We start from the raw sequence: 72,089 nt of genomic DNA, 5'->3' as shown, positions 1-72,089 counted from the left end.
CTAGTATATAGTGGCAGCCTTGTCGGCTTGCGTATTATGTTATGTTGTGCTTAGCCGTGAAACCTCAGGAGACAGGTTTATGATATGTGGCGTTATGAATCTTTCGTTTGTTTTTACAAGTTTCCATATTGTCCTTAGTTTCAGTCTGACTATATCTAGCAGGTTCGTATACGAGTGTCCAGCTCGGGCACTAGTCATGGCCCATAGGGTTAGGTTGTGACAAAAGTGGTGTTAGAGCAGTTCATCCTCGGAGTGTCTACAGACCGTTTCTAGTAGAGTCTTTTTTATCGGTGTGTTGTGCACCACATCTATATACAGGAAGCTACAGGACATTTAGGATGTTACCTTTCCTTCTTACTCTAGATCGTGCGAAAGAGCTATATTATCAAGATAATCCCTCCCTACCAAATTATTGTGTTTACAGCTATGCCTCCAAAGAAAGCGACAACTGCCCAGAAGGGCTAATCGGTAGCAAGAGATACTAGTCAGACCCGGAGAGTTACTAGGGCCCGTGCCCAGTCTATGCCCGAGATTGTACTCCAGTCGGCGAGTTCTGCTACACCGCCACCTCCAAAGGAACTTAGAGCAGCAGCAACTCCAGTTCAGAGGGCATCCCCACCGCCAGCTCCCGAGGCCCCAGTACCTGAGCCTCCAGCTCCTCAGCCAGGGGCGGAGGATAGGGCCATGAGAGATGAAGTTGAGCTGCTGACTAGATTAGTGGCAGGGCAGGCTCACAGGCATGGACTAGGAGTTTACCATGCGGATAGATCTGATTGTTTGAGGGCTCATGACTTCTTAAGTTGTAATCCTCCAGAGTTTTACGGGTCAAAGCCCGAAGATGATCCGCAGGAGTTTATTCGGCAGATGCAGCGAACATTGAGGAAAATCAAGGCTTCTCAGACTGAGTCTATTGAGTTAGCTTCGTATCGGTTGCGGGATGTAGTGGGTAATTGGTATGAGTCTTGGGAGTTATCCAGGGGTGAGGGTGCTCCCCCAGCAGTATGGGATGAGTTTGTGGAGGCCTTCCTTGGCCACTTCCTACCTCCAGAGATGAGGCGAGCTAGAGTTGATAGATTCTTACATTTGAGGCAGAGTGGCAGGAGCGTTCGAGAGTATAGTCTTGAGTTTGATTCGTTGGCTAGATATGCACCTACTATTGTAGCTGATATGGCTGATAGAGTGTATCGTTATGTGATCGGACTGGATCGTTATTTGATTTATGGCAGTGGATCTTCAGCCAGGTATGGATAATGCTCGGGTACAGGCATATGCTTAGGGGGTAGAGGATCGACACAGAGGACGTCAGCCAGATAGAGATTACAACAGAGGCCAGTATAAGAGGGCTAGATCGGCTGGTTATCCTGGTGAGTTTTGAGGCAGGCAGCCTCAGCAACATATTAGATATCATTCTCAGCCAGCACGGAGTGCACCCCCACAGTTCACAGGTAGGAGATTTGATAGCACAGGGTATTCAGGAGCCGGTCAGAGCTCCAAGGCGTCAGGTTCACAGATGAACAGGGGTTCGAGTCAGTCGAGGCCACCTTTTCCTCGGTGTTCTTGGTGTGGTAGGATCCATTCTGGGGAATGTCGTTGGATTACAGGTGCTTGTTTTTCTTGCGGCCGTCCAGGCCATATGATGAAGGAGTGTCCCTATAGAGATGGTGTAGGTGGTATGGCTCATCCTACTGGGTCGGTTGCTAGGTCATCTTTTTCTGTAGCTATGCGCTCTATAGGGCAGGGTATTCAGACATCAGCAGGCTGTGGTAGGGGTCTTGGCGGAGCTTCCAGTTCTAGCGGTCCTTCGAACTGCATTTATGCCTTGGTTAGTAGGCAGGATCAAGAGGCGTCACCGAATGTGGTTACAGGTATATCATTGATTTTCTCTCAGGACGTATATGCATTGATTGATCCAGATCCACCTTATCATATATATCTCCCTTTGTTGATAGTAGAATCGGAATAGATCCTGAGTTGATAGAACCATTTGAGGTAGCTACACCGGTAGGAGATTTTGTCATAGCAAAGCAAGTATATAGAAATTGTTTGGTGGTTATATATAGTCGTCATACCATGGCAGATCTAATTGAGTTAGATATGACTGAGTTTGATGTTATTATGGGTATGGATTGGTTAGCTTCTTCCTATGCTAATGTTGACTGTAGAGAAAAGATAGTTCGATTTCAGTTCCCAGGAGAGCCGATTATAGAATGTATAGGGAATATGGTATCGCCGAGGGGTAAGTTTATTTCTTACCTCAAGGCAAGGAAGATGGTTAGAAAAGGTTATATTTATCATCTGGTTCATGTGCACGATATGAAAGCAGAGGTACCGACTCTTCAGTCAGTCCCGATGGTTAATGAATTTCCAGATGTATTCCCAGATGAACTTTCAGGTCTTCCTCCTGAACGGGAGATAGAGTTTACTATAGACGTATTGCCAGATACTCAGCCCATATCTATTCATCCTTATAGAATGGCACCTACAGAGCTGAAGGAGTTAAAAGAGCAACTGAGAGACTTGTTAGAAAAGGGCTTCATTAGGCCTAGCACATCACGTTGGGGAGCACTGGTACTATTTGTGAGAAAGAAAGATGGGTCGCTGTGGATGTGTATTGATTATAGGCAGCTGAATAAAATAACAATAAAGAATAGATATCCCCTCCCCAGGATTGGTGATCTATTTGACCAGTTGCAGGGTGTTAAGTATTTTTCGAAGATAGACTTACGGTCAGGCTATCATCAGGTGCGGGTAAAGGAGGCAGATGTTCCGAAGACTGTATTCAGGACCTGATACGGGCATTATGAGTATAGAGTGATGTCTTTTGGGCTGACCAATGTTTTAGAAGTATTTATGGATTTGATGAACCGAGTGTTCAAACCATTCCTAGATATGTTCGTGATTGTATTTATCAATGATATTCTAGTCTATTCACGTTCAGAAGAGGAGCACGCAGACCATTTGAGGATGGTACTTAGGGTGCTCCAGCACCAGAAGTTGTATGCTAAATTTTCTAAATGCGAATTCTAGTTGAATTCAGTAGCATTCTTGGGGCATATTATTGGAGCTGATGGTATTCGGGTAGATACACAGAAGATTGAGGCTGTAAAGACTTGGCATAGACCTACGACACCTACTGAGGTACGCAATTTTATGGGGCTAGCAGGATATTATAGGAGATTCGTAGAAATGTTTGCCTCAATTTCAGCGCCTTTAACGAGGTTAACTCAGAAGGTAGCTAAGTTCCAGTGGACTGATGCTTGTGAGCAAAGCTTCCAGTTGCTGAAAGACAAGTTGACTACGGCTCCAGTTTTAACTCTTCCAGAGGGACCAGATGGCTATGTCATTTATTGTGATGCTTTGGGTGTTGGACTAGGTTGTGTATTGATTCAGCATGGCAGGGTTATAGCCTATGCCTCCCGACAGCTTAGAAAGCACGAAAGGAATTATCCTACTCATGATCTGGAGTTAGCAGCGGTAATTCATGCCTTGAAGATATGAAGGCATTATTTATATTGTGTTCATGTTGATATTTATACGGATCATAAGAGTCTCCAATATATCTTCAAAAAAAAGGAGTTGAATTTACGGCAGAGACGGTGGTTAGAGTTACTAAAGGATTATGATGTTGATATTCTATACCATCCAGGGAAAGCAAATGTTGTAGCAGATGCTCTTAGCCGTAAATCTATGGGTAGCTTGATAGACGTGCAACCGGAAAGGAAGGAGATAGTTCGTGAGATCTACCGGCTAGTTAACCTTGGAGTCCGTTTGGCTGATTCTGGAGATGGTGGAGTTTCTGTTCGAGAAGTTGCTAAGTCCTCTATCATAGAAGAGGTAAAGAGAAACTAGTACGAGGAAACTATTCTGGCACAGTATAGAGATACAGCTCTTCAAAAGGAGAAGACCCCATTTGAGGTTACACCTGACGGAGTGCTACGGTATGGAGGTAGATTGTGTGTACCTAAGGTTGCAGGGCTACGGCAATAGGTTAGGGAAGAGGCACACTATGCCCGTTATTCTGTTCATCCAGGGTCAACGAAGATGTATCATGACCTCAAATGTTTATATTGGTGGGATGGCATGAAAAAGGACATAACGGAATTTATTGCTCAGTGCCCGAATTATCAACAGGTTAAGGTCGAGCATCAGAAGCCTGGTGGCTTATTACAGGAGATAGAGATGCCAACTTAGAAATGGGAAGTAATTAATATGGACTTCATTACGGGTTTACCTCGCACTCTACGGAAGTATGACTCTATATGGGTTATTGTGGATAGGCTGACAAAATCAGCCTATTTTCTTCCAGTCAGGATTACTTATTTAGCTAAGGACTATGCGAGATTATACATTAAGGAAATAGTGAGACTTCATGGGGTTCCCACATCTATTATCTCAGACAGAGGAGCTCAGTTTACAGCTAACTTCTGGAGATCATTTAAGAAGGGATTGGGGACATAGGTGAGTCTTAGCACAACATTTCACCCTCAGACTGACGGACAGGCCGAACGTACCATCAGACGCTAGAAGATATGTTGTAAGCCTGTATTATTGACTTCAGAGGTAGCTGGGATGATCATTTGCCACTTATTGAGTTTGTCTATAATAATAGCTACCATTCTAGTATTCAGATGGCACCGTATGAGGCCTTATATGGGAGGAAATGCAGGTCACCTATCGGTTGGTTTGATGTTGGTGAGACTAAATTGATAGGCCAAGACATGATTCAGCAAGTTGTTGATAAGGTGAAGCTTATTCAGGAAAGATTATTGGCAGCCCAGAGTCGAAAGAAGTCATATGCAGATAACCGACGTCAACACTTAGAGTTTCAGATTGGTGATTTGGTGTTGTTGAAGGTGTCACCCATGAAGGGTGTGATGAGATTCGATAAGAAAGGGAAACTTAGCCCGGGGTACATTGGGCCTTATCAGATTATTCGTAGGATAGGCAAGGTGGCCTATGAGTTAGACCTACCATCTGATTTGGAAGCAGTACATCCGGTCTTTCATGTGTCAATGCTTCGTAAATGTATTGGTGACCCTTCTAGAGTATTCCCAGTAGATGATGTCCAGGTAACAAAGGGGTTATCTTACGAGGAGAGCCCTATAGTTATACTTGATCGCCAAGTTAGAAGGTTACATACTAAGGATGTGGCTTCCGTCAAGGTATTGTGGCAAAATAATCATTGGGAAGAGATGACCTGGGAAGCCGAAAAAGAAATGAAGAGTAAGTATCCTTACTTGTTCGGTACGCCTACAGGTAATATTAATCCCTCACTTGACTATATTGATTGATAGATGAGACTATTGATATTGTGGCCCTGTGAGGCATCTACGGATTGTTGGATACAGATTGGTAGGTATAGCGATAAAGGGGACTTTCCCAAAATTTTGATAAGACCCTATAGAACTAGTTTAACATTCGAGGATGAATGTTCCAAAGGGGGGAAGGATGTTATATCCCGTATTTTTGCGAGTTGGATTATTCGTAAGTTAATCGACATAAGTTCAAGGACAAGATTAATTTTGAGATATGAGACAAGGATTTTTAATCCCGATTTTATTATTGCACGGTTTACTAATTAATTGCAATTAGTAGTGAAGTGGAAATTAATTAACCATGACCAGATTATTTAATGTGGAGATATTAGTGGAGATTAGGGATTAATCAACCATGATTAGATTATTAAGTGGGGATTAATGATTGATTAACTTAATTAGACCGCTAAGTGGGCCCCACCACAACATGGATGTTTAGGATTGGTGCTTGGTTGAGTGGGACACATGTCAATGTGGTAGGATTCATATATAAACTTAGTTGATGACTCATTAATCATAATTCATCTTCACAAAAATCACTTGGAGAGAAAATCATGAATAGCCATGGCTGCTCTTATAGCTCACGGCCAGAACTCAAGATTTTAGAAGGGAGAAAATTTAAATTCCTAAAGGTGTTCTAAACATTTAAAGGAGGCAGCAACGTTGGAATTGGATTGAGGAAGAAAAATGGTGTAATTGGTACAAGTAATTGTAGGATCTGTCTTAACTAATTTGAGGTAATATTTCTTTTCTTGTAATGTAATTGGAGTTAATGATGTGGTAATGAAGAGATTAATTTGTATTAGGCAAAATTGAAAGTAAGAAAATTGTATGATTTCGTTAGTATTGTAGATTGGGCTGAATTGGAGTTGTCTAAATTTAATAATGGTGAGTTAGGTTTGATTGTTGTTATTGTTATTGTTGTTATGGATGATGTGTTAAAAATGAAGGAATCTTGATATTTAAAGTTGTAGTTGTTTTTATAAAATTGTTGGGACATGAACTGGATTAGATGTTCATAAGGTTGTGGGCTGTTTTGATGAGATTATTGGAGGAAATTCTTACGTGATGATGTTGTTATTTGAGGTAGTTGTTGTTATTGTTGTATTGTATTTAGGGGCTGTTCTTGTTGAGTTGAAAGATTAAAGGTGTAGTTATTATTATATATTGCGTTGTTGTAGTGATGGGCTGTTTGGAGCATGTCATTGTAAGGTCATTTTGATGATGTGTTGTGGTTGTAGATCATTAGGAATAACTTGAGTATGTCGTGGTCGTTATGTTGATTATTTTCGAACGTGCAACGTGTGGACTGATTTGGAGTGTTGTGTGTGTGGTGCGGGCTGTTTTGAGGTGTTCTTGGATCTTGTTTTGACTAGTTCTTTATGTGGTAACTTGGACGTGTCCTTGTTGATGTTATTCTGGTTGTTGTATTGTTGGCATGGATGTGAGGGGAGTGAGCGATATAGGGGAAGTGCTGCCCAATTGTCTAGAAATAAGCTACTAACGTTGAAGTACGTTTTAAGCTTTTCCATAGCTTAACCATAGTTCTTAACGTCTTAATATAGGTTGACGTACCTTGGGAAGCGTATACATATCAAGACACGAATTAAGCGCCAAAGGTATGTTAAGGCTATCCCTTCTTTCTTTTTTGGCATGAATTACATAAACGAGCGAACGATGAGCATTCATGACTCCAATAAATTCTAGTTCTCAGCGGTACTTGACATGGTACTGACCCCCTTACTTCAGGGGGCTGCGTTTCATGCCCGCAGGTACAGATACTCGGTTTGGTGATCCTCCAGCTTAGGACTTCTGCTCAGCTGTTTTGGAGAGCTCCATTGTTCCGGAGCCTAGATTATCTTGGTACAGATCTTTTGATGTAGACTTATGCATATCCGGGGGTACGGCGGGGCCCTGTCCCGTCATATTTCACTTGGACACTCTTAGAGGTCTGTAGACATATGTGGGTTGCGTCTGACTGTGTCGATATGGTTTGTTTTGGATATTCCAGTATATAGTGGCAGCCTTGTCGGCTTGCGTATTTTGTTATGCTGTGGTTAGCTGTGACTATCACGACCCAACCCCATGGGCCATGACTAGTGCTCGAACTGGACACTCGTATACGAACTTGCTAGATATAGTCAGACTGAAACTAAGGACCGTATGGAAACTGGTAAAAACAAACGAAAGATTCACAACGCCACATATCATAAACCTATCTCCTGAGGAGTCACAGCTGACCAAAGCATAACACAATATGCAAGCCGACAAGGCTGCCACTATATATGGAAAGATCCAAAACAAACCATATCGACACAGTCAGATACAACCCACATATGTCTACAGACCTCTAAGAGTGTACAAGTAAAATATGATGGGACAGGGCCCCGTCGTACCCCTGGACATGCATAATTCGACATCAAAAGATCTGTACCAAAATAATCTAGGCTCCGGAACAATGGAGCTCTCCAAAACAGCTGAGCAGAAGTCCTAAGCTGGAGGATCATCAAATCGAGTGTCTGTACCTGCGGGCATGAAACGCAGCCCCCCGAAGAAAGGGGGTCAGTACGAGATATGTACTGAGTATATAAAGCATGAAATACAATAAAGAAGATCAAGACAGAATAAAAGGTAACAGAAGGCAAGTATGATAATCAAGGATACCAATGCACTTGTACCTTACGAGATGAAAATCATGCATGTCTATATCATATACTATATCCGGCCCATTATGGGACTCGGTGAATAAAGTCATCATATACCATACCGACCCATCATGGGACTCAGTGCCATCATCACATCATTATATCATATATATATATATATATATACGTACCTGGCCCTCTAGTGAGGGGCTCGGTGAACAATGCAGTGAAACTGTGCACGAAAACATACCCGGCCCGGGACTCAGTGAAAGATATATTAACGGCATGCACGAGCAGAGTAGTGAGCAACTATATGCAAACTAAATCATCATCTGAGACTCAATAGAATAAGTAGAATGAACCAACACTTGAGTATTAAAGAAAACAGTCATGTCAAGTACCCCTCAAATGTCACTATGGATTATATTAAATAGAATTTCAGGAATTATAGACACGTATCAAGACATAATGAAATAGCTTCTGGAAATCAAGAACATTAGCCATCCTGGTGTCTCTAAGAATAGGAGCTTCTTTGGAGTTTATACATTCGTCGTTTGTTTGTCTCACATAGATCATGACAAAAAGAAAGAAGGGATAGTGTCACGACCCAACCCCGTGGGCCGTGACTAGTACCCGATCTGGGCACCCAAACACATATATCCAATGCTATCTCAACTGTTATCAAACGCATTCAAGTATAAAGCAGAAGCCGTCAAGGCTATATTTCAAATTTAGATAATTTCCAGAAAAAATTTGGCAGAGTTTCCTTTGTTTTACAGACTATCCAAGATAACCCTGCGCACAGAAAATACCAACAAAGGCCACACCGGCCAACAAAGCAACATATAAACATATGCGGACCGGCCGCCGCGGCGAATGGGGTCGCCCCAAACACAACATATACACACATCCGTACAGAAAGACCCTAACCCACAAACATATCTACAGGCCTCTAACAGACTTACAGAGTCATATGACGGGACAAGGCCCCGCCGTACCCGGAGTTGCCATACATACAGAATATACAGAAGACAGAAGTTATATACCAAAAGTACACGCTCCGGACCAAAGGAGCTCTTCAAAATAGCAGTATCTGAGCCCTAGACTGGCGGCGTATCTTCAGGTGCGTCTGTACCTGCGGGCATGTAGCGCAGCCCCCGAAGAACCGGGTGTCAGTACGAAAAATGTACCGAGTATGTAAAGCAGAAACATAACAAACATAATCATAGCATGAACCGGAAGCACAGAAGTATAATGGACAGAACCATAAATCAAACGGACGGACAGAATTATGGTCCAGACGGACGGGCAGAATCACAATCCATACGGACAGGCGGAATCAGAATCCATATCAGACAGACAAAATCAGAATCCAATCAGACAGACAGAATCATAATAGGGCACAGGAACGTGGTCGCCACTCCTGCCTCTGGCGCCACAACATATCATATTTCAGAAGATTTCATATCTTCGAACATCTCCGTCACATAACACATCATATCATAACCACGGTAACCCCGGGGACAGATCACACGCCGGGAAACCGGACAAATCATACTTCGTAACATATACACGGTAACCGGGAACGACATATACCACAGTACCCCGGAACCGGACACATCATACTTCGGAATTCATACATGGGACCCGGCTCCCGACAAGGGACTCGGCGGCCCATCCGCACGATATAAACCGGCCCGGGATCCGGTGAAAGGAAGCATTGAGACATCCACGAACAGATTAATGAGAATCCACATACATACATATCGTTATACCGACTCAATCAAACTGAAGTAGGCCAAATGGCAAGTCAAATCAGGGTATTCGGATAGCGTTTATAATATCCGCCTATATCCTGCTTGGGAAGGCACGACGGATTATTACCAGAATCAGATTTTCAGATGTCAGCCATTTTGTTAAATTTATATAAAAAGTAGTCATATCATGATCAGAATAATAGTCCAGATGTTGTCTGAGAAAGTCGGACAGAAACAAAGTAGTTAAAGTTATACAGAAAGTATCGGGCCTTGAGGGCCCACCTCGGGCCAACCCGAGGAGACGTACGTAAATTACAGATAGTAGACCTTATGAGGTCGTCCATAATCATTTGGAAGTATTCCGACTCCGTTTAGGAAGGTTGCATACTTAAAGCTCACTTTGAAGACAAGTTATAAGGAAAATGCTTCAATCTCACTGATGGAATTGGGGCGGATTTCCATCTCGAATTCCGAGGAACGGAGTCGTATCTAAGGCTCGCGGCCGAGCCTATTATGTTCAAAACATGCCTAAGAATGAAGGGGTAAGCTTTTCATACCTCGATTGCGCCTTATGCTCGCTTAGCTTCACTTCCAATTTCGTCCAAAATCTACAAATGGTCATGTTACCAATTGTCAAATTCAAGCCTTTAAGAATCCAAATTTTATTACTTGCCTACCAAAATTTCGGCAGCATTTCCCCTATACATATAGCCTCCCCGAGATTCAACTCGGCTCAACACAACCAACATCAACCCAACAACAACATCAACAACATCAACAATTTTCATAATTCACAATATACGCAATTAGTCTACTTTACGACATAATGCAATAATCCTCATTTCGACTTCACACTTCCAAATCAATACCAACATATGCCGTAAAACAGCCCGCACATTATTTTCCAAATTTTCCCAACCAACCAATTCGCGATATAACTATTTAATAATTTCGCAAAGAGGTCAAAATTAACACTAACAACATCAATAACAACATCCTCCACATTCTACAAGTTAAATACATTTCTTTTCATCCAAAATTTTCTTCAAACCCCATTCTACAATTCAGCCATACCAACAAACGAATTTATCACGTTATTTCTTCGTTCTAATCCGTTAAAACTCTAAATAAACTTGTTAACAATAAAGAAAAAGCCTTATTCATACCTTAAGTGCACAGCCACCACGTCCACCCTCTTATTTTTAGTTGTTTTTTATCTCAAATCGAAGGCAACGCGACGTAGAACACTTTTCTCTTCATGGGCTTCGGGATTCGGGGCTCTGATTTTGGTCAAAAACTGATTTTTTTTCTCTAGGCTCTCCTCTCTCTTTTTCTCTAGAGTTTTTCAGGTTTCTTGATCTGAAAATGAGGGAGAGAAACTGATTTTTTTCTATTAAAAGCGTGGGTAATGGGCCTGACCCGAATTGGAATCGGGTTGGGCCAATTTCACTGCCCAGCTTGAACTTTCGACCTTAAAACGTCCATATCTCTTTGTACCGACGTCGCCTGGGAGCCCACGACCTACCGTTGGAAATCTATTTCAATTATCTACAACTTTTATTTCTAGGCGTTTTCCCAAATTCCAAACTTATAATGCCGTTTGTGCCCCTCCAAGTCAGGTCATCCGAAAACGTTTTCTTAAAAATATTCGTTTGGAGGGCTTCCACTTTGATTTGGCCCCAGGGCCCTTCACGGGTTGTGTTTAACTTTACATATACGATTCATATAACTTTTCACATGTCCCAAAAAAATCTTGATGTGTGGGCCCCACCTCAGCTTACAAATAATTCGACGTTCGAAAATGCAGGATATAACATTCTCCCCCCCTTTAGAACATTCGTCCTCGAATGTTCGATTGACCTTAGGAGGGTCTCGTGACACTTCGGGGAGGTTCCTTTCTTTCCTTCAAAATTCCTTTCAACGTTACGATTGCCATCAACATCTTTCACCTCTTGTCAGACTTCTCGGTTCCTTACAAAATTATCATAATTTCACGTTACATCAAACAGGTTCATAACTAGAGCCAGACGCACAAAAGCATATCGGACAGATCCATAATCAGAGACAGATGTACTGCACTATGTCCGACAGATTCGTAGTCGGAGTCAGACGTATAGAATTATATCAGACAGATCCACGATCGGAGTTAGACGTACAGAGATGTACCAGACAGATTCGTAATCAGAATCAAACGTACAGAGGTGCATCAGACAGATTCGTATCTAGAGTCAATCATACGGAGGCATATCAGACAGAAGCGTTATCGGATCTAGAAGTACAGAGGCGTAATAGGCAGAACCTCATCAAAGTCAGAGGTGCAAAAGTATAACAGATAGAGTTTTGATTAAAATCAGATCACTCTTATTAAGGCTCCAGTGATTTACGAAAATTTCCCTTTTGTCGACATTTCATTGTTCACCCTGACAATTATACCACGGATTATCTCGTCGAAATTTGTTCACTCATTCACAAACTTGTTCGTCAGATTGTCGTACAAGTCGGCTTACGTGTCGCTTATCGATTCTTTCGAAAGTTTTGCTTAATCACATCTCTTATCCTTCATCTTTCCTACTAGCCATGCTCATTTTCTTGTTCAGATATCGTCGCACTAGACTAAGTTGTAAGGTAATTGGGGTTTTTCTATTCTTTGACAACATTCGTGTCCTCACCTCCGCTTCGTTTCGCGTATTCGGTTTAGTAAAACCTTTCGTCTATCACAACATCAGTCGCCGGGACTCGGCTCTTGATCCATATGATCACCAAATGAAAATCATACACATACCTATACATTTACTAATATCTTATTTGCGAACGTTTCCGACCGTTATTCAAATTCGCTCAATTTCCCGAGCGGTATTACGCTTCTTCCTTTCGCCCATTCAGTCTGCCTCGGTCTGCGCGACTCCTGTAAGGGCACTAGCCATTCCACACCTTCTCTTTTCCTTTAGGTTACCCCAAATTTCCATTTATATACCATACTTATACTTGTGATTTTTTTATTTTTTTTGTATCCTTCCCAGGGGGTCACCCATCCCAGAATTGTTATGGCCTTAGCACGCTCAACCTCAAAACTTTCATGCGTTCTGATGCGTTAGGGCTAGTATAATTGCGTCGACAGCCCCCGCACGACCTTTGTCACATAATTTAGGGCAGATCGGGGTCTTAATAAATTTTCGGAAAATTCTCAGAGTGGGTCCCACCCCGGGCTAAACCATACAATTACCATATCGCCCTTCCGAATTTTCAATGTCTATCAGGTTAACAATTACCTTGCTCTTATTAATACCCAGAAGAGGAAAATCACGTAATATGATAAAGTATAAACCCATTCATACACATATCCCTCAAGAAAAGATCACTAACATACCTGGGTGTGCGCTTGAAGACGCTCCTGGGTCCTGCCGGCCGGTCAAAGCAAATACGCGGTTCGAAGGACCGCTGTAACCAGAAGCTGCGCCTCGACCTCGGCCACGACTCACTGGTGCTGGCGCTGGTGCTTGTGCTCCCCGCCCTGTGGGGCGTATGGCTGCCGAAGGAGAAGACGAGCCAGCAACTGACCCGGTAAGCTGGGCTGAACCACCTGGACCACCCTTATACGGACACTCTCTCATCGTATGACCTTGTTGGCCACAAGAAAAGCAGGCACCAGTGGCACGATAACACTCACCAGGGTGACGCCTCCTGCAATAAGGGCACCGAGGTATGGATGGCCCCATCTGACTGAAACTCCTATTTACTTGCGAACTCGAAGCCATGGAGTTCTGTCCCGAGAACTGTGGGGGCGTACTGTATGCTGGCTGGGACGAATACCTGTTACCCTGCCGCTGAGAAAATTCACTCTGAAATCCCCCTGAGTACCCGACCGATCTGGCTCTCTTAGGCCGGCTCCCGTCATGGCCCCTATCAGGCCGACGTTCCCTACGCCGGTCCTCCATGCCCTGGGCATGCGCCTGCACCCGGGCAATATGCATCCCTGGCTGAGAAGCCACCGCCAGGCAACCATCGATCAAATAAGGGTCTAGCCCCATCACATACCGGTGCACCCTATCGGCCATCTCGGCTACTATAGCGGGTGCATACCTAGCCAACGAGTCGAACTCTAGGCTATACTCTCGAACACTCCTACCGTTCTGTTTCAGATGCAAGAATCGATCAACCCTGGCTCTCCGTAGCTCTGGAGGTAGAAAATGATCAAGAAAGGCCTTAGTAAACTCGGCCCATACTGCTGGGGCAGCATCGTCACCCCTGGATAGCTGCCAGGACTCATACCAGTTCGCCGCTACCTCATATAACCGATACGAGGCCAATTCAACGGACTCAGTCGGGGACGCCTTAATCAACCGTATCGTGCTCTCCATCTTTCTAATAAACTCCTGGGGGTCCTCTTCGGGTTTTGTCCCGGAGAATTCTGGAGGATTACATGTCAAGAACTCACGAGCCCTGGAGCTTTCGTATCTGTCCGCACGACCACCCCGAAACCCATGCCTGCGAACCTGCTCTGTCATCAGTGTGGTCAATAACTGAACCGCATCTCGCATGGCCCTGTCCTCCGCCCCTGACTGGGGGCTGGAGGTACAGGTATTGGTGCTGCTGGAGCTGGCGGTGGAGCCACCCCCTGTGCTGCAGCTGTGGCTGCTCCAAATCCCTCCGGTACTGGTGGCGTAACAGAACTAGCCGTCGAAGGCACAACATTTGGCTCAATCTGGGCACGAGCCCTAGTAGTCACCTGAGCTCGGCTGGCCTCACCTGCCGCTGTAGACTTGCCCTTCTGGGCGGCTGTTGCCTTCTTCGGAGGCATCGCTGAAAACATAACAAATCGTCAGGAGGGGATCATCCTACTAATACAGTTCTATCGCACGATCTAAGATCCAAAGAAGGGTAACATCCTAGATGTCCTGTAGCCTCCTGTTTATAGATGTGGTGCACAACACACCGATAAACAAGACTCTACTAGACACGACCTGTTGACATTCCGAGGACTAACCGCTCTGATACCACTTCTGTCACGACCCAACCCCGTGGGCCGTGACTAGTACCCGATCTGGGCACCCAAACACATATATCCAATGCTATCTCAACTGTTATCAAACACATTCAAGTATAAAGCAGAAGCCGTCAAGGCTATATTTCAAATTTAGATAATTTCCAGAAAAATTTTGGCAGAGTTTCCTTTGTTTTACAGACTATCCAAAATAACCCTGTGCACAGAAAATACCAACAAAGGCCACACCGGCCAACAAAGCAACATATAAACATATGCGGACCGGCCGCCGCGGCGAATGGGGTCGCCCCAAACACAACGTATACACACATCCGTACAGAAAGACCCTAACCCACAAACATATCTACAGGCCTCTAACAGACTTACAGAGTCATATGACGGGACAGGGCCCCGCCGTACCCGGAGTTGCCATACATACAGAATATACAGAAGACAGAAGGTATATACCAAAAGTACACGCTCCGGACCAAAGGAGCTCTTCAAAATAGCAGTATCTGAGCCCTAGACTGGCGGCGTATCTTCAGGTGCGTCTGTACCTGCGGGCATGTAGCGCAGCCCCCGAAGAACCGGGGGTCAGTACGAAAAATGTACCGAGTATGTAAAGTAGAAACATAACAAACATAATCATAGCATGAACCGGAAGCACAGAAGTATAATGGACAGAACCATAAATCAAACGGACGGACAGAATTATGGTCCAGACGGACGGGCAGAATCACAATCCATACGGACAGGCGGAATCAGAATCCATATCAGACAGACAAAATCAGAATCCAATCAGACAGACAGAATCATAATAGGGCACAGGAACGTGGTCGCCACTCCTGCCTCTGGCGCCACAACATATCATATTTCAGAAGATTTCATATCTTCGAACATCTCCGTCACATAACACATCATATCATAACCACGGTAACCCCGGAGACAGATCACACGCCGGGAAACCGGACACATCATACTTCGTAACATATACACTGTAACCGGGAACGACATATACCACAGTACCCCGGAACCGGACACATCATACTTCGGAATTCATACATGGGACCCGGCCCCCGACAAGGGACTCGGCGGCCCATCCGCACGATATAAACCGGCCCGGGATCCGGTGAAAGGAAGCATTGAGACATCCACGAACAGATTAATGAGAATCCACATACATACAGATCGTTATACCGACTCAATCAAACTGAAGTAGGCCAAATGGCGAGTCCAATCAGGGTATTCGGATAGCGTTCATAATATCCGCCTATATCCTGCTTGGGAAGGCACGACGGATTATTACCAGAATCAGATTTTCAGATGTCAAAGCCATTTTGTAAAATTTATATAAAAAGTAGTCATATCATGATCAGAATAATTGTCCACATGTTGTCTGAGAAAGTCGGACAGAAACAAAGTAGTTAAAGTTATACAGAAAGTATCGGGCCTTGAGGGCCCACCTCGGGCCAACCCGAGGAGACGTACGTAAATTACAGATAGTAGACCTTATGAGGTCGTCCATAATCATTTGGAAGTATTCCGACTCCGTTTAGGAAGGTTGCATACTTAAAGCTCACTTTGAAGACAAGTTATAAGGAAAATGATTCAATCTCGCTGAAGGAATTGGGGCGGATTTCCATCTCGAATTCCGAGCAACGGAGTCGTATCTAAGGCTCGCGGCCGAGCCTATTATGTTCAAAACATGCCTAAGAATGAAGGGGTAAGCTTTACATACCTCGATTGCGCCTTATGCTCGCTTAGCTTCACTTCCAATTTCGTCCAAAATCTACAAATGGTCATGTTTACCAATTGTCAAATTCAAGCCTTTAAGAATCCAAATTTTATTACTTGCCTACCGAAATTTTGGCAGCATTTCCCCTATACATATAGCCTCCCCGAGATTCAACTCGGCTCAACACAACGAACAACAACCCAACAACAACATCAATAACATCAACAATTTTCATAATTCACAATATACGCAATTAGTCTACTTTACGACATAATGCAATAATCCTCATTTCGACTTCACACTTCCAAATCAATACCAACATATGCCGTAAAACAGCCCGCACATTATTTTCCAAATTGTTCCAACCAACCAATTCGCGATATAACTATTTAATAATTTCGCAAAGAGGTCAAAATTAACACTAACAACATCAATAACAACATCCTCCACATTCTACAAGTTAAATACATTTGTTTTCATCCAAAATTTTCTTCAAACCCCATTCTACAATTCAGCCATACCAACAAACGAATTTATCACGTTATTTCTTCGTTCTAATCCGTTAAAACTCTAAATAAGCTTGTTAACAATAAAAAAAAGTCTTATTCATACCTTAAGTGCACAACCACCACGTCCACCCTCTTATTTTTAGTTGATTTTTAGCTCAAATCGAAGGCAACGCGACGTAGAACACTTTTCTCTTCATGGGCTTCGGGATTCGGGGCTCCGATTTTGGTCAAAAACTGATTTTTTTTCTCTAGGCTCTTCTCTCTCTTTTTATCTAGAGTTTTCCAGGTTTCTTGATCTGAAAATGAGGGAGAGAAATTGATTTTTTTCTATTAAAAGCGTGGGTAATGGGCCTGACCCGAATTGGAATCGGGTTGGGCCCATTTCACTGCCCAGCTTGACCTTTCGACCTTTAAACGTCCATATCTCCTTGTACCGACGTCGCCTGGGAGCCCACGACCTACCGTTGGAAAGCTATTTCAATTATCTACAACTTTTATTTCTAGGCGTTTTCCCAAATACCAAACTGATAATGCCGTGTTTGCCCCTCCAAGTCAGGTCATCCGAAAACGTTTTCTTAAAAATATTCGTTTGGAGGGCTTCCACTTTGATTTGGCTCCAGGGCCCTTCACGGGTTGTGTTTAACTTTACATATACGATTCATATAACTTTTCACATGTCCCAAAAAAATCTTGATGTGTGGGCCCCACCTCAGCTTACAAATAATTCGACGTTCGAAAATGCAGGATATAACAGATAGCTTTACATACCTTACGTCGTCCAAGGAACTCAACTTAATCACGAACTTTTCACAATTAGTATGCCAAACCTATAATCGTAAGAATATGCACGTGACTTAAGAAGGCTTTCATATATCATATATATTAATTGATAACTTAATTCTAAAACGAAACGGCCAGCATCTCCCTTATATCATTAGTATCTCCCAATTCGGTATATCACCACAACAGCCCAACCATAAATAAATCTCAAAAACACAACAATATACTTAATTTACTGCAACAATCCATCCAATATATATCCTTAAAATCAATCCCTTAAACTTATCTCTATTTCTAACAGAATTTCGACAGCATTTCCTTTATAAACTGGATAAACACGAAAATCCAATTCTGCTAAATTATCAGCAACAACGTCAAACAACAATATCAACAATCAATATACATCATAACTCAGATATTTCCATCCATTTAACTTGATTGAAACAGCCCCACCTTCATAAACCTCCCAAAAATGCCAAACGAGCTTTTAACATTATTTCCTCCATTCTAATCTGTTAAAACTCTAAATAAACACTTTAATAACATAAGAGGAACCTTATACATACCTTAGCAGCAGATAAATCACGAAATATCATCCCCCAAGCTCTATAATTAGCTTAAAATGATGACAACAACTCGTACTACCCTTTATCCTTCACGAGCCTGGGGATTCGGGGCCTCGAACTTGCTCGATTCTCCACTTTCTCTTTCTAACTCCCCTCTATCTATCTCTCTAAAAGTTTGTGGACTATTTGATTTGTAAATGAACTAATTTGTATGCATTTATCCCTTATATATGGGTCTTGGGTCGGTTCCCACCGACCTTGAGTCGGGTTGAGTCGAGCCCACTTCCCAGCTTGACCTTGCTGCATTAAAACGTCCATAGGTTTTTATCCCTATGTCGTGTGAAGGCCCACGCCCTATGGTTGGAAAGCTAATTCAATTATATACAACTTTCATATATGTGGTTTTCCCAAATTCCCAAATAATGATGGTGTTATGGTCTCCCGAAGTCAGATCACCCGAAACGTAACTTAAAAACATCTTTTTGGAGGGCTTACACTTGGATTTGGCTCAAGGGTCCTTCTTGAGTTATGTTTAAATTCACATATATTGTCCATATAACTTATCATATGTCCTTTATAAAAATCCCATCATGTGGGCCCCTGTCACGACCCAGCCCCGTGGGCCGCGACTGGCACCCTACCTGGGTACCCAGACCAAATCGCATATTCATTTCCGAACCCAAACTTATTTCGGGATTTTCCAAAAGTTATATCACACATAATTTATATCGAAAATATGTCTTAAGCGGTCATATCAAATCAAACTCAAACAAAGTGGCGAAATAGACATCGCCGGTCAAAATACAAATATATACAAAAGGCCATTTGGGGCCATCATATCAAACAGACCGCTTTGAGACCCGAAAGCAAAATCAGACAACATACACATAGGACCCTCGCCCCACAAAGATGACTACAGACCTCTACGAATTCAAAACATGACATATGGCGAGACAGGGCCCCGCCGTACCCAAACTGTCAAATATACAAAGTATATATACAAAGTGGAGGAGTCTGTACCAAGAGTGGACTCCGGATCAAGTAAAGGTACTCCGGAAAGCAAGAAGTGAAGCCTACTGCGGAGGATCACCGATGTCTGCACCTGCGGGCATAAAACGCAGCCCCCGGAGAGAGGGGGTCAGTACGAAATATGTACTGAGCATGTAAAGCACGGAGTACAGAATTATGGATCAAAACCGAAAGCAAATCAAATGTCAAAGTGGGGTACAAACTGGTATGTCAAAAATCTGTATCGGAATCATATACATATATTTTATGCAAATAAAAATCATGCAAACGCTTAAGAACGTGGTCGCCACTCCGACGCTGGCGCCACACACAGCATAACACCAGAAGGTTTCAAATCTCCGTACATCCCCGAACATAATCATAATCATCGGTGAGCGTATCGCATCCCGAGCCATATCACAGCATAACTCCAAACGGAACCCGGCCCTATGGCGAAGCCTTGGGAACCGTAACACAGCATACGGCCGAATTATCATAAAACGCACGAATCAAAACCGGCCCGGGAACCGGTGAACGAAGTCATAATAAGGCACGAGCGGAGTCGTGAGCAAACAAATGCAAATCGTATTTCGAAATAGTCTTTCAAAGCAAAATGAACTCATAAGTCATTTTAGAATACAAAGTAGTCGAATACTTAGCCGACATAAAGTTTCATTTTGCAAAACGTTTCCAAAATGGTCCATATAGTTCGGAACATAGATTAGCGCATCGAATAGTCCAAACATACCCCGTAGGAGGATGTTCCAAAGGTCGGAAGTGGTACTTTCAACTTTATTCTCAAAGGTGGCCCGAAGGGCAAATCGGGCATTTTGGGGTAGCGGACCCACCTCGAGTCGAAGTGAGGTGGCGAACATATTTTTACGAGCAGTTATATGCCAAGGGTCATACATAATTATTTCTAGGTTACCCGACCACATTTCGATAGGTTTCGGACGAATAGTGGCATTCTAGCCAAAAGGGAGCCTTTAGGCTTCAATCGAATTGAATGAATAGTAACTTTCCTGTGGATCGGGTTTCGAGGAGCAGAAATGCTCCGGAAGGTCTCATATTCAACTAACACCCTAAGATATGCCAAATAAAGAATTGGGAAGCTTTACATACCTCACAGATGTCGTAAGCTCCTCCAAAAGTCCCGCCCCGTCTCGTCAAAAATCTGCAAATGGTCAAAGTTACCAATTGAGATTCTTAGGCTAAAAATTGCCTTTAATTTCATTTTTGCCTACCGAAATTTCGGCAGCATTTCCCCTATAAATCTAACATCCCCGAGGCGTAGCTCGGCTCAAATTAACCAACCACAACAGCCCACACATCAACAACCAAACCAAACAACAATCAAACCATTCTAGCTTTAAAGTTCTACATGATTTCTAAAGTTGGCAACTTCCATTCAAACTTTCAAAATCCCAATTCTATATTCACATAATTGTATTCATTTACCCATCCAACACTAGCCAAACACATTTCAAATTCAATCTAAGTCATACACGAAATTGCAACAAAATCAATAAATTTCCGTAGTTCTTCAAAATATCAAAATTTCACGACGAACATTCTAACTAACTCCGTTTCATTCCGAATTCATCCATATCATTAAAAGTCATATCTAAAGTCTCTAGTACCCAAAATATACATTGATATACATAAAGATACCAAGGATATACACTTTCCGATAATATCCGAATTCGTTTTCCACCGCCAATTTAATTCAACAATCACTCATTTACGATATAAGGATCACAACAACACATTATGCCAACTTAAACAAGATCAATTCAAGTCACTTCTTTCTTCCATAACTCACGGCCAAACACACTACACACACACACCCACGACTTTCTATTTACGTTAAAACTATGGGATTCCCATCTACTCCCACTCCTTAACATATTCATATCAATTATATATCAATCAAGGGCAAAATTCTTACCTTTCTTTGAAAACCCGACTTGTCGAAAACGTCGTTCTTGTGCCAAACTAATTATACCCCGTTGAAGAGGGTCTTGAGTACTTCACAATTATGTAGAAACCAAGATTTTTGGATCACAACACAAGCTAGGAAAATTTTCTTTTCTTTTTTTTCTATGGTTCGGCCGAATGGGGGTTTTTGACTCAAAGGAATGAATTGTGATTTTCTTGATAATTTCTAAGTGTTACATTGATATATATCCATACTAGAGGTCATGTGCATAGCACATGACTTTTAAAAGTGGGCTTGGACCATGCCTTAGTGGCCGGCCACCCCACCTCTTTGGGCCCAAATGTTTATTCCAATTTCCTTGGCCCAATTCATTAAAAGTCCCGTTTTGTAATTCCCGAAACTAATTTTCGAAATTCCAAATTTACCCTCGGCCTTCCCCAACGTCCTAACATCAATGATTTCATAACCAACATAGCCATATCAACTAAAATCAAAATATTTCTTTATAACAAACAAGTCTTGATTATTTTCTTGATTTCCAATTATACGAAAACACGGGACATAACATTCTCCCCCCCTTAAGAACATTCGTCCCCGAATGTTAAGTAAATCTTATGAAGGCTCACAAACATAACGGGAAAACCATTCTTATATATAGCACACATGGTCCATCCGTTCATTAATACAACAAATACGAGAATCTAGATTACAGGAGGCGTAGGGAATAAATGGGGGAATCTCTTCTTCATCTCATCCTCCGCCTCCCAAGTCATCTCTTCCCGGTTGTTATTGCGCCACAGAACCTTGACAGAAGGCACTTCCTTTGTGCGCAATCTCCTTACCTGACGATCCAGAATAGATATCGGCTGCTCGTCATAAGACAACTGCTCCGTCACCTGGAGATCATCTACTGGGAATATCCTGGAAGGGTCACCAATACACTTCCGCAGCATAGATACATGAAACACCGGGTGCACGGACTCCAAATCGGATGGCAAGTCTAGCTCGTAGGCGACTGCGCCTATCCTCCGAACAATCTGGTATGGCCCGATGTACCGCGGACTCAGCTTACCCTTCCTGCCAAATCTCATGACACCCTTCATGTGCGACACCTTCAGGAATACCCAGTCGCCAATCCGGAACTCTAACGGTCGACGTCGTCTATCTGCATAAGCTTTCTGTCGACTCTGAGCAGCCAATAATCGTTCTCGAATAAGCTTTACCTTATCTACAGCTTCCTGGATCACATCTGGCCCAATCAACTTAGTCTCGCCCACGTCAAACCAGCCAATAGGAGACCTGCATCTCCTGCCATAAAGGGCCTCGTACGGAGCCATCTGAATGCTGGAGTGATAACTGTTATTATAGGCAAACTCAATAAGCGGCAAATGATCATCCCAGCTGCCCCTGAAATCAATAACGCAAGCCCGTAACATATCCTCGAGCGTCTGGATAGTGCGCTCGGCCTGCCCGTCGGACTGAGGGTGAAAAGTTGTACTGAGACTCACCTGAGTCCCTAATCCCTCCTGAAATGACCTCCAGAAATTTGCTGTAAACTGAGCACCTCAGTCAGTAATAATAGATACAGGGACCCCGTGAAGTCTGACTATCTCTCTGATATACAATCTGGCATAGTCCTCAGCCGAATAAGTAGTCCGAACCGGAAGGAAATGGGCTGATTTCGTCAGCCTGTCAACAACAACCCAGATAGAGTCGTACCTGCGTGGAGTGCGCGGTAATCCAACAACAAAATCCATATTAATCATCTCCCATTTCCAGGCTGGAATTTCCATCTCCTGTAATAATCCACCGGGCTTCTGATGCTCGATCTTAACTTGCTGGCAGTTCGGGCACTGACTAACAAACTCAGCAATATCTTTCTTCATGTCGTCCCACCAATACAAACACCTGAGGTCCCGATACATTTTAGTGGAACCAGGATGAACAGAATACCGTGCATTATGGGCCTCGCCCATAATCTGCCGCCGTAAGCCCGCAACGTCCGGTACACAGAATCTGCCGTCATATAATAATACTCCGTCAGGCGAGATCTCAAACTGAGTCTTTGATTTACTAAGGGCCACATCTCTGTACCGAATCAAAAGAGGATCCTCAAACTGGCGCTGCTTTACCTCCTGAATAATAGATGACTCAGCAACTGGACGAACAGAAATCCCAGAATCCACCAAACGAACTCCGAGGCTGGCCAGCTGATAAATATCACGAACCAGATCTCTCTTATCAGATGGAACATCAGCCAGACTGCCCACGGACTTGCGGCTAAGCGCATCAGCTACCACATTGGCTTTCCCCGGATGGTACAGAATATCAACGTCGTAATCCTTTAGTAACTCAAGCCATCTCCGCTGCCGCAAATTTAGTTCCTTCTGTCTGAAAATATACTGAAGGCTCTTATGATCCGTATAGATATCCACATGGACCCCATATAAATAATGCCGCCAAATCTTCAAAGCATGAATCACCGCGGCCAACTCAAGATCATGAGTGGGATAGTTCTTCTCGTGCGGTCTGAGCTGCCGGGAAGCATAGGCTATAACTCGACCGTGCTGCATCAATACACATCCTATCCCAATACCAGAGGCGTCACAATATACGACGTACCCATCAGACACCTCTGGAAGAGCCAGAACTGGCGCTGTAATCAATCTCTCCTTCAGCATCTGAAAGCTGCGCTCGCAGGCATCTGACCACTGGAACTTTGCTGCTTTCTGGGTAAGCCTCGTCAGTGGTGCTGCAATAGAAGAGAAATCCTCCACAAACCTGCGATAATACCCAGCCAATCCCAGAAAACTGCGCACCTCAGTCGGTGTAGTAGGCCTGGGCCAATTCTGCACAGCCTCAATCTTCTGCGTGTCAACCCGAATACCATCTGCGCCGACAATATGGCCCAAGAATGCCACAGAAGTCAACCAGAACTCACACTTAGAGAATTTAGCATATAACTGCTGCTGACGGAGGATGCCAAGTACCGTCCTCAAATGATCTGAATGCTCCTCGACTGATCGCGAGTAAATCAGGATATCATCAATAAACACAATAACAAACATATCCAGGAAAGGCCGAAATACCCGGTTCATCAAATCCATAAATACTGCTGGAGCATTAGTCAGCCCGAAAGACATAACTCTGAACTCATAATGCCCGTACCGAGTCCTGAAAGCAGTCTTCGGGATATCTGACTCCCGTACTCGCACCTGATGATAACCAGAACGCAGATCTATCTTTGAAAAGTGTCTAGCACCCTGCAGCTGGTCAAACAAGTCATCAATCCGGGGGAGGGGATATTTATTCTTAACAGTCACCTTATTCAGCTGCCGGTAGTCGATACACATCCGCAACGACCCGTCTTTCTTTCTGACAAACAGCACCGGCGCTCCCCAGGGTGATGTGCTGGGTCTAATAAAGCCCTTATCCAGCAAATCTTTCAGCTGCTCCTTCAACTCCTTCAACTCAGCTGGTGCCATTCTGTACGGAGGAATAGATATAGGCTGCGTATCCGACATCAACTCAATAGTAAAATCAATCTCCCGCTCAGGCGGAAGGCTAGGAAGCTCGTCAGGAAAAACATCTGGAAACTCGCTGACGACCGGAACAGACTGAAGGGTAGGTACCTCCGCGGCAGTATCGTGCACACGAACCAAATGATAGATATAACCCTTCTGGATCATCTTCTTAGCCTTGAGGTATGAAATAAACTTACCCCTCGGTGATGCAGTAGATCCGAACCACTCTATGACTGGTTCCCCGGGAAACTGAAAACGGACTACCTTTTTCTGGCAGTCGACATTAGCATAACAGGAAGACAACCAGTCCATACCCATAATGACATCAAACTCGAGCATGTCTAACTCTACCAAATCAGCCTTAGTGCTACGATCATAAATGGTCACAGAACAATCCCTATAGATCTGTCTCGCTACAATAAAATCCCCAACTGGCGTAGCTACCTCAAATGGCTCTATAGGCTCAGACACTATCCCAATCTTACTAGCAACGAGCGGGGAAATATATGATAAAGTAGAGCCAGGGTCAATCAATGCATATACAGATCTGGAGAAAACCAGTAATGTACCTGTGACGACGTTTGGCGAAGCCTCCTGATCCTGGCGGCTGGCCAAAGCATATATGCGGTTCGAGGGACCGCTAGAACCTGAAGCGCCACCGCGGCCTCGACCGCGTCCTGCCGGTGCTGGAATACCCCGCCCTCCAGGGCGTGCAACAGATGGAACAGAGGAAGAACCGGCGGCTGACCCTGTCTGCTGAGCCGCATTACCCGAACCACTGGCCAATGGGCAGTCTCTCATAAAGTGGCCCTGACCGCCACAAGAAAAACAAGCTCCCGTCGCTCGGTAACACTCCCCGGGATGTGACTTCCCGCAATGTGGACAACGGGGTCTAGGTGGTCTGGCCTGACTGGGACCCCTGGATACCTGCGATCCTGCCGCTCTGGAGCTCTGACCGGCCCCAGACGGTCCCGTACTGTCGAATCTCCGGCTACCTGACTGAGTACCCCGGCCGGAAGGAGGAAAATATCTATCAGACTGCTGCTGCTGCTGAGGCTGTCCGCCTCGAGAATCCCCTGAATAACCCACGGATCTAGCCCTCTTGGGCGGTCTCCTGTCTCGATCTCTGCCAGCAGGATCAGATCTGCGACGGTCCTCCATACCCATCGCATAGGCCTGAAGCCGGGAAATATCCATGTCTGTCTGCAGTGACACGGCCATACAACTGTCTACCAAATACCGGTCCAATCCCATAACATAGCGGTGCATCCGATCGGACATATCTGCTACCACGGCCGGTGCATATCGGGCCAGAGAATCAAACTCAAGGTTATACTCGCGAACACTCCGACCCTTCTGCTGCAGACGTAAGAATCGATCAGCCCGTGCCCGCCGTAACTCTGGGGGCAAAAAGTGGCGGGTGAATGCTGTCACAAACTGATCCCAAGTGGCTGGAGGGGCACCCTCTCCTCTAGACAGCTCCCAAGTCTCGTACCAGTGGGTAGCCACATCTCGAAGCCGGTGCGAAGCCAGCTCAACTGACTCAGTCTCTGAAGCCCTGACCAAGTCCAGTGAGCGTCGCATCCCCCGAATAAAGTCGTGGGGGTCCTCGTCGGGCTTAGACCCGAAGAACTCTGGAGGGCCACATAGCAAAAACTCCCGAACTCTCAGGCTGTCCCGCCTGTCATCATCATCATCGTCCCTCCGCCCGGGCCTGCGAGCCTGTCTTGCTACCAGTGTAGTCAACAGCTGTACAGCCTCCCTCAGGGTCCTATCCTCCGCCCCTGGCTGAGGAGCTGGAGTCTCAGGTGCGGGTACACGGACCTCTGGAGCTGCTGAAGGTCCTGCTCCAGGCTGTACTAGTGGGGGTGTAGCAGCCCCTCAGAATGAGGCACATCCTCAGGCAAATCATAGACACGAGCCCGGGTAGCTCGCTGTGCCTGGCAAGTCTCTTCAATCCTCGCCTTGCCCTTCTGGGCCGCCGTTGCCTTCTTCGGAGGCATCACTGCAAACACGAAGGCGAGTCAGATCAAAATCATCCTAATAGCACAGCTCTATCGCACGATCTAAGATTACAAAGAAAGTAACATCCTAAATGCCCTGTAGCTTCCCGTTTATAGATGTGGTGCACAACACATCGATAAACAAGACTCTACGAGACACGGCCTGTAGACATTCCGAGGACAAACCGCTCTGATACCACTTTTGTCACGACCCAGCCCCGTGGGCCGCGACTGGCACCCTACCTGGGTACCCAGACCAAATCGCATATTCATTTCCGAACCCAAACTTATTTCAGGATTTTCCAAAAGTTATATCACACATAATTTATATCGAAAATATGTCTTAAGCGGTCATATCAAATCAAACTCAAACAAAGCGGCGGAATAGACATCGCCGGTCAAAATACAAATATATACAAAAGGCCATTTGGGGCCATCATATCAAACAGACCGCTTTGAGACCCGAAAGCAAAATCAGACAACATACACATAGGACCCTCGCCCCACAAAGATGACTACAGACCTCTACGAATTCAAAACATGACATATGGCTTGACAGGGCCCCGCCGTACCCAAACTGTCAAATATACAAAGTATATATACAAAGTGGAGGAGTCTGTACCAAGAGTGGACTCCGGATCAAGTAAAAGTACTCCGGAAAGCAAGAAGTGAAGCCTACTGCGGAGGATCACCGATGTCTGCACCTGCGGGCATAAAACGCAGCCCCCGGAGAGAGGGGGTCAGTACGAAATATGTACTGAGCATGTAAAGCACGGAGTACAGAATTATGGATCAAAACCGAAAGCAAATCAAATGTCAAAGTGGGGTACAAACTGGTATGTCAAAAATCTGTATCGGAATCATATACATATATTTTATGCAAATAAAAATCATGCAAACGCTTAAGAACGTGGTCGCCACTCCGACGCTGGCGCCACACACAGCATAACACCAGAAGGTTTCAAATCTCCGTACATCCCCGAACATAATCATAATCATCGGTGAGCGTATCGCATCCCGAGCCATATCACAGCATAACTCCAAACGGAACCCGGCCCTATGGCGAAGCCTTGGGAACCGTAACACAGCATACGGCCGAATTATCATAAAACGCACGAATCAAAACCGGCCCGGGAACCGGTGAACGAAGTCATAATAAGGCACGAGCGGAGTCGTGAGCAAACAAATGCAAATCGTATTTCGAAATAGTCTTTCAAAGCAAAATGAACTCATAAGTCATTTTAGAATACAAAGTAGTCGAATACTTAGCCGACATAAAGTTTCATTTTGCAAAACGTTTCCAAAATGGTCCATATAGTTCGGAACATAGATTAGCGCATCGAATAGTCCAAACATACCCCGTAGGAGGATGTTCCAAAGGTCGGAAGTGGTACTTTCAACTTTATTCTCAAAGGTGGCCCGAAGGGCAAATCGGGCATTTTGGGGTAGCGGACCCACCTCGAGTCGAAGTGAGGTGGCGAACATATTTTTACGAGCAGTTATATGCCAAGGGTCATACATAATTATTTCTAGGTTACCCGACCACATTTCGATAGGTTTCGGACGAATAGTGGCATTCTAGCCAAAAGGGAGCCTTTAGGCTTCAATCGAATTGAATGAATAGTAACTTTCCTGTGGATCGGGTTTCGAGGAGCAGAAATGCTCCGGAAGGTCTCATATTCAACTAACACCCTAAGATATGCCAAATAAAGAATTGGGAAGCTTTACATACCTCACAGATGTCGTAAGCTCCTCCAAAAGTCCCGCCCCGTCTCGTCAAAAATCTGCAAATGGTCAAAGTTACCAATTGAGATTCTTAGGCTAAAAATTGCCTTTAATTTCATTTTTGCCTACCGAAATTTCGGCAGCATTTCCCCTATAAATCTAACATCCCCGAGGCGTAGCTCGGCTCAAATTAACCAACCACAACAGCCCACACATCAACAACCAAACCAAACAACAATCAAACCATTCTAGCTTTAAAGTTCTACATGATTTCTAAAGTTGGCAACTTCCATTCAAACTTTCAAAATCCCAATTCTATATTCACATAATTGTATTCATTTACCCATCCAACACTAGCCAAACACATTTCAAATTCAATCTAAGTCATACACGAAATTGCACCAAAATCAATAAATTTCCGTAGTTCTTCAAAATATCAAAATTTCACGACGAACATTCTAACTAACTCCGTTTCATTCCGAATTCATCCATATCATTAAAAGTCATATCTAAAGTCTCTAGTACCCAAAATATACATTGATATACATAAAGATACCAAGGATATACACTTTCCGATAATATCCGAATTCGTTTTCCACCGCCAATTTAATTCAACAATCACTCATTTACGATATAAGGATCACAACAACACATTATGCCAACTTAAACAAGATCAATTCAAGTCACTTCTTTCTTCCATAACTCACGGCCAAACACACTACACACACACACCCACGACTTTCTATTTACGTTAAAACTATGGGATTCCCATCTACTCCCACTCCTTAACATATTCATATCAATTATATATCAATCAAGGGCAAAATTCTTACCTTTCTTTGAAAACCCGACTTGTCGAAAACGTCGTTCTTGTGCCAAACTAATTATACCCCGTTGAAGAGGGTCTTGAGTACTTCACAATTATGTAGAAACCAAGATTTTTGGATCACAACACAAGCTAGGAAAATTTTCTTTTCTTTTTTTTCTATGGTTCGGCCGAATGGGGGTTTTTGACTCAAAGGAATGAATTGTGATTTTCTTGATAATTTCTAAGTGTTACATTGATATATATCCATACTAGAGGTCATGTGCATAGCACATGACTTTTAAAAGTGGGCTTGGACCATGCCTTAGTGGCCGGCCACCCCACCTCTTTGGGCCCAAATGTTTATTTCAATTTCCTTGGCCCAATTCATTAAAAGTCCCGTTTTGTAATTTTCGAAATTCCAAATTTACCCTCGGCCTTCCCCAACGTCCTAACATCAATGATTTCATAACCAACATAGCCATATCAACTAAAATCAAAATATTTCTTTATAACAAACAAGTCTTGATTATTTTCTTGATTTCCAATTATACGAAAACACGGGACATAACAGCCCCACCTCAGCTAACGGTTATGAGGGCTATATATCTTTTAACGTATCATTCCAATCATATTGTATGAATTCCAAATATCATACTCACGCTATCCTCATGCTACTATAGTAGAATTTGATTCTTTATACTTGTAATATTTGCTCCTCCTTGAGCTCACATTAAGCTGTCTGTATCCTTAGTAACACGTAATTTTCTGGGGTGTAACAGTGACTCCTCTGGAGATAGGTTTATGATATGTGGCGTTATGAATATTTCGTTTGTTTTTACAAGTTTCCATATTGTCCTTAGTTTCAGTCTGACTATATCTAGCAGGTTCATATACGACTGTCCAGCTCGGGCACTAGTCATGGCCCATGGGGTTGGGTCGTAACATATATATACCATACCCGGCCCTCTAGTGAGGGTCTCGGTGAACAATGCAATGAAACTGTGCACGAATACATACCCGGCCCGAGACTCGGTGAATGATATATTAACGGCATGCACGAGCAGAATATCATGAGCAATCATATGCAAACTAAATTATCATTTGAGACTCAATAGAATAATTAGAATGAACAAACACTTGAGAATCAAGACAACAGTCACGCCAAGTACCACAGAGAACTAGAATTCATTGGAGTCATAATGCAAGTGAGACTTATAAAATTATTTCCGATGTTCTTGAATAACCTTGAAGCATAATACCTTCGAATGTCACTATGGATTATAATATCAAAATAAGGCTTCAGGAATCATAGACACGTATCAAGACATAATGAAATAGCTTCTGGAAATCAAGAACATTAGCCATTCTAGTATTTAAGAATAGAAGCTTCTTTGGATTTTATACGTTCATCGTCTATTTGTTCCATATAGACTATGCCAAAAGAACAAATGCGAATAGCCTTAACATACCTAGTCGTTTCTCAAGTTAACCATAACCTATGTCGCGACCCAACCCCGTGGGCCATGACCAGGGCCCGAGTTGGACACTCGTATACAAACCTGTTAGATATAGTCAGACTAAATCTGAGGACAGTATGAGGACTTGTAAAAGAAACTAAAGATTCATAACGTCACATATCATAACCCTGTCTCCTGAGGAGTCACAACCAACCAAAGCATAACACAATACGCAAGCCAACAAGGCTGCCACTACATACGCAAATATCCAAAACAAACCATATCGACACAACTGACCATAACCCATATACAACCCACACATGTCTACAGACCTCTAAGAGTGTAAGAGTGAAATATGACGGGACAGGCCCCGCCGTACCCCTGGATATATATATAAGTCTATATCAGAAGATCTATACCAAAATATCAAGGCTCCAGAACAATGGAGCTCTCCAAACAGCTGGGCAGAAGTCCTAAGCTGGAGGATCACCAAACCGAGTGTCTGTACCTGCGGGCATGAAACGCAGCCCCCCGAAGAAAGGGGGTCAGTACGAGATATGTACTGAGTATATAAAGCATAAAATACAATAAAGAGAATCATATCTGAATAGAAGATTACAGAAGGCAAGTATGATAATCAAAGATACCAATGCACCTGTGCTTTACGAGATAAGAATCATGCATGTCTATACAATATACCATGTCCGGCTCATTATGGGACTCGGTGAATAAAGTCATCATATACCATACTCAGTGCCATAATCACTTCAATATATATATATATATATATATATATATATATATATATATATATATATATATATATTGTACCCGGCCCTCTAGTGAGGGACTCGGTGAACAATGCAGTGAAACTGTGCACGAAAACATACCCGGCCCGGGACTCAGTGAAAGATATATTAACAGCATGCATGAGCAGAGTAGTGAGCAACCATATACAAACTAAATCATCATCTGAGACTCAATAGAATAGGTAGAATGAACTAATACTTGAGCGTCAAAGATAACAATCATATCAAGTACCCCTCAAATGTCATTATGGATTATATCAAATAGAACTTCAAGAATCATAGACACGTATCAAGATAATATGAAATAGGTTCTGGATATCAAGAACATTGGCCATCCTAGTGTCTCTAAGAATAGGAGTTTCTTTGGAGTTATATGCTCGTCGTCTATTTGTTTCATAAAGATCATGCCAAAAAGAAAGAAAGGTTAGCTTTACATACCTTTAACGCTTATCCGTGACACAATACGGATACGCTGCCCGAAGCATCTCAACCTATATTAAGTGTTACGTCCCGTATTTTTATACATTGGGACAACCTGGATTAATTATGATAATTTAGAGCCAAGACTATTCCGGGATTCGAAGTCGGGACTTTTGACCTTTGATTTTATTTCGAGGCATAAGTTATATATGGAATTGTTGGCATTGAACACTTAGGAAAAATTTGGGACCACAATTCATAAATTGGAATTAAAAAAAAAAATCTTGCAAATGAGGCCTTGTGGCCCTCAAATGGTCCCACACATTGTGTGGCCAATTTTAATTTGTCCAACACATGTGTGGGCCATGGGACACATGGATAAATATTGTGGAAGCTTAAAAGATGACCTTAAGTCATCTTTACCACTTCAACACTTAGCAAATAAAACCAAAAGTTGAAGAGCTTCAACAAGAAGCTCACGGCCAAGACTAAGAAAAATCAACTCCATTTCAAGCCATCCCAAAATTATTTCTTTGTTGTAAACCCACTATTTTGAGGTCCCTAAGTAGCGTGGAAGCATCGTTGGAGCGATCAAACCATCATTTTTCATCTTTTGGAAACCCTAGGCTATTGGAAAGTTGAAGAAGAAAGGTAAGAACTCATTATGTTTTGTATGTTATAAAGGCTGTATGCATGTTGTAGTATGTTATAATGGAGGAAAATCATGAAATATGAAATGTTGGAGGTGAGTTGTGTATGTGGAGCTTGAGCCGTGTAAATGGGTGTTGTTGTGTTGTGATTGAAATTATGAATTAATGCCTAGTTAGTTGATTATGATCATTGTAAGGTGAAGAACAATTGAGAATCATCCATATATGTATATGTGTAGTGTTAGCCGAAAATGGGTCACCTTATGTGCCAAGAATTGAATTAGTATCGCTTATTGTTTAGCCGTCGTCGCCATGAATTCTATGTTGGAAATGAAAGTTTATTGACTCAAATTGATGTTGTAAATATTGCGGACTGATTTGGAAGTTGTTGTACATTTAATGTAAATTGTGTATTGATGAAAATAGCATTGTTAGAATGTAAATTGTAGATACGAACCATGATTTGGAAATAAAGAAAAAGTTAGGGGGGCTGTCTCGGTTAGGGGCTGTTTCGGGTAGCTTGGGAAAATTTATGGATTGTTGGAAAAATTGTATAAATTGCTTAGAATGTCCTGAAATGTTTTTGGTATGGGTTCGGGTTAGTATGTGAGCGTATAAGCGTCGATTTTGGCTTGAAGGTAAGTCGTCGAATTGAATTTATGAAAGTTGATGAATGATGGAAAAGAGAGCTATTATTGTTGTATTACCTTTCGGATTGATTATTAATGTTGTTAGGTTGGTTGTTGTTGTTGTTGTTGATTGATACGGCCGAGTTAAATTCTCGGGGTAGCCTATTTACAGGGGAAATGCTGCCCAAATTTCTGTAGAATTAAGGGCGAAATTGGAATTTAATGCCCAAAAAGTCTTTAGCTAATGTTTGGCATTTTATGGCTTGTTTATAGATCGTGGGCAACCCGAATCATAGGTTGGATTTAGCTTGAGTTTGGATCGTATTGGAGAGCGTTTGAGGTATGTAAAGTAACCTTTCTTTTGGCATGCCTTAGTTAAAGTAGGCCATGATGCGAGCCTCTAGGAAACTCTATTCTCGCAAATCCGAGCTTGTCTATGATTCGTATTTGTTTCCTTGGTATTCTTGGGCGCATATGCCATAACATTGATCCTTTTATCCTCGGAGTTTATGATTTGTAAAGATTTCATGAAAGTTGATTTTAGGTTTCAAAGCTTGTTCTTTAGCGATTCCAAAAGTTCAAACGCCCATAACTTCCTCAGAAAAGCTCGGATTGCTTTGAAATTTTCGTAGGAGTTTGTATGATATAAAATGTGTATGTTTTTCATAAGCGGGCTCAGTTCGGGTCTATACTCGTCCGTGGGTCCCGCGACGCCCTTTATGTAATTTCGGTAACTTCGGGAAGAAAATGTTGTAATTATTGTTCCGATTTCAAATATGACTATTTTACTTATCTTTGGATTTATGATAATGATTTTATGCATATGATTCCTCACTACTCCGCTCGTGCCCTATGATATCGTTCGCCGGTTCCCGGGCCGGTTCGGTTGTCGTGCGTATTATGATACATTCCGGTGTTATGCTGTGTTTATGGTTCACCGAGCTCCTCGCTCGAGGGCCGGGTTCCACATATGTTTGGCGTTATGCTGTGTTGTGATGTGTGCCGGGGATTCGGAGATTTGAAACTTTCTGGTGTTATGCTGTGTTATGGCGCCATCGACAGGCGGGCGACCATATTTTCCTGTGCCCTATGCATAATTTATACTTTGGAAATAAACATTTTGATATTTTTGGGATATGTATTATTTTCCATACTTCTGATTCAATTACTGTTCAAGACTTATTTCTGTACCTTCTGCTTTGCATACTCAGTACATATTTCGTACTGACCCCCTCCTCCGGGGGCTGCGTTTCATGCCCGCAGGTACAGACGCACAGCTTGGTGATCCACCTATTTAGGACACCCCCTTCTGCTATTCGGAGTGCTCCTTTCATCCCGGAGCTTATATTTTTGGTATATATACTTGTTAGTACATTTATACATATTCGTTCATGGGTACGGCGGGGCCCTGTCCTGTCATATGATTCTGTCGGTCTGTTTAGAGGTCTGTGGACATGTTTGTGGGTTAGGGTCTTTCTGTATGAATGTATGTACATGTCGTTTGGGCGATCCCATACGCCGAGGCGGCCGGTCCGCATATGTTGTTTGGGCGACCCTATACGCCGAGGCGGCCGGTCCGCATATGTTTATATATTGCTTGGTTAGCCATGTGTGGCTTTCGTTGGTATTTCCTGCGTGCAGGGTATATTGGATAGTCCGTAAAACAAAGGAAACTCTTCCGAAATTTTTCTGGAAATTACCTAAATTTGAAATAAAGGCTTGTCGGCTTCCGCCATATACTAGAATGAGTTGATAGAATTTGAGATAATATTTAATAGATGGGTTCGGGTGCCCAGATCGGGCACTAGTCACGGCGTACGGGGTTGGGTCGTGACAGAAGTGGTATCAGAGCGGTTTGTCCTCGGAGTGTCCACAGATCGTGTCTAGTAGAGTCTTGTTTATCGGTGTGTTGTGCACCACATCTATAAACAGGAGGCTACAGGACATTTAGGATGTTGTCTTTTCTTCTGATCTTAGATCGTGCGATAGAACTGTGCTATTAGGATGATTCTGTTTTGATCTGTTGTTGTTTTTCTTTCAGTGATGCCTCCGAAAAAGGCGACGGCCGCCCAGAAGAAAAAGGGCGTAGTAGGAGAGACCAGCCGGGCTCAGAAGGGTACTCGGACCCTTGCTCAGATGATGCGTGATATTACGTCCCGGCCAGCCGACTCTGCTACGTCTTCATCGTCAGAGGAGTCTGGAGCAGCTTCACCATTAGCTCCAGGGGCTTCAGCTCCCGCGCCTCCAGCTCCTCAGCAAGGGGCGGAGGACAGGACATTGAGAGAGGCTGTGCAGTTATTGACCACTCTGGTAGCGGGACAGGCTCGCAGACGCGGGCGGAGAGATGATGATGATGACGATAGGCGTGACAGCCTGAGGGTTCGAGAGTTTCTATTATGTGGCCCTCCAGAGTTTTACGGGTCCAAGCCCGACGAGGACCCCCATGACTTTATTCGGGGGATGCGGCGCTCACTAGATTTGGTCAAGGCTTCAGAGACTGAGTCTGTTGAGTTGGCTTCGCATAGACTACGGGATGTTGCTGCTCACTGGTATGAGTCCTGGGAGCTATCCAGGGGTGAGGGTGCTACCCCAGCTACTTGGGACGAGTTCGTGACTGCTTTCACTCACCACTTTTTGCCCCCAGAGTTACGGCGGGCGCGGGTTGACCGATTTTTGCATCTGCAGCAGAGGGGTCGGAGAGTCCGTGAGTATAATATGGAGTTTGATTCTTTGGCCCGGTATGCACCTGCCATAGTAGCAGATATGGCCGATCGGATGCACAGATACGTGATGAGGTTAGACCGCTATTTGATTGATGGCTGTATGGCGGTGGCATTGCAGGCAGACATGGATATTGCCCGACTACAGGCTTATGCCCTGGGTATGGAGGACCGACATAGAGCTGATTATTCTAGCAGAGATCGGGACAGGAGGCCGCCCAAGAGGGTCAGATTCACAGTTTATTCTGGAGATTCTCGAGGCGGACAGCCTCAGCAGCAGCAGTCAGGCAGACATCCTCCTCCGTCAGGCCGGGGTACACCCCCACAGTTTACCGGCAGGAGATCTGAGGGTGTCGGATATTCAGGGGCAGGCCCGAGCTCCAGGGCTTCAGGTTCACAGTTGAACAGAGGTTCCAGCAGTCAGATGAGGCCACCCAGACCTTTGTGTTCCTACTGTGGGAGACAACACCCGGGAGAGTGTTTCTGAGCTACGGGTGCATGCTTTGTGTGCGGCCGTCAGGGCCATCAGATGAGAGACTGTCCGGCTAGAGGTGGTACAGGCAGTTCAGCTCAGTCTACCGGGTCAGCCGGTGGTTCATCTTCAGCCTCGGTGGCGATGCGCCCTGCGGGGCAAGGTACTCCAGCACCAGCAGGCCGCGGCAGGGGTTGTGGCGGAGCTTCGGGTTCTAGCGGTCCTTCGAACCGCATTTATGCCTTAGCCAGCAGACAGGACCAGGAGGCTTCGCCTAATGTCGTCACAGGTATATTACTGGTTTTCTCTCGTGATGTGTATGCATTGATTGATCCTGGTTCTACATTGTCATTTATATCTCCACTCGTTGCTGATAAAATTGGGATAGAATCCGAACCGATAGAGCCTTTTGAGGTAGCTACACCAGTAGGGGATTCTGTTATAGCCAGTCAGATTTATAGAGATTGTTCCGTGATTATCTGTGGCCGCTGCACTAAGGCGGATTTGGTAGAGTTAGATATGATCGAGTTTGACGTGATTATGGGTATGGATTGGCTAGCTTCTTGCTATGCTAATGTTGATTGTCAAAAGAAGATAGTCCGATTCCAATTCCCAGGGGAGCCAGTTATAGAGTGGGCAGGTAATACAGTATCGCCGAGGGGTAAGTTTATTTCATACCTCAAGGCTGAGAAAATGATCAGAAAGGGGTATATGTATCATCTGGTCCGTGTTCATGATTTAGAGGCAGAGGCACCGACTCTTCAGTCAGTCCCAGTGGTTAATGAATTTGTAGATGTATTCCCAGATGAGCTTCCGGGTCTACCTCCCGAACGGGAGATAGAGTTTGCTATTGATCTGTTGCCAGACACTCAGCCTATCTCTATTCCTCCGTACAGAATGGCACCTGCAGAATTAAAAGAATTGAAAGAGCAGCTGAGAGATTTATTGGAGAAGGGTTTCATTCGGCCTAGTGCGTCACCCTGGGGAGCTCCAGTATTATTTGTGAGGAAGAAAGACGGCTCGCTGCGGATGTGCATTGATTATCGGCAGTTGAATAAGGTAACCATCAAGAATAAATATCCCCTCCCCAGGATTGATGATTTGTTTGATTAGCTGCAGGGTGCCAGGTACTTCTCGAAGATAGACCTGCGATCGGGTTACCATCAGGTACGGGTACGAGAGGCTGATATTCCCAAGACAGCATTCAGGACCCGATATGGGCACTATGAGTTCAGAGTTATGTCTTTTGGGCTGACAAATGCCCCAGCAGTATTTATGGACCTGATGAATCGGGTATTCAGACCGTTCTTGGATATGTTTGTGATCGTATTTATCGATGATATTCTGGTTTATTCTCGGTCAGAAGCAGAGCATGCAGACCATTTGAGGACGGTACTTGGCACACTTCGGCACCAGGAATTATATGCTAAATTCTCTAAGTGTGAATTCTGGTTATCTTCAGTGGCATTTCTGGGACATATTATTGGGGCTGATGGCGTCCGGGTGGATACCCAGAAGATCGAGGCCGTAAAGAATTGGCCTAGTCCTACGACGCCGACAGAGGTGCGTAGCTTTCTGGGATTGGCTGGTTATTATCGGAGATTCGTGGAGAAGTTTGCTTCCATTTCAGCGCCTTTGACAAGGCTGACTCAGAAGGGAGCTAAGTTTCAGTGGTCAGATGCTTGCGAGCGTAGCTTCCAGTTGCTGAAAGAGAAGTTGACTACGGCTCCAGTCCTGACTCTTCCGGAGGGTCCAGATGGGTATGTGATTTATTGTGATGCCTCTAGTATTGGTTTGGGATGTGTGTTGATGCAGCACGGCAGGGTGATAGCTTATGCTTCCCGGCAGCTCAGAAAACATGAAAAGAATTATCCTACTCACGATTTGGAGCTGGCCGCGGTCATTCATGCTTTGAAGATGTGGAGACATTATTTATATGGGGTTCACGTTGACATTTATACAGATCATAAGAGCCTTCAGTACATCTTTAGGCAAAAGGAGCTGAACTTGCGGCAGCGGAGGTGGTTAGAGTTGTTGAAAGATTATGATGTTGACATTCTCTACCATCCTGGGAAAGCTAATGTTTTGGCGGATGCACTCAGCCGCAAGTCTATGGGCAGCCTAGCAGACGTGCCATCAGAGAGTAAAGAAATGGTTCGCGATATTCATCAGTTGGCTAGTCTTGGAGTTCGCTTGGCTGATTCTGGAGATGTTGGGGTTTCTGTTCGAGGTATTGCTAGGTCCTCTATTACAGAAGATATTAAGCGGCATCAGTATGAGGATCCTATTCTGGCAAAGTATAGAGACGCAGCACTGGCACAGGAGAAGACTCCGTTTGAGATTTCACCTAATGGAGTGTTATTTCACAGAGGCAGATTGTGTGTACCTGACGTTGCAGGGTTGCGGCGACAGGTTATGGGCGAGGCACATTACGCCCGATATTCTGTTCACCCAGGGTCGACGAAGATGTACCATGATATCAGATGCCTATATTGGTGGGACGGTATGAAAAGAGATATAGCAGAGTTCGTTGCTCAGTGTCCAAATTGCCAGCAGGTTAAGATTGAGCACCAGAAGCCCGGTGGGCTATTGCAGGAGATAGAGATACCGACGTGGAAGTGGGAGATCATTAATATGGACTTTATTACAGGTCTACCTCGCACTCCACGGAGGTATGATTCTATTTGGGTTATTGTTGATCGACTGACGAAATCAACCCATTTTCTTCCGGTTCGGACCACCTATTCAGCTGAGGATTATGCCAGACTTTATGTCAGGGAGATTGTACGACTTCATGGAGTTCCTGTGTCTGTTATTTCCGATAGAGGTGCCCAGTTTGCAGCTAAGTTCTGGAGATCGTTTCAGGAGGGATTGGGGACCCAGGTGAGCCTGAGTACAGCCTTCCATCCCCAGTCCGACGGACAGGCCGAGCGCACTATTCAGACATTGGAAGATATGTTGCGTGCCTGTGCTATTGATTTCAGGGGTAGCTGGGACGATCATTTACCGCTTGTTGAGTTTGCGTATAATAACAGCTACCACTCCAGTATTCAGATGGCACCATATGAGGCTTTGTATGGCAGGAAGTGTAGATCACCGATCGGTTGGTTTGATGTTGGGGAGACTGAGTTGATTGGCCCAGATGTGGTCCAGCAGGCCGTGGATAAGGTGAAACTTATTCGAGAAAGATTGTTGGCAGCCCAGAGCCGACAGAAATCTTATGCCGATAAGCGACGTCGACCGTTAGAGTTTCAAATTGGCGATTGGGTGTTCCTGAAAGTGTCACCGATGAAAGGTGTTATGCGATTTGGCAAGAAAGGAAAGCTCAGTCCGAGATATATTGGGCCTTATCTGATTATTCGCAAAATAGGCAAGGTGGCCTACGAATTGGATTTGCCAGCTGACTTGGGAGCGGTTCACCCGGTATTCCATGTTTCCATGCTTCGTAAGTGTATTGGTGACCCTTCCAGAATTTTTCCTTCAGATGAGATACAGGTCACAGAGGAGCTATCTTACGAGGAGCAGCCTATAGTCATATTGGATCGTCAGGTGAGAAAGTTGCGGAATAAAGATGTGGCTTCGGTTAAAGTGCTGTGGCGGAATAATAACCGCGAAGAAATGACCTGGGAGGCTGAGGAGCAGATGAAGGAAAAGTATCCTCACTTATTCCCAGTACCTTCAGGTAATTCAAATTCTTTGTCTGACTATGTTGATTTATGAATGATTTGTATGTGATGGCTATAAAAGCAACTCCCCCGGATTTGAGTAAGATTCGTAGAACTAATTCAACATTCGAGGACGAATGTTCTTAAGGGGGGGAGAATGTTACGTCCCGTATTTTTATACATTGGGACAACCCGGATTAATTATGATAATTTAGAGCCAAGACTATTCCGGGATTCGAAGTCGGGACTTTTGACCTTTGATTTTATTTCGAGGCATAAGTTATATATGGAATTGTTGGCATTGAACACTTAGGAAAAATTTGGGACCACAATTCATAAATTGGAATTAAAAAAAAAAATCTTGCAAATGAGGCCTTGTGGCCCTCAAATGGTCCCACACATTGTGTGGCCAATTTTAATTGGTCCAACACATGTGTGGGCCATGGGACACATGGATAAATATTGTGGAAGCTTAAAAGATGACCTTAAGTCATCTTTACCACTTCAACACTTAGCAAATAAAACCAAAAGTTGAAGAGCTTCAACAAGAAGCTCACGGCCAAGACTAAGAAAAATCAACTCCATTTCAAGCCATCCCAAAATTATTTCTTTGTTGTAAACCCACTATTTTGAGGTCCCTAAGTAGCGTGGAAGCATCGTTGGAGCGATCAAACCATCATTTTTCATCTTTTGGAAACCCTAGGCTATTGGAAAGTTGAAGAAGAAAGGTAAGAACTCATTATGTTTTGTATGTTATAAAGGCTGTATGCATGTTGTAGTATGTTATAATGGAGGAAAATCATGAAATATGAAATGTTGGAGGTGAGTTGTGTATGTGGAGCTTGAGCCGTGTAAATGGGTGTTGTTGTGTTGTGATTGAAATTATGAATTAATGCCTAGTTAGTTGATTATGATCATTGTAAGGTGAAGAACAATTGAGAATCATCCATATATGTATATGTGTAGTGTTAGCCGAAAATGGGTCACCTTATGTGCCAAGAATTGAATTAGTATCGCTTATTGTTTAGCCGTCGTCGCCATGAATTCTATGTTGGAAATGAAAGTTTATTGACTCAAATTGATGTTGTAAATATTGCGGACTGATTTGGAAGTTGTTGTACATTTAATGTAAATTGTGTATTGATGAAAATAGCATTGTTAGAATGTAAATTGTAGATACGAACCATGATTTGGAAATGAAGAAAAAGTTAGGGGGGCTGTCTCGGTTAGGGGCTGTTTCGGGTAGCTTGGGAAAATTTATGGATTGTTGGAAAAATTGTATAAATTGCTTAGAATGTCCTGAAATGTTTTTGGTATGGGTTCGGGTTAGTATGTGAGCGTATAAGCGTCGATTTTGGCTTGAAGGTAAGTCGTCGAATTGAATTTATGAAAGTTGATGAATGATGGAAAAGAGAGCTATTATTGTTGTATTACCTTTCGGATTGATTATTAATGTTGTTAGGTTGGTTGTTGTTGTTGTTGTTGATTGATACGGCCGAGTTAAATTCTTGGGGTAGCCTATTTACAGGGGAAATGCTGCCCAAATTTCTGTAGAATTAAGGGCGAAATTGGAATTTAATGCCCAAAAAGTCTTTAGCTAATGTTTGGCATTTTATGGCTTGTTTATAGATCGTGGGCAGCCCGAATCATAGGTTGGATTTAGCTTGAGTTTGGATCGTATTGGAGAGCGTTTGAGGTATGTAAAGTAACCTTTCTTTTGGCATGCCTTAGTTAAAGTAGGCCATGATGCGAGCCTCTAGGAAACTCTATTCTCGCAAATCCGAGCTTGTCTATGATTCGTATTTGTTTCCTTGGTATTCTTGGGCGCATATGCCATAACATTGATCCTTTTATCCTCGGAGTTTATGATTTGTAAAGATTTCATGAAAGTTGATTTTAGGTTTCAAAGCTTGTTCTTTAGCGATTCCAAAAGTTCAAACGCCCATAACTTCCTCAGAAAAGCTCGGATTGCTTTGAAATTTTCGTAGGAGTTTGTATGATATAAAATGAGTATGTTTTTCATAAGCGGGCTCAGTTCGGGTCTATACTCGTCCGTGGGTCCCGCGACGCCCTTTATGTAATTTCGGTAACTTCGGGAAGAAAATGTTGTAATTATTGTTCCGATTTCAAATATGACTATTTTACTTATCTTTGGATTTATGATAATGATTTTATGCATATGATTCCTCACTACTCCGCTCGTGCCCTATGATATCGTTCGCCGGTTCCCGGGCCGGTTCGGTTGTCGTGCGTATTATGATACATTCCGGTGTTATGCTGTGTTTATGGTTCACCGAGCTCCTCGCTCGAGGGCCGGGTTCCACATATGTTTGGCGTTATGCTGTGATTGGCGTTATGCTGTGTTGTGATGTGTGCCGGGGATTCGGAGATTTGAAACTTTTTGGTGTTATGCTGTGTTATGGCGCCATCGACAGGCGGGCGACCATATTTTCCTGTGCCCTATGCATAATTTATACTTTGGAAATAAACATTTTGATATTTTTGGGATATGTATTATTTTCCATACTTCTGATTCAATTACTGTTCAAGACTTATTTCTGTACCTTCTGCTTTGCATACTCAGTACATATTTCGTACTGACCCCCTCCTCCGGGGGCTGCGTTTCATGCCCGCAGGTACAGACGCACAGCTTGGTGATCCACCTATTTAGGACACCCCCTTCTGCTATTCGGAGTGCTCCTTTCATCCCGGAGCTTATATTTTTGGTATATATACTTGTTAGTACATTTATACATATTCGTTCATGGGTACGGCGGGGCCCTGTCCTGTCATATGATTCTGTCGGTCTGTTTAGAGGTCTGTGGACATGTTTGTGGGTTAGGGTCTTTCTGTATGAATGTATGTACATGTCATTTGGGCGATCCCATACGCCGAGGCGGCCGGTCCGCATATGTTGTTTGGGCGACCCTATACGCCGAGGCGGCCGGTCCGCATATGTTTATATATTGCTTGGTTAGCCCTGTGTGGCTTTCGTTGGTATTTCCTGCGTGCAGGGTATATTGGATAGTCCGTAAAACAAAGGAAACTCTGCCGAAATTTTTCTGGAAATTACCTAAATTTGAAATAAAGCCTTGTCGGCTTCCGCCATATACTAGAATGAGTTGATAGAATTTGAGATAATATTTAATAGATGGGTTCGGGTGCCCAGATCGGGCACTAGTCACGGCCTACGGGGTTGGGTCGTGACATTAAGACGTTAAGAACTATGGTCAAGCTATTGAAAGGTTTAAAACGTATTTCAACGTTAGTAGCCTATTCCTAGAAAATTGGGCGGCATTTCTCCTATATTGTACATTTCCCTCACATTCAAACTAATTATGAAACGACCAGATCAATATCAACAACCACACGTCCAAGTTACTATATCAAGAACTAGCCAAAACAAGATTCAAGAATACCTCGAAACAACCCACACAACATTCCAAATTAGCCCACACATTACAACATTCAATAATAGTCGTCATAACGACTACGATATATTCAAGTTACTCCTAATAATCTATAGCCACAACACTTCATCGAAATGACCTTATAATAGTCCAACAATTACAACCACCCAAAAGCAATCTTTCAGACCACTAGAAGTACATTTTAAACTTATCTTTTCTTTCGAATCGAGCAACACAACAATCAGTGACTATTATCCATATACAAGCAAATCCCATCAATAACTTAACAACAACATGCCCCAAACAGCCCCTAATTACAACATAACAATGCCCGATACACCTCGAACATCTAAAAATATACACCAAACAAGCCACATACGCTTTGTATACGATATCTTATACATTTCTTTCTTCCAAATTGGTGATTCATATCAGCAACAACACAACAACGACATCAACTACTATATGCAAGAAAACTATCCTAATATTACAACAAGTCCTAAAACAGTCCATGGAATCAATACAAATTCTAGCATGATTTAAGCTTTCCTTTCACAAATTCCATATCCACCAAATTATACAAAGACCAAACCATCTCTAAAATATGTAGGAGGGAATTAAACCTTAGCTTAGCAAGCTTGGCCTCTTAACGTTGCTGGAATTATGAATTAAAATTACAAGTGTTCTTGCTGCCCCAAGGATTAAATTCACGTTGCTGCTCACCTTTGAATGTTTAGAACACCTTAGGAATTTTTTTTTTTCTATCAAAAGCTTGAGTTGATCAAGAGCTGCCATGGTCGTGAGCTACCATGGCTGTTGTGGTTTCTATTTATTTCTCCAATTCAACTTTGTGAAGATGAATTTGTGACTAAATGAGTCATCACATAGTATTTATTTTCAAGCAGCCATGTTGACAAGTGTCCCACTATGGCATGGACCAATCAGATTTGGCCATGTTGTAGTGGGGTCCATTTAATACACTAATTAACTTAATTAATCATTAATCCCCACTTAATAATCTAATCATGGTTAATTAATCCCTAATCTCCACTAATAGTTCTACACTAATTGGATTTTACAAGCATATCGTGCACTTATTAAAATTGGGGATTAAAAGTCCTTATCTCATATCCCAAAAATAATCTTGTACTTGAATTTATGTCGATTAACTTACAATTAATCCAACGTACAAAAATACGGGATATAACATCCTTCCCCCCTTTAGAATATTCGTTCTCGAATGTTAAACTAGTTCTATAGGGCTATATAAAAATTTCGGGAAAGTCCCTTCCATCGGTATACGTACCAACCTGTATTTAGCTAGCCACGAATGTCTTACAATAACATGTAGTCTCATCTACCAATCAATATAGTCAAGTGAGGAATTTAAATTACCTGTAGGAATAGGGAACAAGTAAGGGTACTTATTCTTCATCTCATCTTCGGCTTCCCAGGTCATCTCTTCTCTATTGTTGTTTCGCCACAATACCTTGACGGAAGCCACATCCTTAGTACGTAACCTTCTGACTTGGCGATCAAGTATAGCTATAGGGCTCTCCTCATAAGATAACTCCTTCGTTACCTGGACATCCTCTACAGGGAATACTCTAGAAGGGTCACCAATACACTTATGAAGCATTGATATGTGAGAGAGTGGATGTACTGCTTCTAAATCAGATGGTAGGTCCAACTCATAGGAAACCTTGCCTACCCTACGAATAATCTGATAAGGCCCAATTTACCCTTCATGGGTGACACCTTCAAGAACACCCAATCACCAATCTGAAACTCTAAGTGTCGATGTCGACTATCTGTATATGACTTCTGTCGACTCTGGGCTGATAATAACCTCTCCTGAATAAGCTTCACCTTATCAACAGCTTGCTGAATCATGTCTGGGCCTATTAATTTAGTCTCACCAACATCGAACCAACCAATAGGTGACCTGCACTTCCTCCCATATAAGGCCCCATACGGTGCCATCTGGATACTAGAATGGTAGCTACTATTATAAGCAAACTCGATAAGTGGAAAATGATCATCCCAACTACCTCTGAAATCGATAATACAGGACCGCAACATATCTTCTAGCGTCCGAATGGTACGCTCGGCCTGTCCGTCAGTCTGAGGGTGAAATGCTGTGCTAAGACTCACCTGTGTCCCCAATCCCTTTTGGAATGATCTCCAGAAGTTAGATATAAACTGAGCTCTTTTGTCTGAGATAATAGATGTGGGAACCCCATGGAGTCTCACTATCTCCCTGATATATAACCTTGCATAGTCCTCAGCTGAATAAGTGGTCCTGACTGGAAACAAATGGGCTGATTTTGTCAGCCTATCCACAATAACCCATATAGAGTCATACTTCCGTGGAGTGCGAGGTAAACCTGTAATGAAGTCCATATTAATTACTTCCCATTTCCAGGTTGGGATCTCTATCTCTTGTAATAATCCACCAGGCTTCTGATGCTCGACCTTAACCTGTTGATAATTCGGGCACTGAGGAACAAACTCCGGCATGTCCTTTTTCATGCCATCCCACCAATATAAACATCTGAGGTCATGATACATCTTCGTTGACCCTGGATGAACAGAATAAGAGGCATAGTGTGCCTCTTCCATAACTTGCTGGCGTAGCCCTGCAACCTTAGGTACGCATAATCTGCCTTCATATCGTAGCACTCCATCAGGTGTAACTTCGAATGGGGTCTTCTCCTTTTGAAGGGTTGTATCTCTATACCGTGCCAGAACAGGGTCCTCGTATTGGTGTCTCTTTACCTCCTCTATGATAGAGGATTCAGCGACTTCTCGAACAGAAACTCCACTATCTCTAGAATAAGCCAGACGGACTCCAAGATTAGCTAGTCGATAAATCTCATAAACCATCTCCTTACTTTCTGGTTGCACATCTATCAAGCTACCCATAGATTTACGGCTAAGGGCATCTGCTACAACATTTGCTTTCCCTGGATGGTATAGTATATCAACATCATAATCCTTTAGTAACTCTAACCACCGTCTCTGTCGCAAATTCACCTCCTTCTGCTTAAAAATATATTGGAGACTCTTGTGATCCATATAAATATCAACATGAACACCATATAAGTAATGCCTCGATATCTTCAAGGCATGAATTACCGCTGCTAATTCCAGATCATGAGTAGGATAATTCCTTTCGTGCTTCTGAGCTGTTGGGAAGCATAGGCTGTAACCCTACCATGCTGCATCAATACACAACCTAATCCACTACCTGAAGCATCACAATAAATAACATAGCCATCTGGTCCCTCTAGAAGAGTTAGAACTGGAGCCGTAGTCAGCTTGTCTTTCAACAACTGGAAGTTTTGCTCACATGCATCAGTCCACTGGAACTTAGCTACCTTCTGAGTTAGCCTTGTTAAAGGCGCAGAAATTGAGGCAAACTTTTCTACAAATCTCCTGTAATATCCTGGTAGCCCCAGAAAACTGCGTACCTCAGTGAGTGTCGTAGGTCTAGGCCAAGTCTTTACAGCCTCAATCTTCTGTGTATCTACTCGAATACCATCAGCTCCAATAATATGCCCCAAGAATGCTACTGAAGTCAACCAGAATTCGCATTTAGAAAACTTAGCATACAACTTCTAGTGTTGGAGCACCCTAAGTACCGTCCTCCAATGATCTGCATGCTCCTCTTCTAAACGTGAATAGACCAGAATATCCTCAATAAATACAATCACGAACATATCTAGGAATGGTTTGAACACTCGGTTCATTAAATCCATAAATACCGCTGGAGCATTAGTCAGCCCCAAAGACATCACTCTAAACTCATAATGTCCGTATTGGGTCCTGAATGCAGTCTTTGGAATATCTGCCTCATTGACCCGCACCTGATGATAGCCTGACCATAAGTCTATCTTCGAAAAGCATTTAGCACCCTGCAACTGGTCAAATAGATCATCAATCCAGGGGAGGGGATATCTATTCTTTATTGTTACTTTATTCAGCTACCTATAATCAATACACATCCGCAGCGACCCATCTTTCTTTCTCACAAATAATACCGGTGCTCCCCAAGGTGATGTGCTAGGCCTGATGAAGCCCTTTTCTAATAAGTCCTTCAGTTGCTCTTTTAACTCCTTCAGCTCTGCAGGTGCCGTTCTATAAGGAGGACTAGATATGGGCTGAGTATCTGGCAATACATCTATAGTAAACTCTATCTCCCACTCAGGAGGAAGACCTGGAAGTTCGTCTGGGAATACATCTGGAAATTCATTAACTATCGGGACTGACTGAAGAGTCGGTACCTCTGCTTTCAGGTCATGCACACGAACCAGATGATAAATATAACCCTTTCTAACCATCTTCCTTGCTTCGAGGTGTGAAATAAACTTACCCCTCGGCGATACTGTATTCCCCATCCACTCTATAATCGGCTCACTTGGTAACTGAAATCGAACTATCTTTTCTCTACAATCAATGTTAGCCTAACAAGAAGCTAACCAATCCATACCCATTATAACATCAAACTTAGTCATATCTAACTCTATCAGATCTGCCACGGTGTGACGACTTTATATAATTACCGAACATTTATATATACTTGCTTTGCTATGACAGAATCTCCTACCGGTGTAGCTACTTCAAATGGTTCAATCAACTCAGGTTCTATTCCGATTCTACTAGCAACAAAGGGAGATATATATGATAAGGTGGAGCCTGGATCTACCAATGCATATACGTCTCGAGAGAAAATTCATAATATACCTGTAACCACATTCGGTGACGCCTCCTGATCGTGCCTCCTAGACAAAGCATATATGTGGTTCGAAGGACCGCTAGAACTAGAAGCTCTGCCACGACCTCTACCACGGCCTGCTGGTGTCTAAATACCCTGCCCCATAGGGCACATAGCTACAGAAAAAGATGAACAAGCAACCGACCCAGTACGCTGAGCCATACCACCTACACCATCCCCATAAGGGCACTCTCTCTTTATATGGCCCTGACGGCCGCACGAAAAATGAGCACCTGTAGCAAGACGGCATTCCCCAGAATGGAGCCTACCACACCGAGAACACCGAGGCAAAGGTGGCCTCGACTAACTCAAACCTCTATTCATCTACGAACCCGAACCTTTGGAGCTCTGACCGGCTCCTGAATACCCTGCGCTGTCAAATATCCTACCTGTGAACTGTGGGGGTGCACTCCGTGCTGGCTGGGAAGAATATCTAATATACTGCTGAGGCTGCCTGCCTTGAAACTCACCAGGATAACCAGCCGATCTAGCCCTCTTATGCAAGCCTCTGTCGTAATCTCTATCTGGCTGACGTCCTCTGTGTCGATCCTTTACCCCCTATGCATATGCCTGTACCCAAGAAATATCCATACCTGGCTGAAGAGCCACTGCCATATAGCCATCAATCAAATAACGATCCAGCCCCGTCACATAACGATGCACTCTATCAGCCATATCAGCTACAATAGTAGGCGCATATCTAGCCAACGAATCAAACTCAAGACTGTACTCTCTAACGCTCCTACCACTCTACCTCAAATGTAAGAATCTATCAACTCTAGCTCGCCTCATCTCTGGAGGCAAGAAGTGTCCAAGGAAAGCCTCCACAAACTCATCCCATACTGTTGGAGGAGCACCCTCGCCCCTAGATAACTCCCACGACTCATACCTGTCACACCCCAATTCTGATAGGGTGTGATGGGCACCCAACTCTTACTTAGAGCTGAGCGAACCCTCTGGCATTTACATAATGAAACTGGGCATATAGAAAAATTCAGGAAATATAATAAAGTACTTTCCGTCAAACCATAGAAATTTGCGAACGATACTCAATTAATAAAAAACCGAGTAAGTCAAACTGCCATATCGGCCTACATGGTCGCTTTACTCAACACATGATCTGCAAAGTCTCTAAGAGTAACACTTGAATCATATGAATCGGGACAGGGCCCCGAAATACTCGTACACACACAAGATAACCATAATGACTCGACACTGCTCCCGGAAGAAAATGGAGTTTGCCAATCCCAGCTGATAGCCAACCATCTTGGCTGAATACTTCTACCTGCAAGAAAATCTGGGACTGTGTGGCATGAACACAGTGCCCCCAGGCAAAGGGACGTCAGTACGAACAATGTACCGAGTATGTAAGGCAGCAGTAATCATAAAGAATGAAACATAAGCCATAATGAATGTATGAGAAACCACCTATAATATGAATAGCCCCTAAGGCAATGACTAAAAATGTATATATATGCCATACCCGGCCCTTCAATAAGGGATTCGGTGAAATATAATTATATACCGTACCCAGCCCTCTAGTGAAGGACACGGTGAAGTAATCATAAATATACCATACCCGGCCCATCATGGGACTCGGTGCCACAGTCACATCATATATATATATATATATATATATATATATATATATATATACCGTACCGGGCCCTCTAGTGAGGGACTCGGTGAACAATGCAGTGAAACTGTGCACGAATGCATACCCGGCCCGGGACTCGGTGAATGATATATTAACGGCATGCACGAGCAGAATAATGAGCAACCATATGCAAACTAAATCATAATCTGAGACTCAATAGAATAATTAGAATGAACTAACACTTGAGGATCAAAGACAACAGTCATGTCAAGTACCCTTCAAATGTCACCATGGATTATATCAAATAGGACTTCAGGAATCATAGACACGTATGAAGACATAATGAAATAGCTTCTGGAAATCAAGAACATTAGTCATTCTAGTATCTCTAAGAATAGGATCTTCTTTGAAGTTTATATGTTCGTCATCCGTTTGTTTCATATAGACCATGCCAAAAGAAGAAAAAAGGGAATAGTCTTAACATACCATGTCACTTCTCAAGCTAACCTTAACTTAGGTCTAGGGCTTCGCCGATCTACAAACAATACCAAATATGCGAATAATCAAGTTGGGATACTCTTTCAAACCAATCTTTAATTAGTTAGAAATCTAATGATATTTGGGTAGCATCTTTCTTAAGAACTTAATAATCCTAATGATTCCATTTTAGCCAAAATATCAATCCCAATACCAACATCAATATCAACAAATACATGTCCAAATAGAATCAAATCCATTCTTAAATCACTTCCAAAACAGCCCAATATACATTCCTGTACCGATGCTTGTATACATTTCTTTATTTCCGTATATACATAGTATAAAAACAAACATAACAACAACAACTACAACCAATCCCACGATATTCCAGCCCACAAAACAATTCATAACAACCACCAAACAGCCCACATGATAACAATAACAGTTTATCTGATTTCCGATATAGTTTTCGTAATTATTTCATCTAGCAACGTAGATACGATTCGGATAACTCAAATACATCTAGGAGAGAGGATTTCTTACCTTATATTCAAAGAACTACTCTTCTTCAATTTTACTTCACTTTGAAGAAATCTCCGCTTTGCAATGATCTGGATAAAACCGACGTGGCCATAACCTTTATATCGTTCACTGCATCTTGTTTCTTTGACGTAGAATGGAGACTCTCATGTGTTTAAATTGAAAATATAAGGTTGATACCCATATATTTGTTGCTGCATACGTTTTCTCAAGAGGATATCTCTTTTAAGAGTAAGATACCAAGTGTAGCATTTAATTATGGACCATGGGGTCCACCCTTATATATACTATATATCAGTACATGCTTATTCTCGCTGCTGCCTAGTAATGAACCCACGTGGATGTGTGTCAATATAACACTTATCCATCATATCTCCATTTAATATAATCCCACAATTAACCAATTATCCACATAATTAAATTCTTGATCCCAATTCACTTAAACATGGACCATTTTTAACACACTTCATATACTCATTATCATAATCATGTGGTAGAATTCTAGTCCATAGCCTTTTTACACAAATATTATTCCCAATCACCGTCGTCACTCTTGTTAAGGCTTAAATTATTTTTGGACTTCATTCCTCATATAAACCAAGTTCTTGATTTGCATGCATAAATATGACCAAATCCTTCGTGCTCGGGTAAACTTTCTCATGTTGGACGGTTAAATCCACTAGTCAAGAAATATGGGGTATTATAGCTTGGACTGTATTTCATTCAAATAAATTTCGAACCTTGACGAAACTTATTTTCTTCGATTTGTTTAACTTCTAATCCTTGTGATACATCCGTAATCACTCGAACCACCTATAAGCTTGGGGATAACTTCAGTTCCATTACTAATGTCATTTAACTCGCACACTTTCCAACGCATGAAAACACGAGATGTAACATCCTTCCCCCCTTTAGAACATTCGTCCTCGAATGTTAGACCAGTCTTGTATAAGTATACTGGTTATGGTGATCTCATAACGAATCAATTGTAACTTGAACTCATTTATCATGTCGTGCCTCTCTTTACTTATCCTAATGCTATTTTCCACTTGACATCTGTTAATATTGAATTTCCAAAGAAAGTGGTCATAATTCAGCTACTTTCGTAATTGACTGCAACTTACTATATCCGTCTAATTTTGAAGATTAGGTTGAATATTTCTTGTTTTGGAGTCATTTTTCCAGTAACACTGTAGAATAGGAGTTGTCTTTCCTTTGGGCAGGTTTACCATCGCATTTGGTTCCTCTTGTTCTCTTTTCTAACTCTTATAGGTCCACTTCCACTCTTTATTTAGGTCGCATAGCCAGCAACGTACCTTCTTGTTGGAGTCATAATTTTAATCCTCTAATATGCATTATCTATAATATTCCCTTTGAATAGTTGAACATGAGTTTCTTTCTTAGTAATGACTCTCAGTTGCAATACTCCGTTGACACCTCAGGAATATGCTTCCAAGAGATATAAGTGAGTTACTCTCCGAATATGATCCTCCTTGATATTTGAACCCGTCGATCTTTTCTCTTGCTCAATTAGTCTAGACAGCTTTTGTCCTCATCGTTACTTCTTACCATAACCTTATTTTTATAGTAATTAATTCTATACCCGCATTATTAAATCAACCATGTGAATCATTTGCTACATACTGATACCATGTCATCTCTTGACCTCTCGCGATTACATAATAATCAGGAACATTTTTCTTATCTTTAGAATCCTCTTCGGGTGTCTCTTCTCGCTTCACTTATATCTGGTCAAAGGTTAAAATACATGATGATCTTAAGGGGTTTTAAATCCCATGTTAATCATGTCACATAATGAATCTATCGAGAGCACTCTTTTGAGGTAAATACTCGTATCACATCGTGCGTGAACACTTATACAGGTAGTTCTCCCTATAGCACCCCTATCATCACATTGAGGTAATACCTCTCTCCTGTCATATGCCCATTTTTCAAATTTGTTTCACATTTTGCATCACTTTACGAAGTGCTATCTTGAACTTTCCGTCCCTCTTTTGTCCTTCGGTCCTTACCTTCATTCTTACGTCTATGCTTGTCGTATCACCTCATAATGTCGAAGGTCAATTTCCCTTCGTTGTCCAATGTCTATAACTATCTCACCATAGGATAGGTGCCTTTGTCATAGTGTTCTTTGCTACAAATTCATTGAGACCCATAGGTCATCTTACGCATTAGCCCTTTTTAGTAATATAGCTCATAACTAATCCTTCTGTTACAACCCAACCTTAAGGTGCCCGTCCTTTTGCTCGTCCTCTTTAAATTCACTGTCTTCTAGTAACCAGCTCATTCTGATCGTTTTGCTTAAACCATTTCACAATTTCCCTTAATCCAACTTGTAACGCTTTAGGCACATTATGTCATGTAGTTTCTTATCATACTCCTTCCCCTTTCTTTATTCCCCCTTTAATTTTCTCATATCCTATTGTAGGAGATTTTTCTGTCCCTTTTCCTTTGCTACTTGTAAGTCACAATATCATTAGCAAACAACTCTATTGCCAACATCTTAGCCTCTAATCCAGTATAGCATTTCCATCCTTTATAATATCTCTTAAGTTACTCGTTTCCATTCTCTTGTCGTATTCTTTCTTTTTATAAGCATCCACTTTCTAATGTCATATCATTCAAGACCTTTACAAATGATTCTCAGCAGTGTCTCAAATACTATCCTAACTTCTACCCATTTATTGCTGGCTTTCAGATCTTACTAACTTGTTTCAGCAATGGATCTCGTTTAAAGTTTAGCATCTATATCAAATATATTTCAGTGTCAATTGTTTCCATCTTACACCTGCATTTCTCTCACCTGCTTCCCCCTTTAAGGGTGTACTTACACCGTTATTTGTTTATATTCTGCTCTATGTCCTCATTTCCAATCTCAAATTCATCTGGTCCTTTTTCAAATTCACTTGGTATACTGTACCATATCCATGTCTTTTCTATATAATTTATAACTTTGATTATCCCCGTACGAAACCTTTATAAAATCACGAAGCGATGAGAACCTTTTTATATATAATACAAAATCTCATCTGATAGTCTGTAATCGAGTAATACAACCAATGTAGCAACTCATCCAAAGCCACATTCCACTTACTCCAATCAACAATTAATTAGCACTTGTAGTCGTTCCAAATTCTCAATTAGGTAGCACTTATATTCTGATGATAAGTGTCCAAAGTTCTCTTGTAGCATTATCTTTATCCCAACCTGTATCATCTGTTTCCTCTAATGAATTTACAATACATCATTTGTTCCTCAACCTACAGTCCCTGTCCTTTAAGGATTTCACTGTTCCCGAGGTGAAGTCATATACATGTAGTACTCCTTTATGCCTTATGCTCTTTTACCCTTGCTGTGTACCCAGTACTGACTTCTAACTTACTCAAATTCATATCGGGTTCATCTAAATGACAATCTTATCTTATAACCTTATCGTTGTACTATACCTTTAAGCTCGTAGCTATATATTTCCCTTTCGTTCTATACCCATACTCAATTAATTACGTCTATCTTGGGTGCTTCCTTTAGAATTCCGTAACCATTTCTCCAGTCTATGTCGATCTTTATTCTGTGCACGAGGAATCTTATGCTACCTCTATATCCTTCGGAAGACATTACTTCTGCATATCCCCTTTCTCATTTTCAAAACGTATTCTGTTCATCCCTGTTTGTTCTTATCATACCAGTCATTTTCTGGCACTCATTCTACCTCGTTGCTCATCTTTCTGTAGTTTGGTCTTTCATAATTCTGTCACTTATATTACTCGTGTTCTTACGCATGTCATAACCTATTACTACACTGTTATCTCGCTCGCTTTCTTCTTATTTCCTTCTTTCCATTAACTCCTTCTTTTCTTGTGCTCGCTTTTCATTGTCGTTCTCACATAATCTTTATTCTGAACTTTCCCTAAAGAACTTTATAAGTCTTTCTTATTCGTTCAATACCTTTCCTTTCCATTTTACATTTGCCTTTATACTTTGGTCACATAGATCACGTCATATCTTTTAGTCACTTCCTCACTAGGCTTTACTCATTTTTATAACAATCCTTATTATATTCACATGATATCCTGTTCGTAATCAATCCTATAGTGTAACACTTCTTAACCTTATTCACGATTCTTACTATGGTTTAATTACACTCTGTGGAGTAGGCATGCTTTCCCTTTTACCCTTTCGGGTCAATCTTATCCTTAATACCTCACAAGATGTCTTATCAATACATTCATATTCGTCACAATTCTTCTTCCTCTGTACTCTTGTCTCAATCATACTATTACTTATTTTAACTATAAACTCGTCGTAATTTATCCCTGCTTGTCAATTCAGTTGATATCTCAGTATAACACTCTATTAAGACTGGCTAGCCTTTCCTAAATCATCTCTTAGTATCACAAGCCCTTCCAAATTATCCTAGCATTCCTTTTTACCATATCGATATTGACCTCATAATTACTATTACCATCAATTCAATAGATAACTTATTTCTCGAAGTCAGCCGTAGTCGCAACTTAGTCAAATCCTATCTTGACCGTTGACACGACCTTTCAAGACACATTACGAACTTATATCTCATTCTCTCTTTATTTCTAGGAAAATTTTGGCAGAGTTTCCTCTGTATTTCTTACTATCCCAAGACCTGCATGCAAGAAATACCAACAATGCCTCACAGGGCCAACATATATACATATATATCATATCATATCATAGCCACACAGGGCTCCCAATATCAACAACAGTACGAAAATGATGAACTTACCTCGTATATCTAACTCAAACTGTGCCTGTTATACTTTCCTGTTTACTTTCCCTTTCAATCTTTAACTGCAGGTCTCAATCATACCAGCAACATTCATACCATATCTGACATGTACCCTACTTACCGTTACTTATCTTTTTACTGTTTCCTTCAGCTCCTTCTGTTCACACCTTATGTTACACCTCAGAAATTTTCAGTTGGTACGCAAGTAAATGGACTAATGATGTGCGCGAGGAGTGCGAGTGTATAATGTTTCATGGGAAATGCATGTGAAGGGATGTGGATGATTAGAATGAAAAGTCGAGAAATGAGAAAAATTGAAAGTTGGCAAAACTGCCCAGTGGTCGTATATTGCAAAATACGGACCGTAAAGTGCAACACAGTCCGTAAAATGGCAGTCGTAAACTGCCATGCAAAAGCTTCAGCCTTCTGCCAGTGGTCGTATAGTGCAAAATATGGACCGTAAACCTCCATGGACGACCACTGTTGACCCAGCACAGATTTTCCAATTCATTAAATATGAGGATCAAGACTTGTCTTATTTCATTTCCACATTACACCACTTCTCTCTAGAACTTCTCTCTACATTTATTATATGAGTTTTCAATGATTATAAGTCATCAATAACATTAAGACAAGTAAATCAAGGGTAAAGGAATCATCAAGGATCATCCAAGTCAAGAAATCCAAATGGAGAAAAACTAGGGTTTTGCTCAAAGAGGAGTATTATGTCACGACCCAACCCCGTGGGCCGCGACTGGTACCCTAACTGGGTACCCATACGTACCTACCCGACCGAATTCCGAATCATACGTTTTTTTTTTTTTTGAAACAGAAATTACAAAAGTAGGCCGATACAACTACGGCACGCGCGCAAACATATATATATCTGAACATACAGAAACATACAGATAAGCCGATAAGGCTAACATACAGACGAAACCCGTAACCCACACATCCATCTACAGGCCTCTACAGACATACAGAGTCATATGACGGGACAGGGCCCCGCCGTACCCAGAATATCCATACATACAGAGTATACAGAAGACAGGAGATATATACCAAAAATATACGCTCCGGATCAAAGGAGCTCTTCAAAACAGCTGAATCAGAAACCTACGCTGGCGGCGTATCACCTGGCGCTTCTGTACCTGCGGGCATGTAGCGCAGCCCCCGAAGAACGGGGGTCAGTACGAAAAATGTACCGAGTATGTAAAGCAGAAACATAACAGATATAAGCATAGTCCGAACCGGAGTCACAGAAATATAACAGACAGAACCATAAATCAGACTGACGGACAGAGTCATGATCCAGACAGACATACAGAATCGTGTTCCATACAAATAAATCGAATTATGGTTCGGACAGACAGACGGAATCACAATACGGACAGACGAGCAGAATCAGAATCCATACGGACATACAGACATAGTCGTAATTCAGACGGACAGACAGAAGTATGTCAGACAGAATTATGCATGTAGAGTAGTACAGAGTCATACAGAATCATACAGAGGCATGTGCTTATATAAATATAGATAGCACACGCATACATTCATATTGATCCCGGCCCTATCTGGGGGCACGGTAACAGAACCCGACCCTCTTAGTACGGGACGCGGTGGACAGACAGAATCAGATCAGATCATATGCCATCCTGGCCGCCATCCCCATACACAAATCATAATATCATACAGACATACAGATCCCGGCCCGTACGCCGAGGGACGCGGTGAACAATGCAGAGAAATATGCACGATAACAGAACCTGGCCCGGGACGCAGTGAAGGAATGCATTGAGACAGACACGAACCGATAAATGAGAAACTACTTACATACAGACTCAACATACAGACTCGATCAAACTGAAGGGTGCCAAACGGCGAGTCAAAATCAGAGTATCCAGATAGTATGCATAGTACGCGCCTATATCCTACTTGGGAAGGCACGACAGATTATTAGCAGAATCAGATTCTCAGATGTTCAGAAATCATTTTGTAAGAATTGCATAAAAATAGTTGTATCATAATCAAAATAATATTTCAATTGTTTTCTGAGAAAATCGGACAAAAGGGAGGTATTTAAAGTATTACAGAAGATATCGGGCCTTGTGGGCCCGCCTCGGACCAACTCGAGGCAACATATGTAAATTATCGCTAATAGACCTTATGAGGTCATCCATAATCGTTTGGAAGTGTTCCGACTCCGTTTAGGGAGGTTTTGTACAAAAACTCACTTTAAAGGCAATTTGCAAGAAAATAGCTTCAAATGAATTGAAGGAATTGGAGCGGTTTTCCGTCTCGAATTCCGGGGAACGGAGTCGTACTTAAGGCTCGCGGCCGAGCCTATCACATCCAGAACATGCCTAAGAACAAAGGGAAAGGCTCCACATACCTCGATAACGCGTTACGCTCGCTTGGCGTCAATCCAAATTTCGTCCAAAATCTGGAAATGGTCAAGTTTACCATTTGGTTAGTTTCAAACTTTCAATATTCCAACTTTACACATACTTGCCTACCGAAATTTCGGCAGCATTTCCTCTGTATATACGACATCCCCGAGACTTAGCTCGGCTGAATTCATCAACACAACAACCCAGAAATGACATCCAAACAACAACAAACATCAAGACATACACTAAGGCATCATTAGCCATCTTTCGACATAACGAAACATTTTTCGTTTCGAACTTGCATTTCCAAACTAAACTTATTATTTTCATATCCATTATCCATCAAAATCATTACGACATACATCGGAGGCATCCATACCATTTTCACATAATATTCATAAGATACACAAACATTCAAACTTTCCATTAAGTCACTACTTTTCCAATCTTTTCCTAACTTTCAACATACAAGTTCATAAACACATTTTCATATTCCTAGTTCATTATCATAAATCATAATTTCAAGAAATCACGCTAAAGCGGCATACTTTCCGACAACAACTTAACCAACAAATTCTTCGTTTTAGCTTAACCATTATCCTTCCATCTACTCCACAAAGTCATAACAACACAAGTATTGCATTAAATCAATTCAACCCATCCACTTTCACATAAGCACCACACGGCCAACATGCAATATCCTCCAACTTCCATTAATTCATCCCACTTTCATTTCTAATACAATTTTTACCATAACATACTAGATTCTAACATGAATTCAAGTCACCAAACCATGCAATATACATGCATACCCACGACCAACACCTACTTAGTTCCAACACACAAAATTTCCATATTTTTCATTCATTCACACATACTACAACATACATATACCTTTTATAACATAACAAAAGCATGAAATCCTTACCTTTCTTCAAGTTCTTCACTTGGAGGATAAAATTGCTTTCTTGCCACAATACTTATATCAACTTGTAGAGGGCTTTGAGCTTAGTACTAATCTCACAACAAAAGAATTTTTTGAACCAAGATTTGGCTCCAATAATTTGTTCCTTCTTTTCTTTCTTTTTCTTTCTTTCACCCGAATTCTCTCTCTCTCTTTGTTCTTGATTTCTTTTTGTTTTGTCTTCTTGACTTATCTTGAACCTTCTTTATACTTATCCATATATAAAATAATTTCCCATGGAATTTAATTAATCCATGGGCTTGGGTGAGTTGTGGCCGGTTGGGCCCCTTAAAGTTGGGCCTCACTTCACTTAATTTTTGAGCCCAAAATTGTTGGCTAATTATTGAAATTCATGGGACAAATTTCCAAAATTCCAATTTTTCCCTTGGCCTCCTTTCGTAATTCCACACCATTGTATTCATAACCATCACATTCATACCAAGAAATGTCCAATTGTGGCCTTATTCATCACAAGTCCATTTATCTTGAATTTTTCGAATAAGCGAAAATGTCGGATGTAACATCCTCCCCCCCCCCCCCTTTAGAAACATTCGTCCTCGAATGTTAAATTGACCTTATGGGGCGTCGTACTACTTCGGGAGGGCCCTCTTTATAATTGTCCTTCGTGGACTTCCCGACATGGCTTCTTCACCTACATGAGGGGGTAATTCTTCTCGTCACTGATTCAAATAACTTCATAATCTATATTTTCTCATACCCCACAAAATTATCGTAACAAACGGATGCTCTTCAGACATCATAGTCAATATCATTACTCGTTACACTGCTGAGTTCCCTACCACATCATCATAATCCCACTTCATACCAGGCGCTTCATACCAGCAGATTCAGAACTAGGGCCGGACGCGTAGAAGCATATCGGACGGATTCGTAGTGAAAGTCAGGCGGACAGAAATGTATCAGATAGAGTCGTAATCAAGATCAGACATACGGAGATGTATCAGACAGGCGTACGATCGAAATCAGACGCACAGAAGCATATCAGACGGATTCATATCCGGAGTCGGACATACAGAGGTGTGTTAGACAGAAACGTATTCAGAATCAATCATACAGGGGTAGGTCAACCAGAAACATATTCAGAATCGGATGTACAAAGATTTATCAGGTGGGGACATAATCGAGTTCAGAAGCATGGAGGCGTAATAAACAGAGCCTTATCAACATCGGAAGTACAGAAATATAACAGATAGAATCTGAAGCCGAATCAGATCACTCTTAGTAAGGCTCCAGTGATTTATGGAAAATTCCCTTATTGGTAACCTGGTTAGCCAAGTTATCATACGAATCGTCTCGCGTCGCTTATCGACTCTTTCAAAGATTCCGCTTATTCGCACTTATTATCTTTCCTACCATCCATACTCATCTTCCTTTTCAAACATCGTCATACCAGACTGAGTTATAATGGAATAGGGTTTTTTTTTTGTCCTTGACGGCATTTGTGTCCCCGCCCCTGCTTCGTTTCAGGTACTTGGTTTAGTAAAACCTTTCGTCTATCACAACGTTAGTTGCCGGGACTCGGTTCTTAACCCATATGGGCACCAAACGAAAATCATACACACACATCCTCTTTTCCTTTAGATTACCCCAAATTTTCATTTATATCTATCATACTTACACTTGTGCAAAACTTGGCATTACTTCCCAGGGGGTCACCCATCCCAGAATTGCTCTGGCTTGAGCACGCTTAACCCCGAAATTTTCATGCATTTTAACACGTTAGGGCTAATATAATTCCGTCGATTGCCCCGCACGACCTTTGTCACGAAATTTTAGGGCAAATCGGGGTCTTAGCAATTTTTCGGAAATTTTTTTGTAGCGGGTCCCATCCCCGGCTAAATCGTACAATTACCATGTCGCCTTTTGAATCTCGGTATCTACCAAGTTAACATTTACCTTACTATTTCTAATACCCAGACGTATAAGATCATGTAATGCAGCAAAATACAAACTTATCCATACATATATCTCTCAAAAAGAATCGTTGGCATACCTGGGCGTCCGCTCGAAGACGCTCCTGGGTCCTGCCGGCCGGTCAAAGCAAACACGCGGTTTGAAGGACCGCTGTAACCAGAAGCTGCGCCACGACCTCTGCCACGACCTGCTGGCGCTGGTGCTGGTGCTCCTCGCCCTGTGGGGCGTATAGCTGTCGAAGGAGAAGATGAGCCTGCAACGGACCCAACAGGCTGAACTAAACCTGAACCGGAACTGCCCTTAAGCGGGCACTCTCTGACTTGATGGTCTGGGCTCCCACAAAAATAACAAGCGCCCGTAGCGCGATAACACTCCCCCGGGTGGGGTCTCCCACAGTAAGAACATGGGGGTATGGGTGGCCTCGACTGACCGGGACCTCTGCTCACCTGTGGGCCTGGGACTCTGGAGCTCTGTCCCGAGAACTGTGGGGGTGTACTGTAGGCTGGCTGGGACGAATACCTGTTACCCTGCCGCTGGGAAGGCTCACCCTGAAATCCCCCTGAATATCCAGCCGATCTGGCTCTCTTAGGTCGGCCCCTATCGTAACCCCTATCAGGCCGACGCTCCCTACGTCGGTCCTCCATGCCCTGGGCGTATGCCTGTAACCGGGCTACATGCATCCCTGGCTGAGAAGCCATGGCCAAGCAACCGTCAATCAGATAAGGGTCTAGTCCAATCACATACCTGTGCACCCTATCGGCCATCTCGGCTACTATAGCGGGTGCATACCTAGCCAGTGAGTCGAACTCTAGGCTGTACCCGCGAACACTTCTACCATTTTGTCTCAGGTTCAAGAACCGATCAACCCTAGCTCTCCGTAGCTCTGGTGGTAGAAAATGGTCAAGAAAGGCCTTAGTAAACTCGGCCCATACCGCTGGGGAAGCATCGTCACCCCTGGAGAGCTGCCAAGACTCATACCAATTTGCCGCCACCTCATATAATCGATACGAAGCCAACTCCACAGACTCAGTCGGCGAAGCCTTAATCAATCGTAGTGTGCTCTCCATCTTTCTAATGAACTCCTGGGGGTCCTCCTCAGGTTTTGTCCCGGAGAATTCTGGAGGCTTACATGTCAAAAACTCCCGAGCCCTGGAGCTCTCATACCTGTCCGCACGACCACCCCCAAATCCATGCCTGCGAACCTGCTCCGTCATCAACGTGGTCAATAACTGAACCGCATCTCGGATGGCCCTACCCTCCGCCCCTGCCTGTGGAGCTGGAGGCTCGGGCACTGGAACCTCAGGAGCTTGCGGTGGAGCCGTCTCCCGATTAGCAGCTCCTGCTGCTCTGATATCCTCCGGCAAGGGGGGTGTAACAGATCCAGACGACGGGGGCACATCCTCAAGTGCAGGCTGCACACTGGCCCTGGTAACCCTCGGGGCCCGGCTGGTCTCTCCTGCCTCTATCCTCGCCTTGCCCTTCTGGGCAGCTGTTGCCTTCTTCGGAGGCATCACTGAAACATAGCATATCGTTAGGAGAGGATCATCCTACTAATACAGTTCTATCGCACGATCTAAGAATCCAAAGAAGGGTAACATCCTAAATGTCCTGCAGCTTCCTGTTTATAGATGTGGTGCACAACACATCGATAAACAAGACTCTACTAGACACGGCCTGTAGACATACCGAGGACTAACCGCTCTGATACCACTTTTGTCATGCCCCAACCCCGTGGGCCGCGACTGGTACCCTAACTGGGTACCCATACGTACCTACCCGACCGAATTCCGAATCATACGTTTTTTTTTTTTTGAAACAGAAATTACAAAAGTAGGCCGATACAACTACGGCACGCGCGCAAACATATATATATCTGAACATACAGAAACATACAGATAAGCCGATAAGGCTAACATACAGACGAAACCCGTAACCCACACATCTATCTACAGGCCTCTACAGACATACAGAGTCATATGACAGGACAGGGCCCCGCCGTACCCAGAATATCCATACATACAGAGTATACAGAAGACAGGAGATATATACCAAAAATATACGCTCCGGATCAAAGGAGCTCTTCAAAATAGCTGAATCAGAAACCTACGCTGGCGGCGTATCACCTAGCGCTTCTGTACCTGCGGGCATGTAGCGCATCCCCCGAAGAACGGGGGTCAGTACGAAAAATGTACCGAGTATGTAAAGCAGAAACATAACAGATATAAGCATAGTCCGAACCGGAGTCACAGAAATATAACGGACAGAACCATAAATCAGACTGACGGACAGAGTCATGATCCAGACAGACATACAGAATCGTGTTCCATACAAATAAATCGAATTATGGTTCGGACAGACAGACGGAATCACAATACGGACAGACGAGCAGAATCAGAATCCATACGGACATACAGACATAGTCGTAATTCAGACGGACAGACAGAAGTATGTCGGACAGAATTATGCATGCAGAGTAGTACAGAGTCATACAGAATCATACAGAGGCATGTGCTTATATAAATATAGATAGCACACGCATACATTCATATAGATCCCGGCCCTGTCTGGGGGCACGGTAACAGAACCCGACCCTCTTAGTACGGGACGCGGTGGACAGACAGAATCAGATCAGATCATATGCCATCCTGGCCGCCATCCCCATACACAAATCATAATATCATACAGACATACATATCCCGGCCCGTACGTCGAGGGACGCGGTGAACAATGCAGAGAAATATGCACGATAACAGAACCTGGCCCGGGACGCAGTGAAGGAATGCATTGAGACAGACACGAACCGATAAATGAGAAACTACTTACATACAGACTCAACATACAGACTCAATCAAACTGAAGGGTGCCAAACGGCGAGTCAAAATCAGAGTATCCAGATAGTATGCATAGTACGCGCCTATATCCTACTTGGGAAGGCACGACAGATTATTAGCAGAATCAGATTCTCAGATGTTCAGAAATCATTTTGTAAGAATTGCATAAAAATAGTTGTATCATAATCAAAATAATATTTCAATTGTTTTCTGAGAAAATCGGACAAAAGGGAGGTATTTAAAGTATTACAGAAGATATCGGGCCTTGTGGGCCCGCCTCGGACCAACTCGAGGCAACATATGTAAATTATCGCTAATAGACCTTATGAGGTCATCCATAATCGTTTGGAAGTGTTCCGACTCCGTTTAGGGAGGTTTTGTACAAAAACTCACTTTAAAGGCAATTTGCAAGAAAATAGCTTCAAATGAATTGAAGGAATTGGAGCGGTTTTCCGTCTCGAATTCCGGGGAACGGAGTCGTACTTAAGGCTCGCGGCCGAGCCTATCACATCCAGAACATGCCTAAGAACAAAGGGAAAGGCTCCACATACCTCGATAACGCGTTACGCTCGCTTGGCGTCAATCCAAATTTCGTCCAAAATCTGGAAATGGTCAAGTTTACCATTTGGTTAGTTTCAAATTTCAATATTCCAACTTTACACATACTTGCCTACCGAAATTTCGGCAGCATTTCCTCTGTATATACGACATCCCCGAGACTTAGCTCGGCTCAATTCATCAACACAACAACCCAGAAATGACATCCAAACAACAACAAACATCAAGACATACACTAAGGCATCATTAGCCATCTTTCGACATAACGAAACATTTTTCGTTTCGAACTTGCATTTCCAAACTAAACTTATTATTTTCATATCCATTATCCATCAAAATCATTACGACATACATCGGAGGCATCCATACCATTTTCACATAATATTCATAAGATACACAAACATTCAAACTTTCCATTAAGTCACTACTTTTCCAATCTTTTCCTAACTTTCAACATACAAGTTCATAAACACATTTTCATATTCCAAGTTCATTATCATAAATCATAATTTCAAGAAATCACGCTAAAGCGACATACTTTCCGACAACAACTTAGCCAACAAATTCTTCGTTTTAGCTTAACCATTATCCTTCCATCTACTCCACAAAGTCATAACAACACAAGTATTGCATTAAATCAATTCAACCCATCCACTTTCATATAAGCACCACACGGCCAACATGCAATATCCTCCAACTTCCATTTATTCATCCCACTTTCATTTCTAATACAATTTTTACCATAACATACTAGATTCTAACATGAATTCAAGTCACCAAACCATGCAATATACATGCATACCCACGGCCAACACCTACTTAGTTCCAACACACAAAATTTCCATATTTTTCATTCATTCACACATACTACAACATACATATACCTTTTATAACATAACAAAAGCATGAAATCCTTACCTTTCTTCAAGTTCTTCACTTGGAGGATAAAATTGCTTTCTTGCCACAATACTTATATCAACTTGTAGAGGGCTTTGAGCTTAGTACTAATCGCACAACAAAAGAATTTTTTGAACCAAGATTTGGCTCCAATAATTTGTTCCTTCTTTTCTTTCTTTTTCTTTCTTTCACCCGAATTCTCTCTCTCTCTTTGTTCTTGATTTCTTTTTGTTTTGTCTTCTTGACTTATCTTGAACCTTCTTTATACTTATCCATATATAAAATAATTTCCCATGGAATTTAATTAATCCATGGGCTTGGGTGAGTTGTGGCCGGTTGGGCCCCTTAAAGTTGGGCCTCACTTCACTTAATTTTTGAGCCCAAAATTGTTGGCTAATTATTGAAATTCATGGGACAAATTTCCAAAATTCCAATTTTTCCCTTGGCCTCCTTTCGTAATTCCACACCATTGTATTCATAACCTACACATTCATACCAAGAAATGTCCAATTGTGGCCTTATTCATCACAAGTCCATTTATCTTGAATTTTTCGAATAAGCGAAAATGTCGGATGTAACATATTATCAACCAAAGCTTGTTCCTACAACTTCTAAGGTAAGATTCATGATTTTTACAAGATGTTTAAGGTATTGGAGAGTTAAAATACATGGATTGTAGAAAATGTGGTCAACTAGGTCATGAATGATGAATAGTGACATTTTGAGAAATAGTTTGAATTGAGTTATGAATGTTGTTGTGTTGTGATATGAATGTGTTATAAATGGTATTAAGATCATGAACTAAACGATTTAGATGAATGGACGAAGTTGGGTGTTATGACCATGAGTGTGGGTGAATTAGAGGCAAATTGAGGAATCTAGATAATGTGGATAATGTGAATGACTAATGGCCATTGTTATGATATTAATGAAGGTATAAACGCTAGCTTTGGAAGGGAACGTGCAAGTGTAGAATAGTGACGGAAAGGTATATAAGGCTAACCCTTCTTTCATAAGGCATAGTTCTTGGCCAAATTCCTAATTCCTCCATATGAGTATGTTGTCTTCACATGGTTGACATTCCGAGCTCATAAGCTCACGACCCTTGATATGTACTATGATTATACTAGGTTCCTCATATGACGAGTAAGTCTATAATGTTAATGTAACGATAATGAGGAGGACAGTAATGATGATAAGAGTAAAATGAGACTAGAGACGCTTACGAGCTATGATATATGTATATGTATGCCTATGAAGGGATATGATAAGACCCCGAGCTTATGATGCCGGGTAAGACTATATGTATATGACTATGTATAAAGTATGTATATGATTATGAAACGCGCGCACACCTCTGCAGATGGTACGGATAACCCTGATGCCTTGGTAGGGCCAGGTATGTATGACCTTGAGCCTTGGTTGGCCAAGCATGTATAAGACACCGATCCTATGAGGTCGGGTATGCTATGTAAATGATATGTATATGAAATGACTATGTATATAAAATGAATATGAATGTGATAAGACTATGTATAAGAATACGAATAAGGACATGTATACGAATATGAGCACAAGTATGGTATGAGTATTATTATGGGATACGAACGACGATGTATGCAAGTAAGCGACATGATGATGTTGATATTACTGTCTCCCCTCCTATGCCATTTTCATATGATATCTATTATGCTTCTATATTGATGTTGATCATGCTTTACATACTCAGTACATTCTTCGTACTGACGTCCTTTTGTTTGTGGACGCTGCGTCATGCCCGCAGGTGCACAGGGAGACAAACTTAATCCATAGCTGCTTATTCAGAGATTGCATAGCAGAGCTCCATTTCTTTCGGAGCCGTAGCTTTTGGGTACTTATTATTTTGTGTATATAATTATGGGCATAGCGGGGTCCTGTCCCGCTCATACGATATGTCATACTCTTAGAGGCTCGTAGTCATGTGTATGTGGGTAGAGATGTTCGGCCATGCCGGCCCATGTTTTGTATATCTTTTGTTAGCCACGTCGGCCTTGTACTTATGGTGTGGCCTAGATGCCTATGATATGTTAAATGATGATGGTCGTCTAATGGGATCAATATGATTAACGATAATAAAAGCACGAATTGACTTATGGTTCACCTAGATGTTATGTTATGTACGATAAGGGGGTGCTCGGGTGGGGTAGCACCGTGTGCTCGTCGCGGCCCCTAGCCGGGTCGTGACACCTTATAACTAAACTTATCATCAATATATATACATTCAATCCATTTTCTTACTATACTTACAATAACTTACCTTGATGGTGACCGGTTCGCCATTTTGTATATACAAATTTTTGATAACGTAACCTCAATGAAATATCTTGCCTCTGTAACTCCCAGTATCATCATTTACCTCCTCTTGTCGACACCACTCTCCTGCTGAAATCAAGGGTTAGTATAAGGAATCTCATTTCCTATAGCTTGGCTCTTTCGCACGATCTTAGATATGAAAGAAGAGTAACCATCCTAAATTCCCTGTAGCCTCCTGTTTATAAATGTGGCGCGCAACACACCATAAACAAGACTCTACTAGACACGACTTTGTAGACAACCCCTAGGGCGAACTGCTCTGATACCACTTTGTCACACCCCAATTCTGATAGGGTGTGATGGGCACCCAACTCTTACTTAGAGCTGAGCGAACCCTCTGGCATTTACATAATGAAACTGGGCATATAGAAAAATTTTGGAAATATAACAAAGTACTTTCCGTCAAACCATAGAAATTTGCAAATGATACTCAATTAATCAAAACTGAGTAAGTCAAACTGACATATCGACATACATAGTTGCTTTACTCAACACATGACATCTGAACATACTAACAACATGACACGGTCTGCAAAGTCTCTAAGAGTAACACTTGAATCATATGAATCGGGACAGGGTCCCGACATACCCGTACACACACATGATAACCATAATGACTCGGCACTGCTCCAGGAAGAAAATGGAGTTTGCCAATCCCAGCTGATAGCCAACCATCCTGGCTGAATACTTTTACTTGCAAGACAATCTGGGACTGTGTGGCATGAACACAGCGCCCCCAGGCAAAGGGACGTCAGTACGAACAATGCACCGAGTATGTAAGGCAGCAGTAATCATAAAGAATGAGACATAAAACATAATGAATGTCTGAGAAACCACCTGTAATATGAATAGCCCCGAAGGTAATGACTAAAAATGTAAATATATGCCATACCCGGCCCTTTAGTAAGGGACTCGGTGAAATATAATTATATACCGTACCCGGCCCTCTAGTGAGGGACACGGTGAAGTAATCATACATATACCATACCTGGCCCATCACGGGACTCGGTGCCATAGTCACATCATCATCATATATATATATATATATATCCGGCCCTCTAGTGAGGGACTCGGTGAACAATGCAGTGAAACTGTGCACGAATACATACCCGGCCCGGGACTCGGTGAATGATATATTAACAGCATGCACGAGCAGAATAATGAGCAACCATATGCAAACTAAATCATCATCTGAGACTCAATAGAATAATTAGAATGAACTAGCACTTGAGGATCAAAGACAACAGTCATGTCAAGTACCCTTCAAATGTCACTATGGATTATATCAAATAGGACTTCAGGAATCATAGACACGTATCAGGACATAATGAAATAGCTTCTGGAAATCAAGAACATTAGCCATTCTAGTATCTCTAAGAATAGGAGCTTTTTTGGAGTTTATATGTTCGTCGTCCGTTTGTTTCATATAGACCATGCCAAAAGAAGAAAAAAGGGAATAGCCTTAACATACCTTGTCGCTTCTCAAGTTACCCATAACTTAGGTCTCGGTCTTCGCCAATCTACAAACAATACCAAATATTCCAATAATCAAGTTGGGACACTATTTCAAACCAATCTTTAATTACTTAGAAATCTAAAGATATTCGGGTTGCATCTTCCTTAAAAACTTAATAATCCTCATGATTCCTTCAGCCAAAATATCAATCCCAATACCAACATCAATATTAACAAATACATGTCCAAATAGAATCAAATCCATTCTTAAATCACTTCCAAAACAGCCCAATATACATTCCTATACCGATTCTTGTATACATTTCTTTATTTCCGTATATACATAGTATAACAACAAACATAACAACAACAACTACAGCCAATCCCACGATATTCCAGCCCACAAACAGCCCACATGATAACAATAACAATTTATCCGATTTCCGATATAGTTTTCGTAATTCTTTCATCTAGCAACGTAGATACGATTTGGATAACTCAAATACATCTAGGAGAGAGGATTTCTTACCTTATATTCAAAGAACTACTCTTCTTCAATTTTACTTCACTTTGAAGAAATCTCCGCTTTGCAATGATCCGGACAAAACCGACGTGGCCATAACCTTTATATCGTTCACTGCATCTTGTTTCTTTGACGTAGAATGGAGACTCTCATATGTTTAAATTGAAAATATAAGGTTGATACCCATATATTTGTTGCTGCATACGTTTTCTTAAGAGGATATCTCTTTTAAGAGTAAGATACCAAGTGTAGCATTTAATTATGGACCATGGGGTCCACCCTCATATATACTATATATCAGTACATGCTTATTCTCAACATGCCACCAACCATTCCTTCAATTTGGTGTCAATTTGTTGCTGCCTAGTAATGAATGATAACGTCCAAATCCACCCTATTAATTAGAATGGGCACGGTCGTATGCAAATATATTTACCCAACTATGAGTCGAGGTCGAATCCCACAGAGAACAATATGTAGGCGATTAGGAAAAGTAGGAATTTTCACCAGTGATAGCTAAAGCCAAACGATGGATAATATTTTGGTTTTGTTTGAGAGAAAATTATAGCTAATGCAAAAATGTAAACTAACCTAGAAAGCAAGTAAAATGATCAATGGCCACAAGCATGGATACAAGGGAAACTACGCTCAAGTAACGATCCAATGTACTTCATGGTTTACAAATAATGGTGAGTTTATATTACTTAGCCTCGGATAATGACTCTAGATTAGCTTCTTCCGAAGACTAACTAGACTACCTAATTGAATATCCCTAAAGCAATTAGGAGCATTAAGAACACCCGAATATGGCTACAAGTGGTGTCGCCTATCCCTAGGTCGATTTCCATTAGATGAGGGTTAACGCCCCAAATTCTTGTTAATTAATCTTTCCCAATCCTGAGTTTGCCTCTTCCAAGTTTAAACCGAAATAAATGGGCAAGTCTTAGGGTTAGCTACTCCCTTAAGAATCATTCAAAATGAGATTAATTAAAGAAACAATAACTCACTTCATTAGGAATAAAATCATTCAACACATAAGTAAAACAAGAGATCCAATCCAAACTTAAACAATATATACTTCCATAAATAAGGTTCAAGTATTGAAATAAAATATTACACACATAAATATTCAATACAAAACAAGAGTAGAAGAAATGGGTAAAGAATTTCTCATTGGGTGCCTCCAAATCTTCTCTTCCAAGGTGTTGGTGATGAAACCCTAGCCTCCAATTTTTGTGTTATGCCAAAGATGATCATGTTTTGTTGCCCTAAGCCTCTCTTTATGCCCAGATTTTTCCAAGTCAAAACAATGACAAAATATGCCCCAACTTTCAGTTTTTGCAGTTCTGCCCGTTTTTGCAAAACTGTTCAGTTTAAAACGATGGGTTGCCTCCCACCAAGCGCTTAAGTTAACGTCGCGGTACGACGATTACCTTTTACCACTTTTCCCTCCATTTGGAAGATATGAATTTGTGCCCCAATTTTGAATCAAGATTCCGGTGATGCTCATGAGGCGGTGGTAGGAAAGCAAAGAGGCCAACTCTCGGATGTCGCATTTTGCACTTTTTGTCCTTTGAGTGAGGAATGCCCTTTTGTCTTCTTGGCATAGCAAACTTCAAAATAAAAACGCTTTCTTCTTCATATCCAAAATTCTCCATTGGCTTGTTTGGTTCAACTTCCATATCATCAACCAAGCACAATGTTGAAAAATGTTTCGAATGTGGTCCAACGCGCTCAAATTTCAAATTTGCATGAATTTTGACATCCTTACCCATAAATGAACTAGAGTCTTCAAAAACGATTTCATGAACTTTTTTATGCAACTCTAGTATCATTTCTTCAATCTCGGCATCATTCACTATTTTTGGATTTGTTGGTTGGTAATTTATCATTAGCTCTTGAAAATCAATAGTGACCACTTCTTCATTGGAAATCAACTTAAAACTACTATCCATGGCCTTTTGATGTTGAGCGTCACATGCCTCAATCTTTGCATTCAATTCGACCTCCAATTTTTTTATAGCAATTTCAAGTAACTCCACTTCTTGACTTTGCTCCACATGCATTTTTAGCAATTCTTCTATCATCCGTGAAAAGCCATCACGGTGATCCCCATAGAGTTCAAGTTGTTGAGCTTGATTCATTAGCCAATCTTGGCTCATAATATCCACTTTGTCAAGTTTGTCTTCATGGTGAGAATCGTCCAAAGCTTGTAAAAATCCTAACGTGGTGAAATCCATGTTTTGGATAGTTTAATCATCTCCATATTGAACTACTTCCCACCATTTGGCCACAATTTTCTCATATTTTTCATTTCTCCCCTTAATGCCACTCAACATTTCCTCAATTTCCTCTTTTCGAGTATTGAAGATTTCTTCTTTATGATTTGGCTCATTTTCTTCAAGTTGAACCACTTCTTCAATTTCACAACTCTTGTTGGGGTCACAAGAATTTTCGAGCTCATCTTGTAAATTTGA

General features: G+C 42.3%; 1 protein-coding gene across 2 annotated transcripts; it reads left to right on the top strand.

Moving 5' to 3' along the window:
- The first annotated feature begins 39,715 nt into the window (after positions 1-39,715).
- Positions 39,716-42,122, top strand: LOC132606150 (uncharacterized). 2 transcript variants are annotated; one of them, XM_060319517.1, is made up of 2 exons: positions 39,716-40,134; positions 41,747-42,122. In XM_060319517.1, the coding sequence occupies exons 1-2, from the start codon at positions 39,741-39,743 to the stop codon at positions 41,767-41,769; spliced, it is 417 nt and encodes a 138-aa protein (XP_060175500.1). In that variant the 5' UTR covers positions 39,716-39,740; the 3' UTR covers positions 41,770-42,122. The 2 variants fall into 2 exon arrangements, 1 of the variants encoding a protein (XP_060175500.1); XR_009569615.1 differs by lacking the exon at positions 39,716-40,134 and adding an exon at positions 40,290-40,845.
- Positions 42,123-72,089: the final 29,967 nt, after the last annotated feature.

Source organism: Lycium barbarum, chromosome 8, assembly GCF_019175385.1.
Source record: "Lycium barbarum isolate Lr01 chromosome 8, ASM1917538v2, whole genome shotgun sequence".
Lineage (NCBI taxonomy): Eukaryota > Viridiplantae > Streptophyta > Magnoliopsida > Solanales > Solanaceae > Lycium > Lycium barbarum.
This window is presented reverse-complemented; position numbering and strand designations above follow the sequence as displayed.

Coding starts and splice junctions, on each gene's coding strand:
- LOC132606150 (XM_060319517.1), top strand. CDS start 39,741: ATGAAAGGTGTTATGCGATTTGGCAAGAAAGGAAAGCTCAGTCCGAGA. Junction 40,135..41,746: donor CTTATTCCCAGTACCTTCAG/GTAATTCAAATT, acceptor GCTTGTTTATAG/ATCGTGGGCAGCCCGAATCA.